Source organism: Arachis hypogaea, chromosome 2, assembly GCF_003086295.3.
Source record: "Arachis hypogaea cultivar Tifrunner chromosome 2, arahy.Tifrunner.gnm2.J5K5, whole genome shotgun sequence".
NCBI lineage: Eukaryota > Viridiplantae > Streptophyta > Magnoliopsida > Fabales > Fabaceae > Arachis > Arachis hypogaea.
The window spans coordinates 88,678,883-88,750,971 of record NC_092037.1 but is presented as its reverse complement, the minus strand read 5'-3'; the positions used below and the strand labels follow the sequence as shown (position 1 = coordinate 88,750,971).

Sequence of the window (72,089 nt, the reverse complement as noted above, 5' to 3'; positions counted from 1 at the left end):
CTTGTCGGTTCAGTTGTGCGAGTCACAAATTCGCGCACCAAGTTTTTGGCGCAATTGTCGGGGATTGTTCGAGATTGACAAACTAACGGTTGTCTTACTCCTTAGATCATGTACTTTTTATTGTTTTTCTTTTGCTTGTGTTTCTTGTTAAAAGTTTTTAAATTTTCCTTGTGTCTTTTCAAAAATTTCTTTTTCAAAAACTTATCTTTCGTCATCCTTTTGTTTTGTTTGAGTATTGTGTCAAATTTTAAGTTTGATGTTCTTTCGGTTTTTGGTGATTTTTCTTTTCTTGAATTTCGGAAATTATTCTTGTTTTCTTTCTTTGTGTTGGAATTTTTTAGGTCTTTGCTCTTGTTTGATTTCAAAATTTTTAAGTGTAGTGTCTTTTAGTGTTTTTCCTTTTAATTTTTCAAAATTATTGCTATTTAATTTCAAAATTTTTAAGTTTGGTGTCCGTCTAGTGGTTTTCTTTCCTTTTTTATTTTTTATTTTTCGAAAAAAAATATATATATATTTTCGAAAATATATTTCTATCTTGGTTTCAAATTTTAAGTTTGGTGTCTTAATTTAGTAATATTGTTTTTCTTATTTAACTTTTCTATCTTTAAAAATCTTTATCTTATCTTTTACTTTGATTTTCAAAATTTTGTTATCTTATCTTTCTTTTTAATTTCAAATTTTAAAAGTTTAGTATTTGGTTAATTTTTCTTTCTTTAAAATTTGAATTTTTAAAATCTTTCTTTGACTTTCTCTTTTTAATTTTGAAATCTTTCAAAATCAAATCTTCTATCTTAAATTTTTAAAATCTTATCTTATCTTGTTTGATTTTTTCTTTCCAAATTTAAATTTTTTAAAATCTTTGATTGACTCTTTCTTTTTAATTTCAAAAATTTTCAAAATCAAATCTTTTATTTATTTTCAAATCTTGTTAGTCAATTATTTGTTTATTTTGTTTTAATTTTAAAGTTTGGTGTTCCTTTGGTCTTTCTTTCTTGAATTTCAAATTCTTTAAATTTTCAAATCTTATTTGATCTTGTTTCTTTCTCTTGACTCTTTCTTTCTAATTTTTAAATTTTCAAAATCTTATCTTGATTATTTCTTCTCTAATTTTCAAAATTTTCTTTTTAATTTCAAATCTTTTTAATTAATTGTTGCTTTATCTTGTTTTAATTTTAAGTTTGGTGTTTCTTTGGTCTTTCTTTCTTTCAAATTGGAATTTCAAAATCTTTAATTGACTTTTTCTTTTTAATTTTTGAAATTTCTAATTATTTCTTTTCCATTTTTTCTTATTTATTTTTGAATTTAAAAAAAACTTTGAAAATCCTTTCTTTTGATTCTTGCATTCTTGTTTCTTTGGGATATCTCACTGGGAGCTTTCTAGACTTTGACATAGAGGCTCCTCCTATTTTTTTGTCTCTTGTTTGCAAATGATCACAAAAATCACTATGAATCAGAATGAGGGTGCTCAACCCAGAAGATTCATGGGGTCTTATACAGCCCCCACTCCTGACTTCTATGGAAGGAATATTTGTATACCACCTATTGGAGCAGCCAATTTTGAGTTCAACCCACAGTTGATGACTTTAATGTAGCAAAGCTGGCAGTATCATGGACTTCCACAAGAAGAACTCACAGAATTTTTTACAGACTTTCTGTAGATTTCTGACACAATACGAGCTGATGGAGTAGACCAGGATGTCTACAGGCTATTGCTCTTTCTGTTTGCTGTAAAAGGACAAGCAAAGAGGTGGTTGGATACTCAACCCAAATCGAGCTTGAAAACATGGATAAGTTAGTAAACAAGTTCTTGAACCAATACTTCCCCCCAAGGAGGCTAACCCATCTAAGACTGGACATTCAAGGCTTCAGATAAGAAAAGAATAAGCCTTTTCATGATGCTTGGGGCAGATACAAAATGATGCTACGAAAATGCTCCATGAAAATATTTTCAGAATGGGTAAAGCTGGAAATTTTCTTTTACAGACTCACAAACATAGCTAAGATGTCCCTAGATCATTCTGCTGGTGGCTTAATACACATAAAAAAGATAATTGACTAAGCTCAAGAACTCATTGAGACAGTTGCCAGCAACCAACATCTATACTCATCTTGTGGGACTTCAATGAAAGGAGAGGTCAAGAAGTGTCCACTGAATCTAACCCTCTGAAACAAAGTGAATCATTAACCCATTAGCTACACTTCCCACACAGCAATTGCTAAGTTTGCAAGAAGTGTTGCAGGAGACCCGAGCCTCCAACAAGAATATAGAAGCACGGTTGAACCAAGCTAAACAGTATTTGTCTGAACAGATAAGAGAAGTGTGCCAAGCCATCCAATTGGGGAGTGGAAGGACCCTAAACAACCAACTCAGAGCATCATCAATGGCGTTGAATTCCTAAAGAGGGATGGCACTAGCGTCCAATTCCTAGGAGGGGGTAACCCTGGCGTTCAACACCAAGAAAGGACCAGCAGTGGTGTTGAATGCCCAGAGAGGGGGGGAGGCACAAGCACCAGTTCAGAGGACATCCCCCTAGACATCTTGACAATCTCTTTTCAAATACTCTGGACACTCATCCTGCACTACCTAAAGCCCAAGAGTGCAAGGCCATCATAATGGATGTTGAATCCATACCAAAGGAGGAAGTACAAGCAGCTAAAGGGTCAGAGCAGAGAGAAGCTCCAGAAAAGGTTGAGGTTACACTATCACATGCTTTCTCTATGACACCTATCCAAGAGCCTGAAGCACCACACTCTCAGAAGCCCCAAAAGGAGACCAAAGATGAGCACTGCTCATAGTTCTTAGAAGTCTTTAAGAAGCTGCAAACCAATATTCCTTTTGCCAATGTTTTGAAGCAAAGGCCTCTCTCTATTAGAAGAAACTTCATTGATAGTGAGAAAGGCAACTTGGTGCTAAGGTTACACTAAGGTTGGATGGTTTCCAAGGTCTTTAAACCTCCAAGACCCCCTGACAAGGGAGGTACTTGTGAGCAGAGTACAATACTGAAGCCTCCTCCCTTGGTAGAAACTCATACAGTTTCTCCAGACATCAAACCTAAGTTTGGTGTTGGGCAGTCTACCCACCAAGGAGGAAGGTCCTAAGAGAAAGATGCATAGAAAATGGAGAAACAATCCAACCCCTACCCTAACAAGCAAGATGAATCAAGCTGATAACAATACCAGAAAGCTTGTTAGGAGGAATTCACATCCGAGGGCACTAATCTTCTCCTCTTCTCCCATAGAGTCATTTCTTTTAAAAAACTGGAAGAAGAGGAAGAAAAGTCAATAATCAAGTGTCAAGCTAATGACATTAAAGAAGTACTTGTTGGGAGGCAACCCAACTATAAATATCCCTTAGTTTAATTCTGTTTTGCTTTTAGTTTTCTTTAGTTTGAGTTTCTTTTAGTAAATTTTTATTTATCATTGATTTTTATATTTTCCCTTGCTTTTTAACATTTGTGATCATGTGCAGCACTTAGAACAGAGGTAGAGACATTTAGGATTGAAAATAGAACACTATGGGGAGAGTCCCTTGCTGGTGTTGAACGCCAGACAAGGAGGAAGCTGGGCGTTCAACGCCCATTCAAGAGTTGAGAAGGACCATTCCTTGGTCCCCTTTGGGCATTCAACGCCCACTAAGGAGCATGCACTGGCATTGAACGCTAGTAATGGAGCAAGGCTGGGCGTTCAACGCCAATAAGGGATCCAGTTCTGGCGTTTAAACGCCAACAGAGGACTAAGTTGCTTAGGTACAAGTAAAGTTTCTAAGTTTGGTGTTGCAGAACGAGCTCTAAGTGTATATTAGTATCAATGGCACTAAAGAGAAGTGAATTATCTTCATAGAAGAGCACAACCTGAGCAACAATCAGTATTGAGGTGGTTGAGTTTCATTCCCCCTTTCTTTCTGCTTTTTAGTATTTCATTCTGTTTTCTATTTTCTATTCTAGCTTTTGCATGATCACTCCTAGGATTTATTTGCTTTAGTAGTTTATTTTCAAAATTTTTATGGTTATAAGATGTCTCATGCATCACCCACTAGGCTTAAAAAGAAAATTTTTTGAAAAAGAAGTAGTAAAATACATAAGATCTTGAGTTATATCATGAGTTATTCCAATTACTTTGATGTGGTGGCCTTGCCTTTACTTCCTAAATGTATGAATTAACTGTGCATAATTTATGTTGAAGTTTAGCATATTGGCTCTTGAAGAACAGTGAATTGAGAGAAGTATTATTGATTTTCTGAAAAATAAAAAATATTGATTCTTGAAGCAAGAAAAAGCAACAAAAAGAAAAAAAGGAAAAAAATTAAAAAAAATTTAAAAATAAAAATTAAAAAATAAAAATCTCAAAAGAAAAGAAAAGAGCAAAGATCCAAGGCTTTGAGCATCAATGGTTAGGAGGGTTAAAAATTGGCCTAAAAAACTCAAATTGAGTTGCTATCCCCTAACTATATGCTTGTGGTGTGAAGGTGTCAAGTAAAAAGTTTGAGACTGAGCAGTTAAAGTCATGATCCAAAGCTAAAGAGTATGCTTAAGAACTCTGGACACCACTGTCTGGAAATTTAAGCAAAGCTAAATTCAAATCCAAAGGGTTCCTCCAGTCAAGTGCCTGTGGCGTTTATGTATCCGATAGTAATACGGAAAAATAAAACGCTTAGAGTCACGGCTAGGCTCAAAAGGTGCAAAGCACCAAAAGAAGATGTGTTCAAGAATCAAGAAGAGCTAAAAGAAGAGAATTAATAATATCATTCGGATTCTAGTTCCAAGGGATGCCAATACTTCTGAGTTTCAAAGGAAAGTAAGATACCAAAATTGTTCAGAAGTAAAGAGCTAATAGCCCCATTCAATATTTGGAACTGAACTTCATTGACAACTCTGCGACCTATTGTATTTTTCTCTTGCAATTGTCCTACTTTGTTTTTGGTTGCATGAGAACAAGCAACAGTTTAAGTTTGGTGTTATGATGAGCGAATATTTTATACACTTTTAGGTTCATTTTCTTAGTGTTTTCAGTACATTTTATCAAGTTTTAGTATGTTTTAGTAGGTTTTAGTGCAAAAATCACATTTTGGATGCTACTTGGAGTTTTTTATATTTTTTTTATGATTTTAGGTGATTTTTGGGTGAAAATGATAAGTTTTGGCAAAGTCTAATTCAAAGGCAAAGAAAGGATTGCAGATGCTGTCAAATCCTGACTTCTGTGCATTCAAATAAGCATTTCTGGAGCTACATAGGTCCAATTGATATGATCTTAACGGCGTTGAAAAGCTAACTTCTAGGACTTTCCAGCAATATATAACATTTTATACTTTTATTTGGATTAGACTGTCCAAACTAGGCGTTAAATGCCCAAACTACCCCTTTTCTGGCGTTCAACGCCCCAAAAGGACCAACCTCACAAGTTGAACGCCAGTTACAAGGGGAGTAAGGAAGCAACATATCTACCCAACGCCCACTCCTTCAAGTTGGACGCCAAGTTCAACCCAAACACTCACCAAGTGGGCCCAGAAGCGAATTTTCGCACCTTTAGCTTAGTTTATCTCATTTTTGTAATTTTTAATTATTAGTAATGTCTTTTAGATCTAGTATTTACTATAAATAAGGGACTTCCTTCCTTTTGAGGATTATGCCTCCCAAGAGGGGAGAAGCACATACACATTATTTCTATACATTATAAGCAACTAAACCTCCTAAGTTAAGGTTAGGAGCTTTGCTGATTCTTATGGATTAATGCAATTATTTTTCTACTTTAATCTATGTTTGATTCTATTCTATGATGCATTGTTGTTCTTCATTCTTATGAATCTGGGGTATGACCCCCTGTTCTACATGAGTTCTCTACGATTCCTGACCCGAATAGTATTGAGCTATAGCTTGAGAGTGCATCACGGGTTCCAACAAGCTACTTGGGTTAATTGGGATATCTGACATAAAATCCCGTTAGTCAAGGGTAATTGAGATTCATGTGGCTCTAAGGGCTAACATCATAGAGCGTTAGTCTCTTATCCGAAAGATCCGACCTTGTTTGTGGCGTTTTGAGTAGGATCATCAAGAGATTGAATTACGTGCGCTTCATCCTCTCCCAGATTGATCTAGCCTGTTCGAGTGTTTGGTTTGGACCTAAGGAAATTAATGACCACAACCAATGGCTTAATCACTTACAGCCTTGCCATTGAAGGAATCATTCATCATTGGAGTAGTTAGTATGACGTGTTGATCTAGAAGAATAAGCATCTCCTAAGCCTTAAGTGATCTCTCATTACTGTTTCTATGTTTTATTATTATTGCTTGTTTATGCACCCACAAACAAACAATAATTATCTTTCTATTCACCTGACTAAGATCTACAGGATAACTATAACTTGCTCAATCCGACAATCCTCGTGGGATTCGACCCTCACTCATCTGAGTTATTACTTGGACGACCCGGTACACTTGCCAGTTCAGTTGTGCGAGTCACAAATTCGTGCACCATTGCTGCGACAGTTTCTAGCCATTTTGCTTCTCAACATAAACCACTGGAAGGGTATAGCCGTTTATGTACATTTGGAGTTCATGGGACCCCTCTCGCGGTCTATATAGTTTAGTGAAAAATTATATTTGCGTATGCAATATGCAAAAGTTGTATTTCGGTAAATTTGAGATCCAAATGATTTATTTTAGTCATTTGCCCCAAATTTAAGATGTTTTTATTTTTTATAAAATGTATTGAGGTAATTTGAGATTTTTTTAGAATTAAAAATATAAGAATTTAAAATTTTTAGTTGAGAAAAAAATTATAGAATTATGAATGTAATAATGAAAGAGAATTTCCTGAGATTTGATTCACGTTAAATTTAGAATTGACTTTTGGTGTACTTAATGATGGAAGATAGTTATAGAAAGAAATTAATTATATCAATTAAGTTAGGAGAATGATTTACACTCTCTTATCAATACAAATGTTATTAATGATATATCTTTATTTATTGTCTATAATATTTTGGCTACCTAACAATACTCATTATATATATATATATATATATATACACACACTAAGAGTAAATAGTCATTTATGACCATAAAAAATTTAGACGTTGACAAAACTAATCATAAAAAATTAAAATTAAAGTTATACTCATATAAGATAAGTTTTTTTCGACAAAAAACAATTGATCCTTAAATTTTTATTGATAATTCTGTAACTAATACCCCTCCCCTGCCCTAAATTGATTCATTCCCTTTCTCTTCCTACAATTGTCGCCGCCTATCATACCTCCTCCAAAAAATTTTTGAACTTTGCTACAATGGCTCGAACTCCAACAACAACTACAGCAACACTACCCCGCTCAGATGCAACAAATACAAAATGAAAACGAAATCAATGACCTACACAAATGGATATAGATAGATAGATAGATGAATAATGAATGTGATAGTACCAATGGAGGGCAAACGAGTAGTGCAAACAAGTGCTAAAGAAGTGGAAGGGTTGTTGCTATTACCGCCATCTCTAAGTCTCTTTGAAGCATCTCTGTTTTAGTGATCCTGAAGCGCCATTAACTGCTGTTGGCGCTTGCGACGCTTAGCGGCTGGGACCCACGTGCTCTTCATGTGGGTCTTGCACTCATACCCACGACTCTTGCAACAAGTCCTGCACCTCATGTGAGGGCAGTCTTCCTTCGCCTGGTTCCTGCAATCTTGACAGTTTATTCCAGTTGTTCTGCTTCCTGCTCCTCCGACTTCTCCCGCCGTAGCAGACCGCATTGCCATAACCGCCGATCTCGACAGAGACTGCTCATCAGATGCTCTACTGACGCTATGCCAAGCGCAATAACCGACGAGTAGAGATCTCGGTGGAAGAGAGGACGTGATTGATGGTGATGTGCTATCACGTGATGTTGTTGCTGGAGCTGATGCTCGTTCCATAGTTTGAAACTGCGGTACGTTGAAACATCGTCGTTGTGTTGCATCTGAGCGAGATAGTGTGATTGTTGTTGCTGCAACTATTGTTGGAGTTCGAGCCATTGTAACAGAATTTAGAGGCTTCTCGGAAGACAGTGACGGACCCAGAAATATTTTGCAATGGGGGCAAAAATATAATAAAATTTAAGTATAGATATATTTTTTTGTTTTCTACAATACTCAACAAATTAAGGATTAATCTGTTATGAATTTGAATTTCATTTAAAAATCTGTAATTGGCCAATGAGTTGCTACACATACGAGATGAAATTTGAATTCTCAACACTTACTTAAGTGGACAATGACTAAACTGATGACTCGACTAATTCAAATTGATTTAGATGTATTTAAAATTTTAAATTATAACTATCTATACATATTAATAAAAACTAAAAATATACGCACAATCACTTATAATTAAGTTTTAATTTAATTATCAACTAATTAATTAATATAATAAAATTAATTATCACTATTTTTTGAATTTATTTATTTATTTATTTTTTATTATTATACTAACTCAAATTTAATAATATAATAATTTTATTGTTATATGTTAAGTTCAATAACAAAATTTTAACATAAAACACAAGAAAATCATTTATATTTTATTTTAAAATAAACATAATATAACAACATATATATGTGTATATTTTAAAAATTCTATGGGGGCAAATGCCCCCTCTTCCTTGCACGTAGGTCCGTGCCTGTCGGAAGAGGTATGGTAGCCAGTAGGTGGCAATGACTATAGGGACAGAAAATGGATGAATCGATTTAGAACAGGAGAGAGTATTTACGAAATTATTAATAAAAATTTAATGATTAATTATTTTTATCAAACAAAACTTATCTTATATAAATATCATTTTAGTTTCAATTTTTCTTAGTCAGTTTTATCAGCATCTAAATTTTTTTATGATAAAAAATAACTATTTACTCTATATACTAGGGTTCTGCTACATTTCCAAAGGAATGATTCAGAAATGGGGAATATAATTCTCTTTGGATTAATTTCCATACTTGGAATGCTGGAAGTTGGTGAACCCATTCCTTATGCAGTTATGCTATTATTTCACCACGGTTCACGGAGAATATTAAATTAAATGACTAACTATTGATTAAAAATTATAAATTATATTGATCGTCTAATCTTTTTTCTAATTTTATGGCATAAAAAATAATTTTTTTTACTTTTTATCAATTATGTTTTGTAAAAAAATATAAAAAATATATACACAAAAATAATATATAAAATAATTTTCTTAAATACGAATGGTATATTTTTAAACAAAAACCCAACTCAATCGTCGACTATTTTCATAAAGAACAATACGAATTCATTATAAATAAAAAAGACACCTCGATTCTAATATTATTATTTTGGAACAATATCAACTCTCTATTAAAAAATATGTCACATGACGACAAAAATTAGTTTTTATGAGACTAGTTATTTTCAAAGTAGGTTTATTATTTTTTAACGCCAGTTCATTTGGTCATTAGAAACTAGTTTGGCTGATCATTATTCACTGCTAGAGCAGCCATATCTTCCATTTCCACTTCCACCACCGCCATTGCCAAAAGCCCAAAGTTCTCTTGGACATATAAAAAAAGTAGCTTCCCTCTTTCTTTTATAATTTTTGGTCAGGCCTCTCTTTCTTTCTTGATTCTGCTTAGGGTTGTTCATGGCCCAGATTAGTTCAAAGGTTCCGCCCATACCCAATTGGTTTGAGTCAAATTTTGTCCGAATTCATTTGGATCCGGCTGAATCCGATATAAAAAGAAATCTAGACCCGGCTAAAGATAAAATCAAGGCTCGAGTCAGTGGACACGGTCCGGTTGAACCAGAATTAAAAAATTAGGAGGATTAGGGCACCGGCACACACAGCTTCCGCTCCCCGCCTCCCCGGCATTCTTCTTCTTCGTGCTTTACTGTCTCGTCCGTTCTTCGGCCGGTCAGCCACGTCCGACGGCCACCACCAACCACCAGCCAGCCAGCCATATAAGTCACCATCGGTCTACCACAATTCGCAGTTTCGCAGCTCACAGCCTCACCAGTCACCAATACGATTCGCCGTTGATCACCGCACCGTCACACCGGATACATCTGGTTTCTCGTTTCCGTCATCGTTGACAGTTGCTGCCGCTGGCCACTAGCCCGTGGTTGTTCATTGCCAGCAGCGGAGCAGCTAACTGGTAAACCTTTAATTTAATTCTAAAAGCCCATTGTTGTAAATAATGGGGGTGTTTTGGATAAATAAAAAAATATAAATTAAAGATAAAAAGCAAAAACATGAGCAAAAGCAACCCAATCAAAATTAAAGGTCATAAAAACAATCTAGTTCGTTATGGTGTCTTGTTGTTGTTGTTGTTGTTTTCCTTTTGTTATGCAAATAAGGTGTTTGATGCAATGCCTTTATGTGTCTATGTGTGTTTTATGGTATTTGTTGTTTTTGCTTTTCAGGATTAGCAGTTTGGAAAGTGAGAGAGAAATTATGGGCAAAGCATCAAGGGATAAGAGGGTGTTGTAGAGATTGGTTCCCACTTTCTGAATTTGCTGTTTGTGTTTTTGGGCTTCCCTTATATGTTTAGCTGAATTGGCTTTTGCAGGATATATATTACCGGAAAGCAAAAGAAGAAGGTTGGCGTGCTCGAAGTGCCTTTAAACTCCTTCAGATAGATGAGGAGTTCAACATTTTTGAAGGTGCGTGTTTTAATTGGTTATTCAAGGGACATGGAAAATGTTAACTAGCTAGGTGAATTTTTCAGTTTTCTTTTTAATTTGTTTTATTAATATGTTTTTGTATGGATGGTATTGCCCTCTGTCCTGTATTCATGAGTTTGATAATGTCATTACCCCATTATGTGTTAGCCCAGTAAATAGAAATTGAAGTCAACAATAGACAAGTGACTTTCTTACACTCCTTTTTCATGTGACTTCTTGGGATAAATGGATTTCTTACTTGTTCTTGTCTAAGAAATAATGAAATGTTTTCAATTAAAATTTGGTTTTGTACTCGAGTCTACTACAGATTGATATGGCATTGTGATTCCTTATTTCTATGTATGTATTACATTATGTGAAACAAATTCAAATTCTGGCAGGAGTGAAGCGTGTTGTAGATTTATGTGCTGCCCCAGGTAGCTGGAGTCAGGTACTAGTGACTGGAAATGATCACTGTTTTGGTATTTGAATTGTTAGCCAATATTATTCATTTAAATTATTTCATATTATGCACAACCACAAATGTTTTGAAAAGCATCTTTTGCTTCAGCAGCAGCAGCAACAAGACCAATCAACTGCATGGTTTTAAGTTTAAAGTACTTTAAACAATGTCATTACTAGCTAGACACAACTTTTTGTTTTTAGTTTATTCTGCTGAAATTATTTTAACTTTTAACATGATACTGGAGACTGGAACCGAGGTCAGTCCATGACACGGAGATATATCATCAATAGTAGAAGTACTAGAATAGGGATAACAGAGCTTGCACTATATGTCCATCTTCATAACAATCAATTCTTATGTTCAGGTTTTGAGTCGTAAAGTGTATCTCCCGGTTAAACTTGCACCTGATGCAAAGTAAGTTTTCTTTTCTTTGAGAGTGCTTTGTTTCCCACTCATATGTTCTATCGAATTTATAAAATAATCAAATCAATGCTTTTGAATATTCAACGTGAAAGTGGTGTGCTTTATGTTTCTGAACATGATGTAAATCATATCAGCTGGCTTTTTTGTCTTGGTTGTCAAATTTCTCCTCATTTTGATATCAGGGATGAAGATCTTCCTCTTATTGTAGCTATTGATTTGCAGCCAATGGCTCCAATTGAAGGTGTTATCCAGGTGCAGGGTGATATAACTAATGCACGGACTGCTGAAGTGGTAAACAGTAATACTGCTGTCATGCTGTACTATATTTATTTTGTTGGGCTGGGATGAGAATGTTTCACATATGCAATTGGAAAATTATACTTAATCTGTCTTATCTTATTATCTAAGCTGTGTTTCTTTTATACGGAAATTTGATCGAGAGTTCATCCTCCTTTTTATCATTTTTTTTTCTTTTCTCATTTCTTTTTTGAACAATGGAACTTGCAGGCTGCATGTTCCATCAGTTAATTTATCTCAATTCCCTATTGTACTAAAGTTTGAAAATTGTTTTCTTTATCATTTTTTATTCAGGTCATCAGACATTTTGATGGCTGCAAGGCTGACCTAGTTGTGTGTGATGGTGCTCCGGATGGTAAACAAAATATGATAATTAACTGCGTAGTTATGAAGCATAGCATTTATGTTATTTAAGTAGAAAACATTTAATTGTAAGTGATTTTGCAGTTACTGGGCTTCATGACATGGACGAATTTGTTCAGTCCCAACTCATACTTGCAGTAAGTTTTTTTGTTCTTATAACCTTCTCATCTTTTGTTCTTTCATACGTGCTTGTCCTCTAAGGCGCACCACATTGCATTTTTGTCCTATTCAAATTTGAAATTCAGGAGGAAAAAAATTTTGAGGGTTATGAAGAACTGACCATTCTTTTGTTATCTCTTGTGAAATATATATATATATATATATATATATATATATATATATATATATATATATATAGTTCTCATTTTCAATTAATTCACTTTATTTTCTTAATTGGCTACTAGTTCGGTTATTATATTTGCCTCAAATGGATTTGCCTGGCTACTTGATGCTAACCAGGTTACTCCTTACAGGGTTTGACAATTGTTTCCCATGTCCTTAAGGAAGGAGGGAAATTTATAGCAAAGATATTTAGAGGAAAAGATACAAGTCTTTTATATTGTCAGGTATTTAAAATTTCTCCTCAGGCCCTTATTGTAAAGATTGTAGGAAGTTGGAACTTAAGCATTCTTTGCAATTGCTAAGCTAGTATATATTCTACCAGTCATTCTTCTTTGGTACGTATGTTTCACATTGAATGATACTCAAGCCAAAAGGAATGGAAGTCGTCCAAATACTACAAGACTGATGAGATGAATTCTAAAGGGGAAAGTGAGCTGAATGATAAAAATCAACTTAGTACTCTAAAAAATTAAAGGAAAGCTATTGATTCATTTTCTTGAGAAATATAAGCGCACTTGTAAATTTAAAAGATTTTCTTTAATAAAAAAAGAAAGTAATATTGCTTCGTTCACTGGTAGCATGCTTTTTGTCTAGTTAGAACTAGAAACCTACTCATGGGTATTCAAAATTTTAGTGTCTACAGTTGTGCATGTGAATTGTTCATCATAATAAGATATGTGGTAAAGGTGCATCATTATATTTGTTATTGTTGCAGATCTACATTTATTACACATTTTTTTTTTCGTAGCAGCTTTTCATAAATTCCAGTTTTTATTATAAGCTTAGAGTCATCATTACATATTGCTCCTTTCTATTTGCAGCTAAAATTATTTTTCCCTGTTGTTACTTTTGCAAAACCAAAAAGCAGTCGCAATTCCAGCATAGGTAATTTCTTGTTTCCCATTTTCTTACTGTGTTATCTTTTGATATGCATGCTTTTATTCTCTTTACAAGTTTTGACATGGCTTAGTGTTAAGATATAATAATACTTATGTGTCTATATTCAATGGTTTAGAGTTTAGGGTTTAAGATTTAACACAAAGTAGGACGAGTCAATGCCATAGCAAGATAAGGCTTTTATTTTCCCCAACAGTTTAAAATTTTGAGGACATAGTTCATAAGATAATACCAGTGTTACTATAACCAAGTGGTCTGAATTTCAGTTTTTATTTTCCCCCGTTCTTTTAAATAAAAGTTCAATTTCAGCACAAGGTAGGACGAGTCTATGCCATATCCATGCTTCAATAACCAACGGCTCCATGTAAAGGAGTGTGTTAAAGTATTTATTCATTTATTGGGTTATATCTAAGTTATATTCATTTAAGTCTGATTGATTTGCACCTTCCAATAACTTCTTAATACATATATAAGACAATCTTTTTTGTCTTTGTATCTGCTTATAAATTATAAGTTGCTCGGAAAAATTTAAATCTCATACACCCTAAACTTTTCAAATTTCTTTTTTTTTTCCTCTCTTTTTTTTGGGTTGGTGGAGGGTTGTGTTTAATAATGCTAATCCCTGGTGTTCAAATTTGCAGAGGCATTTGCAGTTTGTGAAAACTATTCCCCTCCTGAAGGATTCAATCCAAAAGATCTTCATCGCCTTCTTGAGAAGGTTGGAAGTCCCTCAGGGGTAGATGATACAGGTATATTTTAGGTCCTTATATTAAATCTTATGAACATTCTTATAAATAAAAATGTTTCTTCGTTGAATTTACTCCTATGTAAAACCTAATATGCTCAACTATCACACACTCATATATGACACCAACATGTCCAATCACCTTCAGGAGACTTTATTTCACTAGGTAGGGTCAGGTAAATGGGACACGCAGAGAATTGTTATAGATCATATTTGTGTTGAGTCCACCTTATACTTAAAAATCTTTCTTAATAAAGTATTCCAAAGTTTTCTTGGATCACATTGGTCTATCCTCCATTTGATCCACACGCAACATTTTGATGCTATTTGATCCATTAGCCAATCCCATTTGGTAGGATAAGGCTGAGTTACTTGTTCATCATGTCATGTTCCTAGTCTAGAGTTTTATCATGCAATGTTTTGTTAATGTGTGTGGGGTTTTGCAGATTGTTGTAGTGGGTGGTTGGAAGGCCCTAACAAGGTGTATATACCATTTCTAGCATGTGGTGACCTTAGTGGATATGATTCTGATCGCTCATATCCACTACCTAAAGTTGTTGGGGGAACCTATCAGAGCCTTGATCCTGTTCAGCCCCCAATTGCACCTCCTTACAAGAGAGCATTGGAGTTGAAAAAGGGCACTAGTCAAGGAGGAGGAATCCGAGAACTTGAAAATCTCACATTGGATTCTTGATCATTGTTGCCATTTTGAATTTCTTTTTGGTTCTTCTTACCATTTGGTATGATTAGTGGAATGACAATTATTAGCGTACGTGTGACTTTAGTGCTTTTGTTTGTGTTCTGCTTGTGCCATCATTGCCTTGCCTGGCTAAGTCTCTTTTTTGTCACAATTTTTTAAAACCAATAGTCTTTTTCCCAGCTAAGATTCCAGGGTTATTCATAATAGTGGATGACGTTTTCATGTTGTTGCTTTGGTGAAGTTCTATCAATAGAAACATGGCAGAGACAAAGATAAAATAGTGTCAATAGTATATACCCAAATAAAAATAAAAGGTGACAATATTTGGGGGAATATTCATTTTGTTCTCTTTGGAGGTTGAGTCTTGACAAAACTTTAGGTGTGTAGTTTGCGTTTTTATTTTTTTGTCTTTTTAGTATATTCTGTTTTTAAAATTTTATGAAAAAATGAAAAATAATGAAAACAGTAAATTTATATTTTTTATTTTTATCTTTTGTTTTTTTCTTTCATAAAATTAAAAAAATACTGAAAATGAAAAATGTAAACTAAATACATTCTAAGTTTTGTCTTGAAATAATCCTATAGTTTTTTTTGTTTTTAACTTTTATTTTCATGTTTTCTCTTCTAAAAAATTTGTGGAGTGATGGTAAAATAATGATATTTGGTTGTGTAATAAAAATAAGGTGAACGTTTTTTCATCCCATTTTTATTCTCTAATCAAACATATCCTAAAAGTAAAATCTTGTGTATGTTTTCATTATTTCTTTTAACAAAGTCCTATATTGGGGAATAGTAAAAATACAAAAATAGAAAATAAAAACCTAAGCCAAATAGTTCCTTGCAGATTCGAATTTTGGAATAAGTTTTACTGAAAAATAATATTTGTCTTTTTCACAGACACTATTAGGTGAGAGTTTCTAGCACTCAGCTTTTGTGCTCTTTTCTCTTCTTTCTAATTGAAGTTTGGAATCACTGTACTTGACCTTATTAATGCCGTAGATCGTTGGTAAGGTAAAGGTTTTTGAAAGGAAGATTGGGTGTCTATGGCAATAATAATAAGAAATTTTTTTAGTAAAAAGTAAAATTGGATAAAAATTAAAATTATAATTATTTTTTTTTAAAATGTACATTGTATATGATATTTTTATTTTTTAATATTTTTCTATTATAAAACATAATTTTTACTTTTTAACCGATTTCACTCTCCACCCTAACATTATCCTAATAATTACAAAGTATGTGAATAAATTTTGCATTCAACAGAGTTTATTTTGTACTATAGTGAAGATTATGACTTGCACTACTGGGTTCCTTGAGCAATAGGCAATTTGGGGTGCATCACTCATTTTGGTTTAAGAAATGTTGTAAAGTGGGTGTCACTTAGGGGACAATCACTGATTTTAAGGATATGGCTGGCAGTGGGTTTTTTCTTCTTTTTTTTTATTATTTAAATGTTGGAGGGAATAGAATAGGCCCACTAGATAGATAGACGAGAATGCTTCTTCTTCTGTCTATGAGCTATGTAGGGTAGCAATGCTATCATAACAAGAATTTTTAGCAAGCATCTTGAGTGGTTAAGTTCAAATATGGCCCCACAACAACACATTGAAAATTTTATTGTGGCTTATAATATTGAAGTCCATCATCATCATCATCACCAAATATTGGTTAATTTAGAAATTAGAAGTGGAATTAGTACCATGAATTTGTTATCAAGAAGACGTTTTAGGTGAGGTGCGTTAGGAGTTAACATTACTATAGACTATAGTACTCATCTTTTGCTTTGTTTTGTTTTGTTTTTTGTTTTTTTTTAGTTTTTTCTTTTTAGAGCGATTCCATAATCATGTAAGAAATTATTCTCTCGCAATATTCTTCTTAAAATATTATAAATGACTTTTTATCTAAATTTATTTAGAGTGACTAAGATGCTTTCTTTTATTCATTTTCTCTTGAAAATAGAACATTTTTATTATAAAAATAATCAAAGAAATTTATTTCTAATTCTCCTAAAAAAAAATTAATTTTCTATTTAATTAATTTTTAAAATTCTTTCATATATTCGTGTGTATGCACGCACGTCAATACAAATTAACAAATTTAATTAATTAAATAAAAGGGTAAAACGCACAATTAAATCAAATGGAGTTCTAAATTACACAATTCACTCAAATGAGAAAACGTTACATGAATCTCCCATTAGAACGTTTCTATACAAATCGAATGAGTCTCATTCGATTTGTCAACTCTCACACTAATTTGAATCAAGATAACTCGAATTACTATAAAAAAATGCAAATCGAAGCTAACTAACTCAATTTATGCATGCATGCATGCTACCCTAGTAAATCGAATCACATTGATTCGATTTATGCATGCAATTCACATCTCTAGCAATTCGAAACAACCTGTTTCGATTTACTCCTTGTGTTGTCATTATATAATTCGAATGGGACTGATTCGAATTACCATGAAGTAATAAATCGAACTAGGAAAATTCGATTTACTATGAGACCAACGTATATAAATATGATATGAACGTGAATTCCTTATGAGAGTGAAACACAATGGCTAGAGAGGATAGTTTTTTAATGTTGGTGCACTATAGAGGGTCGATTAAGAAAAAACACGCTCTGGAATTAAGTTTACTGATAAGGATCACCTTAGTGTTTTTCTGAAACCTACAACGAGCTTTACTGAGTTCTATAATCCAAAAACTGGAGTTGCAAGGCGTGAAACGGATTGAGAAGTTATTCTATCGAATTCCGATTTTAGTTTTGCGAGATGACGTGAAATACGATTCGTTTGTCATAGGGAGTGACGAGGTTCAAACCGGAATCCTCAAGCTCCAGCAACGGCATCCTATTCTAGTTCGAGGCCTGTTGGTGCCTCTTCACCCGTGCCTGTGATTGCACCTGAGGCAATGGTAGTTGCCTCCCCGTCCTTTGCAGCTGATCTAAACCGCAGTGGTGATAGAGAAGTAGGTATTACTGATACGGCGCCGGTTTCATTACAGGGTGGAACACCGAATGGTACAGATGATATACTGCGAGATGATGATGATGTGGATCCGGACATCATTGCCGATGATAATGGTGATGACATAGCAGGGAGTAATCTAGCTGGGGGTGGTGGAGCGTCTAGCTCGGAGACTCAGCAGTACCCCCTGCACTTTTTAAATTTGGACTTGGATGCCATGAGATAACAGGGGATTTCTGGCGAACTTGTTGGATTTGGTGTCAGAGATACACAGGGTATCGGAGGACTAGCAGAGTTTCACGTTGGTCAGTAGTTTCAGGATAAAGAGGAGGCTGTGTTAAACATGAAGACCTATAACATCTGACGCGGGATTCAGTACAAAGTGGTAGAGTCCGATTATCGCAAGTACTATGAAAAGTGTAAGGAATTTGGCAACGGGTGCACATGATTGATTCAGATCAGTTTCCGCCAGCGTAGAGGTATTTGGGAGGTAAACCGGTACAATGGACCTCATACTTGTCTGGATACATTGATATCAAGTGATCATAGGAGTCTTGATTATCATGTGATCTCGGCATTCATACTGCCAATGGTTAGAGCTGATGCTGCCGTGTGTATCAAGATACTGCTGAATGCGACAGAGGCACATTTCGGTTTTAGACCCACTTACAGGAGGGTTTGGTTAGCTAAACAGAATGCTGTGGCACAGATTTACAGAGATTGTGATGAGTCATACAATGAGTTATCGTGATGGGTACTAAGTGTGTAGATAACGATGACGGGTAGTGTTGCGGTATTGAGGACGAGTCTTGTGCGAGTGGGTAGGCAAATGGAGCAGTCGAATGCCTATTTTCACCGGCTTTTTTGAACATTCCCACGATGTATTGAGGACTTCCGACATTGCAATCCGTTGGTTAGTATTGACGGGACCCACTAGTATGGCAAATACGGGGGTACATTGCTAGTTGCGATTGCTCAGGACAAGAACTCCAACATCCTGTCTGTTGCATTTGCGCTTGTGGAGGGTGAGAATGCTGAGCCGTGGTCATTTTTTCTATCCTACCTCTGCCAGCACGTCACTCCGTAGCCGGGTATTCTAGTGATATCGGATCGGCACAATGGTATCAAGGCAGCACTTGAGGTTTTCGACAGAGGTTGGCTACCACTTGCTGCATACTGTGCATTCTGCATTTGACATGTGGCCACAAATTTTGCCCTGACTTTTAAGGGTAAGGATGCACGTAGGCTTCTGGTGAACGCGGCATACGACCTACAACTTATACACTAAACACGAATAAAATACAACACAAAGACAATACTAAGTAATGCAAAGTCAAAGGAACTACAAATCATAACTCATACACTAAACACGAATAACCATGACTCATCCGAACAAATGCGACCCTTTGAAGCAGCATTGAGGGCGCCGGATCCTCTGGCGTCTCTAGGCGAGCGGCACCTCATCCTCATCTCCATCTCCGGCTGCCTCATGTGCAGTCTGTGGGGGTGGCCTAGACGGTCCTGCCACAGTCTGTGGGAAAACTTTGTATGCTGAAGGAGGAATGCCACCCAAAGCAAAATGCTCATGCAGCGTCCCTGACAGAGGCTCGTTCAGGTCCACATCTGGGAGTATTTGGGGTCCGGTGGCATGTGACCTCTGGCGTGCTGCCTTATCCTCCTGCATGATGACACTAATCTCCTCTAGAAAGTGTGATCCTCCGAACTCCGCATCAAGACCCTCATTGGTGAGCAGGTCCGATAGAAGCTGACTTGAGCTAATATATGTCTGGCTCTCATGTACATCCTGGTCATCACTAGAAACACCGACAAAGTAATCACCAAATCCCGCTCTGCCATCTCCACTGCTGCCCTCGCCAGTATCATCACCCACACCAGAACCATACCAGTCTCCACCATGTGATCCTCTATCACTGCCACCATGTTGACCTCCTCCAAGTCCACCCACATCCCACCCCCATCTCCACCATGATGCCCGCCATCATCCCCACCATCACCATCATCGTCACTACCGTAATCATCATGTCTGCCTCTCCCTCTATCTCTAGCTCTAACTCGACGACCACTTCTCCCTGCCTGTCCAGCATGACCCCTACCTCGTCCACGACCTCGACCTCTGCCCTCATCTCCTGCTATCACATTGTCGAGCCACCGCCACTCACACTGGCTCCTACATCTCCCAACACGAGCTCTCTGCTTAACTCAACGCCTATCTGGAACATCATCCACCCGATCCATGTCAGGAACTCGTCCTGGACCTCGCTGGGTCGCCTCAAACGGAATAGGAACTGCCCTAAGGTCATTGAGAAAGAGCTCAGGCGATTAGAATCACCTACCATGCTAGCTCCACCAATCCAAAAACTCATGCGACAGGCCTGGATTTGGAACAACATCAAACTGAATGACATCTGCCCGGTTGTCCCAATGGAGGTGCCAAAACTGCTAGCTGTGTGGGAACCACCGATCACCACCTCTGCCATCCTTCGACATCAAGAAATCGATAACGAGTGCGGCCCATGATCGAGGCTGTACTCCACCAAACTGCGGTAGCACTCGATCTACCTGGTGCCACTCTATGATAGAAAAATATATCAACACTGTCACGGACTTCCACAATGCCGTATGCTGAGGCTCCAATATCTCTATATACACCACTTGAACTACATCATGAGAGCTATACGACATCCAAGTGAACTGTGAATAGAAATAGTTATGAAATGCTCATTAAATGTACAGTGTTGCCAACCTGAAATCGATATTAACTATTTACAGTTTTCGAAATACTCACATCCCCAGCCTGTAGGGGATCTATCATGAGCCTTCAATGAGCAACTCAAGATCTTTTCTCGCTCGCGGTCGGGTTGTGACCTGACTACCTGCAACCCAAACACAGGTTATCACTAAATGAAACTAACACCAAATAATTGTGACAAACATAGCATATGAATAGAACACAACCTCGAGGCCAAAGGGCAGCCGAACGTATCATATCCAATGGGCCTGAAACCATGAAACTTCCAGAAGATCCATGAATAAAGCAGCTGTAATGGACCGACTAACTTCACAAAGTTTCTATTCGCCACACGGCACATGCACCGGTATAACCATGAGAGATCAGTTGATCCCTAACTGTACCCACCCATGTCCTCAAGTCTGGCTACATATGGCAGCCACCGAATGTGAAGGCGAGTATCAGACTTGTCGCCAAATAGCTGAGTCCCCAAAAGTATCATAATATAGGCCTGGACATACCTCCTAACAGTGGCGTTGTCAGCGCCATCAAGAAGCTCTTCGAATGTGTCCTGCATCCAACTGCGTCTTACTGTGAACTTGTCGATGCAGTTTGCAGGAGGCAAAACATCCAGAAACTCCTCAAACCACACCTAAGCTGGGCGACCACCCTCGATGTATCGCTCAAACTCTGTCAGGCATCCACTAACGTAATGTCCATCAATTGGCAGCCCTAACTGGTACGCCACGTCCTGCAGTGTAATCGTGCACTCTCCAAATGGCATAGAAAATATGTGCGTCTTCGGACGCCATTACTCCACGAATGCACTAACCAACAGCTCATCCAACCTAAACCAAGTCTGTTCAGCCTCGCAAGATGGTATAAACCGGCCATCTACAAGTACGGAACGATCCTCTCGTCTAGGTGCATACCCTGCTGCTGTCTCATGCTGGTGATACATCGGTGGGGCTGCATAAACAACCTCTTCATTGATGACACCAGCTATATGGGCAGCTCCGTCCAAACGATAAAGATGGTTCGGATTATCCCCATCAGCAGAATATCCGAATGTTGAAGTCTTTGTTAGAGTTTTGGGAAAGAGGTTTCTCTGGGATTTGGTGGGGCAGGATTTTCGAATTATAGTTTGAATGAGCTCAATTCGAATTCTGTTTATAGGGAAACCATTAGTAATTCGAATGAGTCAGATTCGAATACCATAGACGCTCCTTGGTAGTAATTCGAATTGGTAGAACTATGAGTAAATAGAAACAGGTTATTTCGAATTACTAGGTGTACAAAACTATGGGTAATTCGAATTAGTGTGATTCAAATTAGTAGGTGTCATGCGCATGTATAATTTGAATCAATGTGATTCGATTTATCAGGCTAGATTTCATGCATGCATAAATCGAGTTAGTTAGCTTCGATTTGCATTTTTTCATAGTAATTCGAGCTATCCTAATTCAAATTACTATGAGAGTTGGCAAATCGAATGAGACTCATTCGATTTATATAAAAACGTGCTAACGAGAGATCCATGTTACGTTTTCTCATTTGAATAAATTGTGTAATTTTGAGCTCCATTTAATTTAATGGTATATTTTACCCTAAATAAAATGCATTCATATTTAAATTTTATCATCATATTTTATTTTTTAAGGTAATTCTAATAGCCAACATTAAAAATTTATCATCGATTATACTTACGAAACTTTTTATTCTATTTTGTCATTTATGCTTTTCACCAACTTGGATATAAATATATAATATAGTGTTTTACTTGTGATTTTTTTTCTTTACCTTTTCTACTTCAATTTTTTTCTCTAAGTTTCTTTTATTTCCATCTTAAACATTCCATACAGTTACTCTTTTCACTATATTTTTTAGTTTATATTCATTTTAAATATTTTTTAAAATTATCTTTATACTTCATATATAACTAGGCATGCTCAACTCTGTAGATACATTATATTTATTTTCAGTAATTAGATTGTTATGTTTTATATAGTCTTCATTACTCAATTGCTCTAACATTGTTCTAATCGAATTAATGCTTTTTTTTTTAAATCAAGTTCCTTTTTATTCCCAATGGTGCTAAGAGTGACAAAGATAAAAGTTTTAAAGTTGTCTTGGTTTATTTACTTTATAGTTTGATATTCAATTTAACAAACTTAAATTGATATCATATGTAAATTAGTTTGATTACTTATTTAACTTTCATATATAATTTTTATAATATAATTATTCTTATTTTATATGAGAGTAACGTATCATTTTTGTCATCAATGTTTGAGGTAAATTCTATTTATATCCCTAACGTTTAAATCGTTCTATTTATATTCCTAATATTTGTAAAAGTGATTCAATGTTATCTTACCGTCAATTACACATCATAAACTTTAGTTGGAATTCTAAAAATCTCTTCTTGATATTAGAATATAAATGTTTAGGACAGAACCGATGATCCACCCGGATAATAACTTATCAAAAGTTAAAACTAATCCCTGTAATATTTGCATAATTCACATTTTTATGGACATAATTTGAATATGAACACAAATAATGGGTACAATATTAAAATTAAATACATCTACATAAGACCTAATTGAAAATAAATACATCCAAATAAGAATAATTAAAAATACAATATAATATGTTAGTATAATTGTTGACAAAATAAAATTAAATCATTTTTATACACATTAAAAATACAAATAAAATAATTTAAACGTTAGGATATAAATAAGACTTACCCCAAACGTTTCAAATAAAAACGTTACTTTAATCTTTTATATGAATAACTTTATTTCACTGTTATAATAAATCATTCTTTAGTATAAAAAGATTACATGGCACAGACTATTAAACTCCTAAAATTTCAAAATTTAGCTAAGATCATATGCTTCAATTTTAAAATTTTATACGATGTTTTTTTAGTATTAGTATCTCTTATCTTAGTTTAATCAATAGTTTGTTGATATTCTTATCTTGGACCACTCGTTTCATTGATTACTTTTTATTTTCTGATAATTGAATAATGTTTCAACGTTTGAAAGAATGAAACAATTATTGAAAAAAAGTTATTAAATTTCAACAAAAAATATAATCATAATAAGATAAAATTCTTATACGCATGATAAAGTTATTTAAATTCTTATACTCATGATAAAGTTATTTACTTTTTAAAATAGCTTATTAAAAAGTAACTTTTGAAAGATAATTTTTTAAAAATTATATTTAATAAATTAAAATAACAATGAATTTAATAAGTATAAACGATAACAATTATATTTGGTAAATTATTTTTAAAATTTAATAAACCTAAATATAATAAAAAGTACATAAAGTTATTAATATATAAAATTATATTAGAATTTTTAATTTTAATAATATAAACTAACTTTAAAAATATCATTTTAAGTACTTTTAAAAATAGGATTTTTTTATTTATAAATAAAATAAATAATTTATTTATTAATATGCATATTATTAAGTGTTTTACATTTTTATATTACCATTATACATTTCGTGTATATAAAGTAAAGGGTAAAGCACAATATTAAATCAAACAGTAGGAGAAATTATGTTTTGGACTTTGATAGAATTTTATAATTTCTCCTACCATTTGGTTTAATACTGTGCTTTGCTCACATTTTTATTAGTTATTTTATATCCTGTATATCCAAGATGTATAATATAAGTGTAAAATCACAATCTTCTACACATTATACATTTTAGTAAATAAAATATTTAAATAATTCAAATAAAAAATCCTTTTAAAGCACCTCTAACATTATGTGTTATAGAATGGTTGGTTAAATAATATTTATAGAATGTTTAAGGGTTAAGTACAATTTTAGTCTCTATAATTTAAGCCGAAATTTTTTTTTGTCGTCAATCATTTTTTCTATAAAAAATTGTTCTTAAGATTTATAGTAGTTTTAAAATCGTCCTTTGGGACAGATTAATTTTTTAAATAGCAAAAATACCCTCTCTCTCTCTTCTCTACACTACCACAACCCCACTTACTACCACCTCATCACCATCTCCTATTACCACGCCATCATCATCTATTCATGAATCTAACAAGAAAACTCAACCTTCAACAACAATCTTAAATAAATCAAAATCAAAATAACAATTCATCACCAAAATTATCATCATTAACAAGAAACAAAAAAATCAATTGTTTAACGTACTGCTTCCATTGCAATGGTTGAATTTTTCAACTTCAACCAAATGATTCAAAAAATTAATAGAATTAAATTATTAATTTGTATGAAATCTTTTCTTTTTAGTTGGATGAAATCTTTCGAAAGTCTTGAATTTGTCTATAATTATAGACAATACCACCTATATTTTCTATGAAATTCGAACCTGAACTTTATTTACGATTTGGTTCTTCTATATCATCGGCACCTATTGCTCATATTTCATGGGCGAGCATACAATTTATACCTAGTATTTTTTTTTTTTTACTATTTTGACATCTAGGATTAACATATATTACTGTCAAGGTCAAGAATTACTTTTTTATTTAAATTAGATATATTATCATCACCATTGTCAAAACAAACATTAATAAAAAAATTAGACATTAAGTCATTAATAAGAACAACTTCTTGTTTTTTTTTTTCAATTTTTCACCAAAATTAAAGAATCAAGAAAAGCAACAACAATCCATGTTCGAAAATTGGGGTTTGTGATGAAGGAAAAGGGAGGGAAGGAAATTAAGAAATTATGGTTTCTCTGTTAGCTCACCCATATTCTACAAGAGTCTGAATGACGGAGGATAGGGAAGGAGAAGGGAGGCGCAACGGTAATGCTGGAAATGCGAAGAACACAACTACCACCACCACCTCCTTGACGACGACGAGGAATACGAGACAAGGGCGAGGGCCAGACACGTCGCGTCGCGGTGAGACAATGGTGAGGGCGAGGGCGAGGGCGAGGGCGAGAGCGAGGCAAGGCGCAGCGAAGACGAAGGCGAGGGCGAGGGCGAGGGCGAGGACGAGGCTTCCTTCTCTCCTTCTCTAAGTTTTTGCTTCTCTCTCTGCCTTGCTTCTCTCTCTTCTAAAGGTGGGATGGAGATGATGACACTGAGAATATAATTGTTTGAAGGACGATTTTAAAACTAAGTTGAATCTTACGAATGCATTTGAATATAAAAAAGGTTGGAGACGAATACAATTTTTGAATTAAATTTTAGAGACCAAACTCGTTTTTAACCCAATGTTTAATTTGATTTAGCATTTTACAAAAATACATGAAAATAAAGACTTAAAATTTTCTTTTCAAAATTTTCGGAGACTTCACTAAAAGAATTTTGAGCTCAATTAAAAATTGAGTAAAATTATAAGTATCTCCAAATTAATTAAGCATTTCTTTGCTTTTTCTAGTAGCCGTCTTTTTTCATTGTGCTATTCAGTTGTTTGTTGCTTCTTCGAACCAAAATAAATAAATAAATAAAATGAGAATAGTATACTAAAATGAACTTGGACCTTTGACAAATGGCTTCTTATTTTTGTTTTGTCCCTTTTGTAATTAATGGCTGATATAAGCATACGCGTTTGTTCCATAAATTGATGCATAATTCAGGAAGATGATGTAAAACCTAAGTCATTTGAAGGGATAAGGATAAATTTATTTCCATAAACAATACTATTGATAAAAATAAAAAATAAAAGTGGGGCATTGATCAAACTCCCACAATAATAGCCAATTTCTTTTTGGTTTGAAAGCAGAAAACTGTTAGCAACAATGAATGAATAGTTAGAAATTAGAGCCTACAATTCAAACTAAACTAGGCACCAAAATATGACTTGAGGGTTGAAGCCAATGTTCTTATGAGTTACTCAAACTTCATTAACAAAGTAACATGATGGAGCCAATGTTCATTGTTGGAAACTCTACACAAACTCCACTACCATAGTGGCATAGTTCACAAGGATTAAACACTTTTTCCTAATACGAATGAACATGTCAATCCAAAAATAAAAAATAAAAAATAAAAAGAACTAATGCTAGACAACTAGCCAGAACAATTTGTCATAACAATGTGGTAATGCTATCAACCATTCAAAGATCATGCCAAAACTATTCTGGCTATATAACAATTCACTTTCTCTAAATATACATATCTTGCAATTAACAATCACCAAAAACTAAAAACTAAAAATTCCCTAAGCAGAAATTTCTGAAACCGAACTTGGTCTCTCCCTAGAGGAAGAAGAATGCAAAAACTCAATGCAATCTTCGACGGCTTTGGCGCGATGTGAGTCGATGGGGCCTGCCAGCGACTGCGATCGTGCCAAAGCCGATGAAGAAACTTTCCTTGAGGATCTCCTTCTCATGGAGGCAATTCCAATAGCATTTGCTACTTTTGATCCAAGCTTGACTAGAAATTTAACAGGTGATGATGATTCCTTGAGCAATCCGAAATTCCAACATCCAATCATCCTTTTCTTGCTTCCCAACACTCTGCCTCCACATCCACCGCCGCCACTGCCATCGTAGCCGACACAAGTGCCATGCTTGAGAAATATGGTTGTTTTGTCACTTGAATCAGGACTAAAGCACACCCTTTTGCTTTTCCTTAACATTTGAGGAAAAATATGAAACTTGAAACTTCTAAAAATCTCCAAATGTTCCAAATCCCCTGTTTCTAAAACAGAGGAAAACAGAGGAGAAGCAGAGAAGGAATCATATAGATACCAAGAATTAGGATATGTTGATAAATTTGAAGGTATATACTTATAAACAAATTTAAGAAACAAGGTAGATACTAGCTAGTAATAATAGAAACTAATTGTTATATAGTAATAACAAAGTTTAAAAGGCTAAAGAGAGTGATGTTTGAAGAACATTTAAAGAGATAGATAGAGATGTTTCAAGAGACTTGATGACTTAAACATACATGACCTTGAGAACATGCAAGAACTTAAAGGGCATCCGAAATAAACTCATTTACATAAAATAATAATATACGTGCATGAGACATGCACACATGACAAATGGGCCAACAATATTTGAGGAATAAAACATTTTTATGAACATTAGTTGTTTTGGAAGTAAGGCCTACCAATTTAACTGAGGCAAATGGAAAATTGGACTTTGGAGTGGGAACAATGAGGTGTGAAAAATGAACAGCGTAAAGAATTTGATTTGGGGAGGGTGAGAAATAATTGATGAGAAATTGTTGTTCTCAGGGATCAAGAAGGGAGAAAAAGGGGTTGTGGGTTTGGTCAAAAGATAAAGTAGTGGAGCCATGAAGACTCAAGAGGGAGACAAGAATGAAATGAAACTGTTTAGAGGGTAATATAGAATGAAAAGGGATGTGAGAGCGATTTTTTTTTTAACGTAAAGTATTTCTAGGAATTTATATTTTAAACAAATTTTTTTTACCAAAGATAAAAAGACTCGAATCCGTGACCTCTTAAATGAGTATAGAAAAACTATGTCATTTGAGTTCTAACTCATTGGCTTATATTTCAAACATATTAATCTTTAAAAAAATACTAATAAAATCATCTGCCATAGTAGATATATACGTATTAGTTCCAGATTAGTCCTTATAATTAGAGTAAAAAATTTTAACTTTTAACTTGTCTACGTTTAATTTGATGCCATAAAAAAAATTATTAATATTTTTTTAAAGATCTAATTTGTTCCAAATATAAATTTTCAAAAACTTATTTATCACTCTATTTTTTTAAGAATAAAATTGTGCAAAGGACAAAATTTCACTTAATTTATAGAAAATATGTCCATTGCAAATAATTTTTTATTTTATGATTTTTTAGAAAATTATATTCATTCTTCGTTAAAAGATACAATGCACCATAATGGTGGGTACTAGACATGTATTAAATTGTATTGAACCTGAGGATATGGGTACTCTTCTAATCAGCGTTGCTTTTGAGGTTGTGTTTTTGGTCCCACTTGTGTTTTTTGCTCTCTTTTTTTATAACAAGTTTATTATTTATTTAAAAAGCTAAGTTAGTTTTAATTAACAGGGGTTACTCTAAGTACGATCAAGACATTCCTTAGTTTACTTTGGTATTAATTATTTTATTTAGGTTTCGGGTGACAATTGTTTCTTAATAAAAATAGAGAGAATATGGAAGAATGAAAATGTATTTGTAAAATACGATAAAGAAATAGACATCATCTATATTATGATAAAGTTTGTCTAATTTTTTATCCATCCATAAAATTGTATACAATAGAAACATGGACAAAAGTACAAATTTACTAAGTCATATATGTCTGAATGTCTCCATTTTTCAAGTACCGATCTCTATAAAAACAACTTTAAAAATCATTTATCAAAAATACAAAAATACAATTCTTATGCCTTGAACAAAATTTTGGACTTAAACTCGTATATTTAAGTATATGAGATAGTATTTTATTTTATTTATTTATTACGAGTAGTGACAACTATATGTGACCACTTGTGCTTTTTCCTGCCACCTTTGGTTCTGTTCTCTGGAGACTGAAATCTGAAGTCTAAGATATCATGGCCCGCAATGTTATGTGCAATAAGAGAAAAGGGAATCTGTTTGAATATAGTGTTGGCGTGAAAACTAGGGAATTGCTTATTCTTATTCATCTTTTTCTTATTCCTTTTTCTATGCTGCCTTGTATATGGTATTGAAGGGAAAATTTTAATTGATACAAGAAAATTAGAAAAAAGAAGGGAAAAAAAATATTAAGTCAATTATGGTCCTTCTGTTCATTTTTGTCCCTTTGGTCATGTCTTTTTGTTTTTTTGACATCTTGGATGCACTCTTTCTCTGTCACAGCACGAGGTTTGATTGCGTTATTGTCTTACTTACATAGTTACTGTTACAATATAATTAGAATCAATTATGATTAATTAGTATTATTTTGTATATCTTAATATTTATTATATCTGAATATTTATTATAGGAGATTAGTCTTTATTATTACGATTCTCTTAGTACCTATAAATACCTTTTTATATTGTTTCATTTGGAGACAACTTAAATAGACAACTTGAATACATTCAATAATATACAATTTTTTTTCAGTTTAATCTTTTATTTCTAATATTATATCAGAGTCATGGTAATCACTGTAATTTTTGCATTTTTTTCTATGCCATTTTTTTCTTATCTTTTGTCAATGCTTTTTTCCGGCAGTTTGCCATCTTTTCAGCAGTTTTTCGGCCGCTCTTGCGGTAGTTCCGTTTGCATTTCTGGCAGTTCCGTCTGTTTTCCTGTATGGCAGTTCCGTCCGCGCTTCCTTCAAACAAGCCGCAGTTCCATCTGCGCTTCCTTTCGGCAGTTCCGTCTGCACCTTTTTTCTCTTTATTTCATTGTTTTAAATAAGTTTCAAACTTAAGTTGTCACTTGAGTTTGAGGGGATGTTAGAATATAATTAGGATCGATCAATTAGTATTATTTAATATATCTGAATATTTATTACAGAAGATTACGTCTTTTTTATTACGATTTTCTTAGTACCTATAAATATCTTTTTATATTGTATCATTCAGAGATAACTTAAACAGACAACTTTAATACATTCAATAAAATACAAATTCTTTTTCCAGTTTAGTCTTTGTTTCTAACAGTTATATACGTCCTTACAAATCAAGATAAATTCTTATTACATAATTTCGAGTATATATTTAAATAGGCCTTTAAATAATTTTGTATTAGATATTTTTTAAAAGATTTTATTATATTAAAATTTTTAAATTTTAAAAAAATAAGACATATAAATTTTTATTTTAATCAGATTGTTATTTTTATTTTTTACTTAGATAAATAAATTTTTAAAATATAATAAAAAAATTTATATATCTTATGTTTATAAAATTTAAAAATCTTAATGTAATAAAATTATTTTAAAAACAAAAATATCTAATACAAAATCTTTTAAAATTTTATTTAAATATATACTCAACAATTTAAGACAAAGTATAAACTAAGGATAAAAAAATTAATTTTGTGGAATCATACATTTACATATCACTTTTTTATTAAAGAACAAAAGAAAATTATTGAGATGATAGTTTTTGATAAGGACGAATAGACTGCCTTTGATAATGATATTCTATATTATCTCTATTTTTAGAGTGGCTGCTACTTAGTTCATTCATTCAAATTAAATAATAATTCGTATATTTCTAGTAGTATAACTTTAAATTTTGCATATTTTTCTCATATATTTAACTATTTCATTAATCAATCTTCTTTATCAACAAGTCAACATTTTATTTTCGTCAAGATTTATACGTCCATTTACATGATGTGCAGTTTTATTACACGTAATGTTTGGTAGGGGTGACCCGGTGAAATATAAAGAGTAAAAACTAAAAAGTAAAAACCCTTCCAAGTTCCAACCTAAACTTTGGCTTAAGGTCCATGTTAAAAATGTAGTTACGATAACAAAATTTTTGTTTATCTAAAGTTTGGCTTAAGGCCCATGTTAAAAATGCAGTAAGTCATTGGCAACGAACCATAAAAGACGAACTATAAACTCTTAAATGAAGTTCTGATTTACGACGGATTAGTAGTAAGTCATTGGCAACGAACCATAAGAGACGAACCATAAACTCTTAAATGGAGTTCTGATTTACAATAAATTAGTTCTTAGTTTGTTGGATTGGCATAACAAAAAAAAAAAGAAACAAGAATTTTTTTCTTTTTCTCTGAAAACAATTTAGGCAAAGAAATTTAAGGCTTTTGAAATTTGAAGTTGAGAAGAACGTTACTATTCATTTAGTTTTAGGAAAATTTTTTGAAGGTTTGAATTCCCGTACTGTGTGGATAACATTTTGCTAATGATTCAGCCAACTTCTCTAATACTAACAGAAATCATTAGGTTATCTATGAAATTTTTTCCATGAGAATTACTGTTAGATTTAATAATACTACCGAGAGATAAATTTATCTAGAATGTCTGCAAAATAATCATTAACGTGTATCTTTTCTCATCTTAAAAATTGTCAATAACTACTTGCTCAAATATATAACTTATCTAAGATAATATGCTGCCTAATGAGTCAACAAAAATGCTGCCTAATGAGTCAACAAAAACATTACTCAGTTAACCAATTTGGATTGATTCAGGGTTCGAATCTCGCATTCTACATGCAACAATTTAACAACAAACCTTTAAATGCTTCTATCCGCAGCTTTTATAATTGATTGTTCCTGGGGTGAGGAAGAAGGGATCCACAACTTTATTCTGCTCCTTTCTAAAATAAGAGCATCATGTTATAAAATAGAGGCACAAATCTTATTATTATAAGAGCTATTGTTATTTATGTTGATAATTCAATAATGTGTTTCTCTTGTTCTGTGACATTTTCAAGTGAATATATGACACACAAAAGATCCTCATCCTAGAAAGAACAAAAAAATTGAATAATCTCAAAATATAAGAATTAGACAAACAAAAGAAGAAAAGGTCTGATTCCTACTAAAAATATAACTACATAAATATAATCTCCTTCAAATTAAAAAAAGAAATATCACAACATTAGCACTAAAATTGAAAGCCTATTTTCCTTGCTACAAAAATGGATGGACATGGTAGCAATCTTCATCAGAGGCATCTAAGTCTTGCAAATGTCAAAAAGCCTCTGTGACCTCTAGCTTCGCCACAAGGTCTAGCCATAACCGAAGAAACAGTACTGTCTGGCGCATAGCTTCCGTCAGAACGTTGCCTCCTCTTGCAAGGCAGAGAAGAACCATTAGAACCATTGTTGTCTCCATTAAAGTTTTCCATTTTCCCTTCTCTAACTTCGTATGTGCGTAACACACCTCAAATGTTCTTATATCTTTAACACAAAATTTATTTAGGAATTATAACTTGAAAGACATAGAAAAGGCACCAAAAGTTGTAAAATATAGAGAGAATGTACCTGTGAAGCAGTTTTGAAGTGTTTCGCACGATCGATGTACTTGCTCAACACATGGAGAGAATGAGCACAATGTACCATCTTATTTTAACATTTTTTCGGCGGAGGGAATAGCAAGCCATGGTTGGGGGAGATCCAAGAATACGGCATCAGCCAAGCCAGCAAATTCATTCGGAAATCCCCCGCCCTGAATATCCCTAACTCGCACACTAATTAAGCTGCTTAGACCTGTCCTCTCAAAATCATCCCTATGAAGAAGAAAATCAATCAAGTAAACATATCAGACCAGAATGGTGGAATGGTTCTATATTCCGCATAACCCTATGTCAAGAAAACAGTAGTAACCTACATAGAATCTAACTATCAATAGCTTTCAAATCGACTTTTCCAATCATTCAAGAATGCTAAATCCTGTTAAGTAGAGTCCTAACTAATCCAACTAAACATCAACTTATGCATACAAAATACGAAGAGATTGAACATTAGAATATTTTTCACAAATATATAACTTCAAATGCATTTGAATTAGGTTCCCCAGGCAATGGTCACAAACTTGCAATCATGAGGTAAGCGGAAATTAAGAATATCACTATCATCTTCCTTGTTCATTACCTAGCCGATCCAGCTCGTTGCTCATGGAAGTCGAAAGTATGGACATGTCCCGTAGGAGCAACAGCCCTTGCAAGCGAAGTAGTTAAAGATCCACTTCCAGTGCCAGATTCAAGAACTAAGCAACCAGGAACATCCTCTAAGTACATGATAGCAAAGCTAATATCTGCAATATAGAGAATCTGAGTCCTATGGCTTAACACTAGAGTCCATAACTCTGGTGTTGGAGCTAACAAATATACAAAACCACCCTTATTGCTGAATACTTTAGACCCAAGTGGCTTTCCTATCCATTCCGAGTGCTTAAAAACACCGAATCTATTCTGCAGTACCGAAATTTTCAGACACTGTTACTGCCTTCATGTTGTCATGCCTTTCATAAACTATAACCAAATCAGCATTGCTAATCAATCTATTGAAAGATAATTTCTTTGCAGGATCAATTTCCAACATCTTAAAAGGTCCTCAAGAATCTTTCAGCAAAATCACAAGGAACAATTCCTGCCATTCATAAAGGGGAAAAAACAACAATGCAAATTGAATTATTTGAATGTAACAAGTGTTTAATCTTACTGCATTTAACTCAGTCCCAAAATTCTAAGCATAAAACACTAATGAAAGTAGTTACCAACTTGAAATTAAATAAACTCGTGAACTTTTGTCTTTGATGAAAAACCAAGTAAAGAAACATAAAAATCAAAACATGGATTGAAACATGAGAATCAAAGAAGAAAAGAGAAGGAATGACGAAACTAACCGGGGATTGAGCAAGCACTAATCTTTACTCGTCAAGTTGAAAACTTTATGGACCCAATTGATGTCAGAGTTTGAAGATTACTAACTTTTGCGAATGGGAATGAAGCATCAAACAACAGCGGCACTGGTTTAAGTTTAACATAAACAAAAACTGAACTGGGGATTTAACTTAACCTAAGGCTATGCTTTGATCGGTGGTCTGGGAAGAGGAAAAAACGAGCCGAAGTCTGAAGAGATTATTATGATAGGATTTTATTATTTCTATGTAATTAATTTTAAGAATAAGTACTATTTTAGTCGGTAAAATTTTGGGTAAAAATAAAAATAGTTCCTAAATTTTTTTTACATTTAAAATTATTTTAAATATTGAATTTTGTTTGAAAATGTTCTGGCCTAACTCAACAAATATCAAAAGTGCATCAAGCGAATTCATGATCCAGTCATATGACGAGACGCCTATCACGTGACACAATCTCTTCGAGAGAGATATAGACCTGCCAATTTGTAAGGGATTGGGACCAAGCGAGATGATCGACCTGACAAATGAGGATAAAAGAGTTCTTCTCAGGTACATTACCATAACCCTAATCTAGCCGCCTTATCGTATGGACACTAATTTTAACATCAGAGTGTCTTTGCAGGTGGCCCTACCTACTAACCAACTGATGAACCACAGACGTAGTTCCTTCCATCGGAAGTTCACGTTCAGGTCCTCATCTTTACCTTAAACACCCTAATATCAGCTGACCCTCCGAACCCACAAACAATGGTGCTGTCTGTGGGACCTGACGCAAGCTAAGGATGGAGGTCTTCCTCTACAAAGAGGACGAGCCAGGGGAGGGTGTGAACAATGAGTGGCAGAGGGGTCGTCTCATGAGTAGGCTGAGCACAAGGACCTCTCGGAGATGTCGACCAATCCCCTCTAATAACGACCACTCCCACGATCAGTCCCTGGAAAGGCGTCCATTTGGGGGTACAAGCAGCGACAACTCTCGGATCATGCAAGAACTTAAGCGCAGGGTTTAAAACCTCGAAAGAGAGTTGGCGGCGAGAGACTGCTACAACCTTGAGACTAGCCAAAACACCCGCTCACACTCAGAGGCCCCGCCAAGCCATTCTCGCACCTAGTCCCCGCTAAGGAGATCAGAAGAAAGATGGCACGCGGGAGAGGAGGACGATGGGCATGACCAGACCGATGGTCGTACCCAGTTCCTTTACTCCCAAGACAAATCGAGAAGCCGAGAACATAGGAAGGAACGAAAAAGGAAGCGACGGGATCCTATCGTGATTGGTGCCACCCCTTTCCACTTCTCCATCCCCAAACTCCGAGTACCTAAGAACTTCGATAAGCCGACGAACATGAGATATGATGGCACCAAAGACCCACAAGAGCATTTCAAGGTCAAAATGAACATGGAGGATGTGGGAGATGCGATCAGGTGCCAGATGTTTCCTATGACCCTGGCGATTCGTTGGTTCAATTCCCTCCTACAAGGTTCTCTAACAACCTTTTCAGATATTTCTCTGAAGTTTCTAGCCTAATTCACCACACACATCACCAAGGCAAAGCACCCGATCAACCTCTTGAGGATAACACAGCGGGTTGGCGAGCTCATAAGAAAATACCTGGACCATTTCAATAACGAGTGCTTAGATATTGAGAGCCTTACAGACTCCATGGCCAGCCTGTGCCTCACTAACAGCTTAGTGAACGAGGATTTCCAGAAATATTTAACCACCAAGTCTGTGTAGACAATGCAAGAGATATAATACGTGGCAAGAGAGTACATAAATTACGAGGAGGTTAGCCAGGTGGTAGCCGCTAATAAATGGCAACTAGCCACCCAACCCACTGTCAGGTCGGCAACCCAAAGAAATCGAGGGATGCTCCAAGGGAGATGCCATCAGGGAGGCCCTTTAAACTTTTTCCCGGATATGAAAATTCACGAATTATATCCCCATGACCGCCCCGATCGTGGAAGTCATCCAACAGATTGCGGATAAAGGCATTCTATCCAAACTGAGGCAATCGAAAGACCGAGTGGGTAGAACTAGAGCCGTTGACCCTTATGGAGGTAGGTAATCGCCAGATTTTAAATTTCTGAAGTCGTGATATCGGATAACGAGACACAATTCTTTGACAAGAAGTTTAGAGAATTCCTAGCAGGTCTCGGTATCAAGCAAAGATTCTCCTTGGTAAAACACCCCCAGAGTAACGGACAAGTAAAGGCGGCAACCAAGGTCATCCTGAAAGGATTAAAGAAGCACTTGAAATAGAGGAAAGGCTTGTGGGCGGACGAGCTAACCTCGGTCCTATGGTCTTAGAGTACAAACAAATCTGGCGCTCTCGCTCCGGTGACAGCCAGAAAGGATGACAGCCCTCAACAGGGCAAACCTTAAAATACTCCGACTTGAACCCATGGAACGAGTCCTTAAATAAATCGAAAAGTAGGCGGTTCGTCTAGGCCCGAAAAGAGATATACCCCTTCCTATGTTTGCCTTTCTTGTGAGGAATAGTCAGAAGAAAGAAAAATAGAAAGACGTCACCATCTAAAACTGCCCCTTCATCATAGAGCCTTTGAAGGTCATCCTCATCCAGCCGGGAGGGCGTGCCGGAAACATTGGACGTCACCCCAATGATAATGATTGGGCACTCTCCCCACCGAGAAGACAGGACTGATGTTCCCCTAAACTCTCCTCCGTCGCACCATACATATCCAAGTTAGGATTTTTTCCATTTTTAGCCCAATACCCGGGTCCCTAAACCATACTAAATCAAAGTATCCTATAAAAAGTCCTTTCAAAATTACACTAAATCACAGTGCCCTAGAACGTGGATTCTCCCTTAATAAAACCCGAAGTATGTAATAAAACACCAAAACAAAAACAAAAAAACTCCAAATGTGAAGGCGAGATAACAAAGTATACTAACCTGGCTAGTGAAGGAAGCAGAAGAGGAAGAAATGCCACTAAAAGGACCTCCACTGGACAACCAAAAGTGACACCAAAGGAATCTCGCGAGAGAAGGCTCTGTGTCTTGAAGAAAGAAAGTAGAGGGAGAAGAAGCAGTTGCGAATGAAAACCCAATATTTTCAAAAAAGAAATATGAAAGGGTAGGGACAAAGAGGGAAACACATAACCTCTCTCCTCCCACTAAGCGTCATTATGATGGCTAGAAAAATTTAACGGACGAATCAACCCCTTAAGAGAAACGTGACGGACCAACATCGCACCCTAACACACCAAATATAAGGACCAGGCATACGGTCCCCCGAAGAAGACTCCCCTCACGCACTCACATGCGCCCTGCCTCATGGTTCACATAACCAAACATTCCCAAGGAGCAAGATTGGGCCCGCCCGCTCTCTCGCTCCGGGAGCAACTATTCAGGACCCGGTTCCCGGGTCCCCTTCTCCCAAGTTGTCTCGACCCAGGCACCCGGTCCCAGGCTATCACCAAGGCTCAACCCAGCCCATGAAGCATAATTGGCTGAACCATTATTCGGAATTCAAATAATTTTCCTTATCTTTGATAACAAGATAAGATAAAGATAACTATCCCAAACTATATAAAGGAAAATCAGAGACTCCCTCAGATACATTACTCATTCTGCACAATTTATACCTCTTAGATCTGTTTTGACTTTGGCATCGAAGTGTCTTTACAGGTACCACCCCTCGCTGCTCCAAGCAGACGATCCGATAACTGCCTGGACTAGCAAGTCCTCGATCCATCTCACAACCCATACCAGAGACTTCTAGTACAAATAGCAAATAAACAATAGAAAATTTATTATCAATTACGATAAATTAATAACAGTATAAAATCTTCTTATGCATTAGGATAAACTCAAATTCATAAATAGTAAAGCACATCCAATGCAAAAAATTGAGAAAATAATAAATCTTAATAAAAAAATACTGAGCAGCAATCACAACGGAGATAGGAGAAGAGACAAGCAAAGATATGACCAAAAAAAATAGAAAGACATGTAAAGACGTAGGCGACAGAAATGCTGGTGGCAACGAGCGTGTGGACAAGAAAAGATGATAGTAGCAACTACAAACATTAAACAATATATGTATGTATTTATGCATAAATACATAATGATTAATTTAGTAGTTAATTTTTATTTTATAGGTAATATTTTAAAGTTTAAGATTTAGAATTTATTACATATATATATCAACAATAGGTGAATTTGGAATTTTTTTTTCAAATAAAAAATATGAGCTTTTAACGGTCACAAGCAACGCAAGAAGGAAGCCAACAACTCATAGGAAAATTTAAACAGAAAAAAAATGGAAAGAATTCTCTAAAATCAATATTCAAAGTCATTAAAATAACCCAGTCTGTTGAGCTTTCTTGCTGTATGTGTTTTTCTTTATTTGTTTTTTATTTTAACAAGAGAACTCAACATAATAAGTGGAGCAAGAACAACAACAAGCAAATAGAAAAGTTAAAAAAGAAAAGAAAAAAATTACAAAAAAATCCCTCAACTATTTTTTGTGTTCCTCCTTTTTATAGTATACTCCTGATTTTGTACTCCTAATTTTGTACTCGTGAAAACATTTTCAACCACTCCAATCTTCTTTTATTAATTCTTACTAAAACTCTGTTAATATGAGAGCATCCTTTCTCCCCTCCACTTGCACAATCTCGTTAAAGTCTCTCATAAAAGCTGACATAACTCTGCAATATAACTCAATTTCTCCCACACAGCAAATTTCTCTTCTCTTGTATGAACTCCATACACTACAGAAAGCATAATTGAAATTATTTTTAGTAAGATTCCTTCAACACACAACCAAAACTCCCCTTTATGATAACAACTCATTTTAAACATTATTTCATCCCAAATTAATGGTAAACCACTTGAGACACCCAATGACTCAACATATTCTCATCCCGCAGCATCACTCTTCCAAATTCTTATTACATCAAATTTTGATCACTACCCGCCACTTAATCTCAAACAAGCCTAACGTATTTAACTTAAATTTTTCTTGAGATTTTTTACCATGCTCAATTTTTCATCACCCATTAATCCCCTACCATTCCAAGAATAAATTATTTTAATAAATTATTACACACATTTTTTTTATTTTTGGGCCTACAGCGTCTTGCTTTCTCTTTTTGTTATGCCAATCTTTTTTTCTGAGCAATTTCTTCATTCTGTACTTGGAGAATAGTCATAATATCATCTTCTTCATTGTATAAAATTGCACCTGATTCTAACGCTAGGTCCCAAGTTTTTCTATTTTCAAGCATCTGCTCCTCCAAAATATTATTTCTGTTTCCCTTACTTCCTTTATTCTTGTCCGAACCACCATCATCAACCACCCTCTTCCCAGCTACTTCTTCATCGTGTTCCGATAGCTCCCCCTGTCTCTTTATCAATGTTGTTCCCTTTGTGCCAAAATTCATGCCACTATTATTCACAATGTCATCTCTATCACACGTTTCTTTATCAACGTCTTCTGCACCATCATCATCAACATACACACCCAACTCACTAGTCCCTCCATTTAATGTTACTGTCGGGAGCGTAGCGGCTTGGTTCTCCACCACCAACTCTTCCTCGATTTCATGACCCAACATAGGTGGCGTCAGGTTTGCGCATTTTCCTTGCCACGTTGAACCTCCTTTGTCGTGGCCAGTCTTTAGCTTTCCTCCTTCAACACCGATTCGGTCTTCCTCAATCTTCTCCGTGTTGGTTTCTAGCGCAAGTTTTGCAGATGCAGCTTCTTGCACACTTGTTGTAGACCCTTCTCTAGCGTGCACATCCCTATCGTGAAAACTGTGTTCTATTTCCATCAAGCCTGACTCAGATTCTAGACCAAACGCAATATCACTGAACCGGTTGATTGAGGAAGCCGGGTCTAAAGATCTTTCTCTATCTTTTTTGGACATCTTTGAATTATTGAGCCTAGCACCAAGCCTACAAAGAACCTTCTTTTTCTTATTCCTTTTGCCCCTCCTTTCTAATCCATTAAAGTTACCTTCATAAATCCATGTTACTGTATCTTCAGAATCAGCTTCATGATTAATATGATCACATCCCACACAATCCGCTCTCCCTTCAATTCCTTTATAAATTGGTTGATATGTTACCGTTTTTACCTGATTTTGTTTTGAATGATCATTAATCCACTCATTCAAAATAATTTCAGGAATTACCAACCTACCCTTATCTTCTCCGCCTTCCCTCAGCTCTCCCATCACCACGTCGGCTGTCTGGTCGTTAAAAATCGCCGATTTTGTAGCCCGTGCACTCCTTAAGCTCGTACCCACATACTCTCTTTTCGCAACTGTTCTTTGTTGTTCACAACTATAGTCACTTTTTTCATTAGCTTCTTCATAACAATTCAATCCAAAAGCCTCTCGTCCCACTTCTTTCACTAGCACATCGAACCCACTGATACCTATTGTGATATGGACCCATTCTTTAATCATATCCATGATACAAGTATCAATTTGCACTCGTCCAACACTAAAAGACATGCACGATTCTCTCACTTTGTCACAACTGACTACTTCTCCCCCCCCCCCATTGGCTCCTAACATACTAAAGGTATTTGCTGACCACGCATGTAACGGAATCCCGTAACATTCTACCACACTCTTCAAGTTTCACATCGCTCTGTCTCATCCCATCTTCATATACTATTAAAGAATTGCAAGAGACTATGCATTTTAAACGTATATGCTTCTTCCACATTCAATACAGAATCAAAAGTCAAAAGAACTTTATATGCTCCCAGTTCCCGTACTTGGACAACTTGAGGCAGGTTTTTAACAATTATCTTTTTCAAGGAACTTAAATCAATTGCCTTCGTCGTACTGCCGACTAGACTTCTCTGTAGCCACTCTAGATTCTCTTTCACCCCCGATACTTCTACTTTCTTTGTCCACCCATTTCCATGCGAGTCTGGCTCTTTTTGGTGCCTTGTTAGTTTCTCTACTTGCCTTTGGTTATCTTCTTCCTGAGGTTGAGAATTTGTCTTGTTCCGACTATCACCTCCTTCCTGAGCTGTCTTTCGGACATTTATCTCAGTTGTTCGTCTATACTTCGCTTCTCCCACTATACAATCTTCCCTCTCAACCTCATACGATTCATTTCTGTTATAGCCTTCAGAGCTCCACCTTTCGTTGTGTATCAGATGAATGCAAAAATATACATATTACCACTTTTTTGTTTTTGTGATACATAAATGTCGTTAATCCGTCGCATATAGAAAGATATGAGAAGATTACAGAAAGAAATTTTTTTACCAAAAATAAAAAGACTCAAATTCACAACTTCTAAATGAATATAAGGAGATTATGTTGTTTGAGTTATATTCACTCGCAACTTCTCAAGTCTTTTCTCTGTACATGAAATGCGAGCTTAAAACATACATGATTTAGTTGTTAAAAAAAAAAACATGCTAGGTGCTTAGGCTTGGGCTTTTTCTCAGATACTTAGCCTGTAGGTTTTTCAGTTTTAGGCTCTGACCTCCTTTCAATACAAGTAACAATAAACTATGCACCCGTGAAATAAAAAACCAATAAACTTACTATTTCAGTTGAAGCTTTTGGTACTAACTACATATGAAGCATCTGTGTGTGGAATACTAGCATGTATATTAGACAATTAAACTTGGAGTATATACACAAATAAATTCTCAAGAAATTTTGCATAGGATATTTACGTTTTTAATAAATTTTATTACGTTAAAATTTTTGAAATTTTATAAAAATAAAATATATAAATACATTTATTATATTTTTGGAGGTCTATTTATTTTAAAAATAAAAGATTTAATTAATATAAAAATTTATATATCTTCTTTTTGTAAAATGTATAAATTTTAACCGATAAAATTTTTTTAGAGATATATTTAAATATATACTCTTAAAATTAAATTATTTATAAATGAGTTAAGCCTCACTTTAATTTTTAATATTGGCGAGTTTTAATGATTTAGTCTTCAAAAATTCAATTACTTTAAATTGATCCTCCATATTCGAAAAAATATACCATGTTAGTCCCTCTCCCAATTTTGTCACTGAAGCACTGATGCCATGAGTGACGTAATTAATTCTTGTCACGCCAGACATAAAAAAATGGTGTTATTTGTGATTTGGCACTAAATACAACTTAAAACCACATCATTTGTCTCTGAATGACAAATAAAACATTACTCCTTTTTTATTATCATTTTTTGTCTTCAACTTTTCCATTAGTGAAATAGAAAAAAATTCTTGATAAGAAGAAAATTGTTGTTTATATTGATGATGAAGATGATGAGCTTAGAGTCATTGGTGAGTCCAGATCTAATGTAAAGAATAAATCCAACATTGAATCTCCATGCAAGATAGCCCTCCCAAATCTGATGACAAAAATACAACCCTTTTTTTAATAATACCCCATTTTCTAACAACAATGAACCAATAAATCCTAGTGCTAACTATCCTTTGTCTGACAACAATGAATCCACTATCACATTCAACTTTCATTCCAACCAAGTTACTAAATCCACTGTCTCTGTCAATAATACCTCACTTCCCAAAAGTAATGAATCAGTAAATCCTGGTACTAATAACCTCCTATCCCACAAGTCCACAACAATGAACCCACTGTCACATCCCACAACAATTTTGGATTTTAATTTCAGTTTCTAATTTTTCAAATTTTTTAAGTCAAATTCACTCTTATTTGGTCAACATCTTTTTAGAAGTCATCTCTTTTTATTGACATGTAGTTAGGATATCTAAAAAATGATTTGTTAGGATTAAATTTTACTGTGAACCACAAAAGAACAGACTGACTGAAATTTTTTGTTGTTGTAATTCTGGCTCCACTTGCAATCATGATCCCAGAAACGAAAATATGCACAATGAAGAATAAAGAAGAACTAAAAAAATTGGGAAGAAGAAAAAGTAGAAAAAAATTTAGGTTATAAAAAGAAAAAAAAGGATCAAATTAGAGTTAATCCACTTTTAAGTCATATCATCTAATCATTATTATGTCCAGCATGGTAAAAATTAGTTACGTCACTCAACGTGAGTATTTCGGTGACGGAACGGAAAATAGAAGAGCGATTAACGTGATATAGTTTTTTGAATTTGGGAGACTAATTTAAAGTCATTAAAATTTCGAAAACTAAATCAATACAATTCATCAATTTCAAAAATTAAAGTGGAACTTAACTCATCTATAAATACTTAATTACACTTTATTGCTCAAAAAAAGAGATAATTTTAAGATAGAAGTAACATTAAAATTCACCGGTGATGATGGCATATGATTTTAGGTGAGTAGTTATTCAAAGTTCAAACTTCAAACAACGCATCTCAGTTTCTAATTAATGATTTAGATCTTTTTCTACCACCTAAATCTATATATTCAAGGAAAATTATATAAGATGAGATTTCACAATCTTCTCAATAAATATTTTCTACTCAAATATTTTTGTATGACTATTTCTTATTTGATCCATGTATAACCACCCATCTATCTAAGTATTGCCATCTTGACTACACTATCAATTCAGATAAGATGCCACAATATAGTTGAATCTAAAGTGAAATTAATAAAAAGAAAATTATAAGTTTTTTCATAAGAAATTAAAATATCCTGAATAATACTTTTATTAATGACCAAATTTATGAATAGACATGTGCTATTTTATGTATGTTAAAATACATTTTTTAATAAATTCAAAGAGTAAATAGTAAATTATATTTGAAGTAGAGAGATTACGTTGCTTAGTCATACCTGTTCAAATTAATTATGAATAAATATGCTTTCGGATTTAATTTTAATATGTATGAAATGTATAAGTTTTGTATAAATGATTAACTGCAAGTTGCTAATGATCTCCACCGAGTATTTTAATTCTTTAATCAATAGCCACAAGTTTCAAATGCTTTTGTTTACGAAAGCAAGTTGTTGAATAAAATATTTTGACTTGGTTTCATGCAATGCTTTTGTCTAATAATCTTTTCCCATAAGACAAGAATAAAGGGTTTAATAAACAACAACGCCTCTTTTATTATTTTCATATTTAAAAGTGTGACCTTTTATTCTAACACACTTTTATTTTATCTCCTTGAATTAGGTTAAGTATGCATAAATATCTCATTTTTAGTGCTCAAATAAATAAATATCATATATCTAAAGGCACAGGATGCTAAGTACGACAATTAGATTTTCATTTTTTGATGCGCACAACATCCATATTTTAATGACCTAACTTGTCCCATATTTTAAGGCCAAACATATTTTAATTAAATTATTTAATAATAACTTATTTAAAAAAAATGAAAAACTAGGTCTTCACATACATACATACATAATCCTCAAAATTTAAGCAATATTCTAAATGATATCGTTACGCTTTGAGTTATAATCATTAAGCATCAAAGAATTTTATTTCTTTTGAACTAATTATTCGGCTACCCCCTGATCATGAATTAGAAAATATATAGACGTTATAGCTTTATGCTTGATAAGTATTGAATTATTGTACCTTTGATTTATTCGGTCCACATCTTATTGCAAATAACCTATTAAGCTTGTTACGGATCGAATATCCTATGGGATCTTCCTCAGATATTTTTTGTAATCTCCTACGTACGTACTTATATTTGTAATTATTAACGGATCATCATCTCTTTTTATATATAGAATATTACGTATATTACTTGATAGGAGAAAGAAAATAATGTTCTCATGTTTAAAGACATCATTAATTAATTGTTAAGCGTTAAAATTTATTTTATAATTATATTATTATATTTTGATAAATATTATTATATTATTAAATTAGTCCTGTATATGACACGGATTATATTCAACTTGTTAAATGAAATAAATCAGATAAGGTAATGTTTGGATGAATAAATTAAAAATGCTCAAGGAAGTGTTATTTTTGCCAAAGTTCTTTTCTTTACTGTTTTACAGTAAGTAGTAATTTTTGCTATATCATTTTATTCGATAGATATATCTCATTCCGTTTATTCTTTTCTTTTTCTTATTATATAATATTTAAAAATGTTATACGTCCACCAAAAATCAGCCGCCAAACATATAAATACACGTAATATATAAATTATTTTTAATATGTATTTTATATTATAATATATATTTATACAAATAATTAATTTGGTGATTTTTTTTATACTTAACATAATTATATAATATTAAATTTATGTATGATTTTAAAATAAGAAATCCTCTCAACATACTTTTTTAATAATATTTCTAATTTTTTTATTTCACTAATTTGCAAGCATCCACTGATAGATGAAAGGCCGTAAGAAATTAGATTTCCATACCAAAAAAATACCTAAATGAAAACAAAATAATAACGATCAATTTATTTGTGTATATAGCAATTTATTAGTTATTTACAGACTTTTAAATTAAATTTTTATTTGTGATAAATTAATTACTAATATATCAATAAATAATATTATATATATGTCTTTTTATTAATCATCAAGTCTAATTAAATTAGTCTAATATAATAAAAATCAGTTATAATTAATATTAAATCTTACCATTTAACTTGGTTGAACTTAATTTATAAGAAGACTTAGGTGTGTAGTATTATTCTATATCAAATTAAAAAATATCTTAAAAAAATAATATAAAAAATAAAATAAAACATTTGAAGACGGCGAAAGAATCTATCATGTGTAGTTGATAAATTTTCACAAAGATACGTTGCGCAAATGCCAACTTCATGTTTCTGTCTCACCAATTATAACAATTGAGGTAAATTACATTACGCATTGCCCCCACCACCATGTGCCTCACAAAATGAAGAAATCATCATACATATATATGTACAATTTGATTTGAGTTATTATTCAACACATAAATACACTACACCCTCATCAAAAGATGAAGAAAGAAACAAATCACACAGTAAAAGAAGACAAATGAAGAAGCAGCATGTAGACCCCACCATACCCATATAGATGGCCTATTGAAAGGGCACTTTATATTGTGCCCAAATTAAATTCAATTCTCACTTGTCATTATTTTTTGTTTTTTACCGTATTTTTCGATTCAATAAATTAATAATTAATCCATCATGAATTAGAATTTTATTTAAATATTTATTATTAGTTGGTGAATTATTACACATATAAAAAAAATTTAAATTCTCAATACTTACTTAAATAAACTAGTAAAATATTAACTCATTTTAGTAATAATTTGTTACTATTAAACAACAAGGATGACAAAGGCTCATTTTTTTGGATATGTAAATTCTGTGTGTGTTATGTATGATTATAGAAGTGGGTGATGCTAGACATAAATGTGGAAACAGTTTTTTCTGAATTATGAAGTGAAGAAAATGAATTGTCCGATTTTTTTATTAAAAAAATTAAAACACAAATTCGAGGGTCCGATTTGTGTAGAGAGAAAACCGGAAGGTTCGATTTGTACTTTTAATTTTTTTTATTTTGAAAACAAAAATCGGATGATCCGATTTCAATATTAAAATTTTTTTAATTGTCTAAAACATAAATCGGACGGTCTTGTACTGCAAATTTTTTTATTTTTTTAAATACAAATCGAAAAGTCTCTTGACACCACAATTGCATAAAACATTCATACACTCCATAACTGTGTCATGTACTATTTCTCCCTCCATATCTAAACTAAAAAGTGGGATGACAAATGTGTTGTGGGGACAAAAAATATATATTTTGTGGTTCAAAATGTTGTTTTGGTTTGGAGTAGTAGTTGTGGTACCAATTGATGTTCCTGTTGGGCTTAGTTTTCAATAGTAGTCCAATTGAAGGACAAGTAGTTAGATTGATGTACCTCAAAATGTTTTGCATGGTTTTGGAATAAAATGTTAAGTTTACATACTTCCAATAACTACTTGTAAATTGACAGATCATAATAGTTGTGAATTTTTCTAAATATTTAAATAGTTGGAGTTCAATGTTTATGCAGCACTAATAATGTAAAAGATCATTCTTATAGTACAAAGAGAATTGAAGAATTTGGTTTCATCTTTCACTCATATTTTTTATTTTTATTTTTTTGGTCTTTCTCTTAAAAAATTAGTTTTAAATCATAATAGATTAATAAATGCATAGTTATTATAAGAACATAAAGAATTGATTCAAATAATTTTTAGTAAGAACAAATATAGAGAAGTAACTTTTAATTAGTTAATTAATTAATTAATTTTTATTATAAAATTATTTTTGAACATTAATTTTTTTTATTAGGATTTAGTTCAAGTTTAGAATTTAACTTTTAGAGAATTTAAAATTTAAGATAAAAAATAATTTCAAAAACTATATTGATATTAATTGAAAAAAAATTAATTCCTTAGTTAAATTCTTTTTTTAGATATGAACGTAGAATATACCGTCACAAAAAATAATAGTCATCATTCATCACCTTAAAAAATTATGTGATTGGCAGTTAAATAAGTCACCAACAACTATAAAAAGATAGTAATATTCGAGAAATAAAAAAAAAATAAATTTATCTTATTTAATATTTATTTATTATAAAATATATTAAATAAAATTAAAAATAATAAATTTTAGTAATTTTTTATTAATATTTTTTTGGGCAAAACACTCAATTAAACTAAGAGGAGAAATTTTTTACACAAATCGTCCAACTAAAATTTGGTTCATGAATCAACCAAGACATGTTTATACGTAGTTCGAACCAATTAAATTCGAACTCAATTTTCACATAATTCAAACCATGTTCATTCGAATTATACACAATTGCACACACACTAATTCGAATCAACTTGATTCAAATTACACACAGTAATTCGAATAAGGGTGATTCGAATTACACCCATGCACGCATTTCCAAATAATTCGAATTTGACCGATTCGAATTATTCATAGTATAATTTGAATTATGCTGTTAAAAAATTAATAATTTATTAAAAAAATTATTTAAAAAATTAATAAATTATTAAAAAAATTTAAAAATATATATTTTATTTTATACATTAAAAAAAGCAAACAAAATATTTAATTACGAGACTTCTTTAAAATATTAATGAGCTATCAATTCGAATTCCAAATAATGGTTTTTGTTAATGGTTTTTCTTAACGGTTTATTGTTGATGGTTGTTGTTAATGGTTTTGTGTTAATGGTTTTGTTTTAGCGGTTTATTGTTAACGGTTTTTGTTAATGGTTTTTGTTATGTTAGTGGTTTGTGCATCTGTTCTAATTATGCGGTTTATGTATTGGCCAGCCTCGTCGTTGCATATCCAGTGTTAGGCGGCAACAGGGGATGCGTCTTGATGAGAGGTATGTCCCGTACTTGCAGATGGCGAGACTTTACCATCTTGCGAGACTGAACGACAGATGGTTTCGACTAGACGAGCCCCTAGTCAGCGCATTCGTCGAGAGGTGGCGGCCTGAGACGCACACCTTCCACATGCCGTTCGGAGAGTGCACTATCACGCTTCAGGACGTCGCATACCAGCTGGGGTTGCCAGTCGACGGAGATTATGTTAGTGGTTGCCTTACGGACTTCCACCTTTACATTGAGGGTGGGAGACCTGCTTGGCAGTGGTTCCATGAGTTGCTCGGTGTTTTACCGCCGGAGAACCAGGTGCAGAAATTCGCAGTCAACTACACCTGGTTTCAGGAGACATTCGCGGAGTGTCCAGATGGGGCAGATGAGGAGACAGTTAGGCGATTTGCCCGGGCCTACATCATGATGTTATTGGGTACGCAGCTGTTTGCCGACAAGTCCGGCAATCGTATACACATCAGATGGCTACCATATGTTGCTCGGCTTGAGGAGATGGGTCGCTATAGTTGGGCGTCGGCGGCACTAGCATGGCTGTACAGGTGCAGTTGACTGCGAATTTCTGCACCTGGTTCTCCGGCGGTAAAACACCGAGCAACTCATGGAACCACTGCCAAGCAGGTCTCCCACCCTCAATGTAAAGGTGGAAGTCCGTAAGGCAACCACTAACATAATCTCCGTCGACTGGCAACCACAGCTGGTATGCGACGTCCTGAAGCGTGATAGTGCACTCTCCGAACGGCATGTGGAAGGTGTGCGTCTCAGGCTGCCACCTCTCGACGAATGCGCTGACTAGGGGCTCGTCTAGTCGAAACCATCTGTCGTTCAGTCTCGCAAGATGGTAAAGTCCCGCCATCTGCAAGTACGGGACATACCTCTCATCAAGACGCATCCCCTGTTGCCGCCTAACACTGGATATGCAACGACGAGGCTGGCCAATACATAAACCGCATAATTAGAACAGATGCACAAACCACTAACATAACAAAAACCATTAACAAAAACCGTTAACAATAAACCGCTAAAACAAAACCATTAACACAAAACCATTAACAACAACCATCAACAATAAACCGTTAAGAAAAACCATTAACAAAAACCATTAACAATAAACCGCTAAAACAAAACCATTCACAAAAACCATTAACAAAAACCATCAACAATAAACCATTAACAAAAACCATTAACAAAAACCATTAACAATAAACCGCTAAAACAAAACCATTCACAAAAACCATGAACAAAAACCATCAACAATAAACCATTAACAAATACCATTAACAAAAACCATTAACAATAAACCGCTAAAACAAAATCCTTAACAAAAACCATCAACAAAAACCACTACCCTACACTAATTTCCTAAACCACTATCCAAAAACCATTTACAATAAACCGCTAAAACAAAACCATTAACAAAAACCATTAACAAAAACCATCAACAAAAACCACTAGCCTACACTACTTTCCTAAACCACTATCCTAAACCACGAACAGTAACATAAACCATTATAAAAAACCATTAACAAATACCATTATCATAAACCGCTTTCATAAACCACTAACCTCGTCGTTGATAACACTGGCGATATGAGCTACTCCATCCAAACGATAAAGCCTTCCCGGATCGTCCCCCATCGACAGAAACAGCCGCTCTGGTCAAGCTCGTACTGAACGTTGGTCTTTTTCTCTGGGATTTGGTGGGGTTGGAGAATGAGAAAGTGATTCGAATGAACTTGGCTCGAACTACTTTTATAGCCGATTCCCTTGTAATTCGAATCAACTTGATTCGAATTACTATGCAAGTCCGTTTTCACCTAATTCGAATCCAATTGATTCGAACTCCTCTAACATGCGCTTCTCCTAGTAATTCGAATTTACTTCATTCGAATTATATAGGTGTAATTCGAAACAAGTTGTTTCGAACTTCATTGAATTTTGGCGTTCCTAGTAATTCGAATCATATCAATTCGAATTACATGCAAACATAATTCGAATCATATTGATTCGAATTTTATAGTAATTCGTCCTGGTTGATTCATGTATTGATTTTTCATTTGGCTGATTTAGGTAATTTTGAGGTCTCCTTGACTCATTTCAGTTTTTTACCCTAAACTATATATATATTTAAAACATAAATCAAATTCGTCTAAGACGCAATACCACTTGGCTTGGCCCACTTCTTCCTCTTGATTCCAACCATCTTGCGGTAGAATTTATTGTTGTCTTTAACTCGAATGCAGAGAATATAAACGAGATCAAACTATTATATCACGTGTGTTTGGTGAGGAAAGGATATAAGCCAAGTGCACTTTAATTCGTCATGAATACGTACGAGAAAGACTCAGTAGTTTTTGTGTTCTCTGATGGTTATCTAAACCCTAAACCCTTTAATTTCGTCAGGTTTCATATTCTTTGCTTATTGCAACGTAATGAAATTTTGCCATATTTGCAACGAACTAGAGAAATTATTATAATAATGTGCATTATAATATTGCCTACTTATAAAAAAATATAAGGTATAGTAGAAGTAATAAAAAGTGTTTCTGCCGAGGGGGAAAAATGTTTATTAACCATATAGCTTTTCCTTTGTGTAGTTTTTAACCGTTTTATGCTAATTGCCGGCTACCAATATTACAAGTAAAGTTGATTAACTTTTAAAAATTCAGTGTACAAATTCTACAGATCAGACCGTGGTGTATGTATTCGTAAGTCTAAAATAATAAAAAAAAATATTACTGGCAAATATTAATATGTTTCAAAAAAAGAAAGGAGGGTAATGCTTTTTAAATTTTAAAGTCTAAATCTTAAACCTTAAATTTTAAATTTTAAATCTAAATTATTGATATAAAATATAATAGAATAAAGTATTATATTTGGTCCCAATATTTGACCAAAGTTCTAAGTTGATCTTCTGACATTTTAAACATCCTATTTTAGTTCCAAATAAGATGAAAACTCAGGTGCAGTAAACTTCACGTGAAGTTGATAACTGAAAGTCGTTAGATAATTTGACTGATTTGACTAAATTTTCATCTAACGGCTCTCAACTATCAACTTCACGTGAAGTCGACTGCACCTGAATTTTCATCCCCAAATAATTTAAAATAGCATGAATGTAGTTCTACCGTTAACTCTGATAGTCAATAGTTACTAGTGCAGCCTATGTGGCTTTTTTCAACATTTGTAGTTAGAGCAATTTTAGTTATTTCTCCTGTTGAGAGACAAAGCTCACTCTAATGTGACACTTTCTCTTTTTCTTATTCTACACGGAAAAAGAAACTATCAATCGATGATGATCGTTGTGTAATCGAAGGCCGATACATCACATTGGTGCTCGATTACTGGTGGAATCGTCATTGTGGAGTAAAATAGAAAGACTTTGCATGTTGGAGAGCGACAACTGAAAGTATGTATAGTACTCTCTGTACCTAGTTGGTTAGTGTTTAAATGGTTGTTTTCGTTTGAAGGTTGTGTCTTTTAATGGTTGTTTAATGTGTCTGCTAGGTCCATTTGTTTTGTGTTAGAGAAACTTTTGACTGTTATTTTTTTTTTTGTTGCTCTAGTGTGTTAGAGTGATCCACGTTTGAGTGTTGCCAAGTTTGATAACCTTTGAATGACATATTTGACAGGTTGAACCAAAAAATGAATTATTTTAGTGTGAAGATATATCATGGTAGGAGGTTCGGGTTTGATGGAGAACCCCTACATTATGTGGGTGGTGAGGTGAGCATTGTTGATTATTGTGAAGATGATAAATGGATCAAGTTTGAGGATGTTGAGATTGTAAAAGTGCAAGATTATATAGGAAAAAACATTGCAATGATGTAGTACAAGTCTCCAACAGAGAGCACAGAAGAAGGCTTGAAGATGCTTCAAACAGATAAGGATGTAATGGAGCCAAAATTGGAATGAAAGAGGATTACATGGAATTGTATGTTGTCCACAAAACTGGAACTTGTAGCAAGTCTGGTACCATTGAGGAATTAAAAGGGCAAGGAAATATTGGGTCAGCTGAAGGCATGGTTCTGAAAATTGGACTGGACCGGTCAGTCGAACCGATTCAACTGGAAACCAATAATAAAAGCAATTCGGTCCGCTACCTATAATCGTTGGAGAAAAAACTGCCAAATCGATCGAAAATTGGCCAGTTGGACCGAATCGATAACCGGCCAGTTTAAATAAAATGACGCCATTTTGTTTATTTGTAACAAAAAAAAGAAAAGCCAGAAGCATTGTTGTCCCTAGTCAGAAAAAAAGAACTAGAATTTTTACAAAAAAAAGAGGAAGAAAACAATCAAGTTACCCTTGTTGTGGATTGATCTACAATCAAGTAAGTGATTATGATATAAATTGAATTTGCTAACTAAGAAGTTAGGACTAGCACCTTCTTCATTTGACTCTTCCATTCATTATATCCATTCTTTCTCTTCTTTTCTTCATCGTTCATTTTTTTATTATTCCTTTTTTATTTTTTTTACCAGATCAATTTTTTTCGCAACAGCAACAGAATGTTGTTGTTGGGTTGGTAGATATTATAATTAGAGAGAGAAAAAAGAAAAGGATGGGTCCTTTAGATATGGCTCTAGCTGGGAAGCATTCTGGGTTTCGTAGAGAGCATTCTGGGTTTCGTAGAGAAGGCAATCACTGGTATTATTATCACTATTACCCTTTTTAATGTTCTTTTTCAATCTTAATTTTGATTCATTGTTATGCTTCCATAATTTATTTTACACGATCGGTTTGAATGAGTTATGGGCTTTGATTTGTTGTTGTTGAGCTCTTTTTGTGTGCTGCATGTATTTGTGTGTATAGAAAGGAAATAGTGTTTGATTGGTGATTTTTTTTCTTTTGGCATATTCATGATAATAGTTCTGTTAGTAGCATTTTTCTATGATGAGTTCAGATTATTTAACATAGATAATAGAAGATAGGTAAATTAAATCAATACTTATCTGGGACACTACAAGATTTTCTTATTTTGTATCAATTTTACTTGGTTATCACTCAGTAGTTTTCTATATATCCTTTTAGAATGTTTAACTTCATGCATTGTGATTAATCTGCTAAGGGAGATATAGGGAGGGAGGAGCGGCAGTTGCGATGGTACTATGGTCCAAATTTAATTTGCATTTGCAGTTAGTTGGAATCATTCTATGGTTCTCCGAACTTGATAACTTCTTTTACGTAAGCAGACAACACAAGTCTTCTCCATTTGCAATTAGTTGGAATCATCTTCATGTGTCTCTACCTAATAGCTTAACAATGATTTTGGAAGGTAATGTTCTATCGCTTCTGTTTATATAATCATTGCACTTGGTCGCTTTCATTATTTACGTGTTAAACTTTGCTATATATCAAAATGCATTGTCAATTTTAATATCTTTGTTAATCTGTTTGTAATATGTAGATTGGAAATTATCTCTCCCAATTTTTAGACCCACTAGTATTGAATAAGCTACTAGAGGTCAGTTACTGTTTTACTGAACTCACTGGTTAACCACCTCTAGTACAAGTTATAGTACTCTAACAAATTTTTCATTATTATTTTGTTCTTACAATTCTCTATCACTTGATGTGTCCTATTAATTATCTGCAGTTTATGCCAAATGGTGATCCAGCTTGGATTAGTTACGTTTTTGCCTTTTCAATATTTGTTGGAGTGGTATGATACAAAATATGATTAAATTGTAGATAATAATGTTGTATTCTTAATTTTTTGTGATTAATGATACCGCTGGTTGGGAATGCTTGCAATAACCCTTTATGTCATTGCAATGCTTCTTAGGATTTGTCACTGGGATTGGTTTATTAATTTTAGTGCTTTTGATTATCCGTTGACCGTTGGTAACACAAGATGGTATGGTGGTGGCCTTAATTAAAATGCTGTGTCAAATTTTTTTTCTGTTGTTTCAGAAGTATTATTTGCATAATTATACTCCTTACTCTTAGCCCTTTCTGCTAATTGTTGTTTTATATATGTTGATGATTACTTTGAATTTTTATTTTTTCAGATCTGATCCAAGCTTTTAGTGAGGTATCAAGGGATATCAATTTTGTATACATAGTAGTCAGTTGAGTTGGAAATTATAAGTAGCATTGTTGATTTATTAGAGTTTTGTGGTTTGTTTCTAAATTATTCTAACTTTTTTTGCTTTTTTCTTTTTGTTAATACCCTTTTTTCAGTAATAAGAGAGGGAAGCCTATGATTATAGACCCGAGTCTATCAAGCTTTAATAAATCAGATTAAAAAGGATATAAAACATCTTTAATCTAATCAAATGACAAATATTGATGGACAAATTTTTGGTTATATATGTGGGATGGAGGGAGTGTAATGTTAATAATGTCCATATATTGAACAATTATTTAGTTTTAGCAAAGTAATTATTTTTTTATGTGTAGTGCTCTGAAGCTTTTTCTTGTTAAAAGAAAGATTATGGGACTCTCGTGGCTACATGTTTTGAACTTTTCAAACTGGCAAACTTCTAAGAGGGAAAGATTTGTAAGTTGTGCATCTACTACAAGTAGTGTATTTTAATCTTCATATGGAACATTTAATTTTATTTATTTTGATCTTCATGTAGAAAACATCTTAAAGCTAAGCTGTTTCACAAAAGGAATGGATAGTGAAGAATTCAAAATATTGATTTTAGTTGATGCAGTTAAGATTCTGTTCAAAGAGAAGAAGACTAACAAAATGCAACATAGAATCGAATATGAGCTAGGAAGAAGAAAAAGAGTTGCGATTTGAACAAAGTATTACTTCATTTCGAAAACTATTCAGTTAATTCAAAAGAAGAAAATTGTAGCATCAAATTAGTAAAAGCAAAGACCAACTTCAAAGCTAAGAAAACTGTGTCATTGGTGTCAAGGTGAAAAACAATGCCAAGCTATCAATTCTTTAAAAAGTAGCCAACGGTTTATAGTTTTGAATTCTTTAGTATATTCATGATTTATGATTTTTCTTTCTCATTTACTTTTACATTCTTAGATCAATTGCTAAAAACGAAAACTAGGCTATTTTTCAAGGTGCAATTTTAGATCATTACTAACACTCGTATTGCTACATTGATGTAACATAGTTATAGGCATGTAGCATTTTTTTGTTGTTTAGATTTATTACATGATTTATTACTTTTTCAAGAGAAATTTGTGTATCAATATTTTGAGCTTAATGAAATATTTCATTTTGTAGTAATTAATTTCAGTATATTTATATTATGCATAATAATAACAAATGTTGCCAAAAATAATTGAGATTCTAGAAAAAAAAGATAGTTCATTGCTTTTAAGAAAATGAGTATAATATAACAAAAAAAAGTCTTAAGATTTTAATGGCAATAGTAATGACAGCTAAAAGTGAATAACATTACAATTTTAGAATTATTTTTAGTGGCTATATAAATTGCCGGTAAAATAGGTTTTGACGGCAATAGTAATGGCCTCTAAAAGTAAATAACATTGCAATTTTAGAATTACTTTTGGTGGCCATATAAATTGCCAAGAAAATGATCGCTAAAAGTTATATATTTTTTGCGGCCATTAAAAAAGTCTTTACCGGCATGTTATAATTACTGCTAAAATCTTTTAGCGACAAAGCATAAGACGGCTAATGTCTAATTGTCGGTAAATACATTAATAGCTATTTTTATTACCGCTAAAAACAAAATAATAGCCGCTAAAAATAAATTTTCTTGTAGTGCTTTAGGTTATTTTACCGTCAAATTTTTTCACAAAAGTTTTAACAATAATTTTGGCATCATTAAATTTGATTTGGCACTATAATTTTTGCTTTAAAAAATGCAATCCAACCCGGGACGGACCTATACAGAGGCATGGAGGGCACTTGCCCCACTCTGATTTCATTTTTTAAAACAAAAAATATACATATATAATATGTCTCTATTTTAAATTTTAAATGACCTACTACAAATAAATTAAACCCAATTATTTAAAGTCCCAAATCCATTTTATCTTTTTATCATTTTGACTATTAGTTAACTTAATTAAATTTAGTTTTCTCCCATTTTTAAATTCCAGCTGTCACTCATTTATTCTCTTAAACCGTCTTCTTAATTTCATATTTTCAACATTCTTTTTCTATTCTTTGTCTAGTAGTCATCTTCTATTTTAAATTCTCTATTTTGTTTTGTATAACTCTCTATGACTCTATGTATCTTTTAATTTCATTAATTGTTTCTCTTTTTGATATTTTCAATTGCAAATTTTAATTCAAACAATTATAATTTAGGTATTAATCTATTTTTTATTCACTTCATGAATTTATATATTTTATTTTATTATCAATTTAGTGATCCTTATTATTTATTTGTTTATCTTTCATTTTATTTTATTATATGTAATTGTATTGCATATAAATTCTAAAGTAAATTGATCAATTTACTAATTTAAAATATATATTTTTTATTTTTAAAAATATTAATAGAAAAATATTTCAAAAGAAAGCTACCACTAGAATCTGAAGTCACTTCATTAGTCTCTTCTAATAAAAAAAAGTTCTTAGAATTCAATGTGAAAAGTCTAGTAGTTGATCTTAGACAACGACCCAAAATTTTAAATTATGATCCAAATGACAGAGATGAAGTTAGACGAACTTATTTGTAAAAGAGGTCCTTGTCAACCAAGAGAACATGATTGTTTGGTTACATATATAGAAAGAGAGACATTCAATCAAGTTGACAATGAAACAATTATTCTAACATTTTCAAAATATGAAAACAAAAAGAGAAGTACCTTAAGATTTGAAGAGAAAAAAGTTAACGGCTAATGTAATTTTTAGTTTTTTTTTTTGTATTCAAATAATTAATGTGCAGTTTTATTTTTTTAATTTAAATTAATATATCTTTTAATAATAATGTGTATTATTTTTTCCTCCTAACATAAATTTTTTGGTCCGTTACTGAATCCAACAGTAACTAAATTCTAAATATGAATTTGAGTGATTATCGTTGGATTTTTCTACAATAATTCCGACGTCGCCAACACAAACGGAACTTAGCAGCCAAAAATTGCTAGCCATTTATCTAACCGCCATAAATTTTAGAAATACCAGCGGTTGACATTCATGTGTGCCGCTAATCAGGACCTTTATCATAATCCACTTCTTCAATCTCTTGTTTATCTTATAACCAATAATTCTCTCCACGGCTGCAGAAACCCGTACTCCCTCTCCCGTTGTGCACCAAATCCCTAATTTCTGCTCCACCTTGCGCCTCTGTGTGGTTGTGGAGTTGCGCGACTGCCATCTGTCATTCTTTCTCTGGTGTCGACCTTTCGCCTTTCCTCCACAGTGCGTGAAACCCCTGCTTCCTCCTCCACAATGCGCGAAATCTGTGGTCTCTACTCCACCATGCGCCTCTGCGTCGCGAGTTGCTTAATTGTTATCAAGAAATTGGTTGGTTTCCTTGCTTCAGTTCCTTCCATATGAAAGTGATAAAAACTTTTTTCATAAATCAACAATGTCTTTTTTTCCTCTAAAGAGAAGTTTCTCAATTTCTATTTTTATGTCATTCAATGAGGGATGTCTGGATATGTGAGGAATGGTTGTTTCAATGACGGCATTCGAGTTTTCCATGAGCTCAATGGCTCTCTTCTTGTGAGTGTGCTCAATGCATGTGCTGTTGTGGGTGCATTTGAAGAAGGCAAATGGATTCACAGTTATATTGAAAAAAATGGTTTGAAGTATGAACTCAACTTGGGGACTGCGTTGATTAATTTTCTCTGCATTCCGAATTTCTTTTAAAAGGTGAAAATTGTCACCATCCGTGGTTGATGTCAGCGATGATGATGGCTTGCGGTTTCAAATGGCCAGGGTTGGTAAGGAATCGGGAAATGGTGCTTGCTGCACACATTAGTCGCTGTTGGTACGGCCTGCTGCGATGTTGCGTCTGAATCGTGCTCTGATTCTGTCCCACCGCTTGACCCTGTTGTTTATGTGTTTTGTGTGTTGGATTGTTATGTGTTTTCTTGCCAATTGATTTGTTAGGGTTTGTGGTTTGCAATTTGTTCGTGTTTGTATGCCAATTCTGGAGTTTGATCCTTGTGTTCTTAATCTTTGCATATGAAATTGCTTTTTGTATTTGTGTATTGAATCTCCAGTTATATCTTTCCATCTTCTGTTTCCCTCATTGTTCTTCCTTGATCATTATTTGAATGTGGGATTTGAAATTTGCATATTTTTGGTGGGTATTTTGGAGAGTGAGAATGAAGTAGATGATGTTCTTGTTGACGATGCTTAGCTCATGGTTTCTTGACTGGTCCGATGTGCAGGGTATGGCTTGCTTATGTAAATTCCTTGAACAGTTTACAACTATTTGCTTGATTATGTAGAATTCTAATTCATAGGAAGTTTGAAGAAGTTTTCAGTTGGAGTTTTGACTGTTCCTGTTTAGTGGAGGAATGTCAATGGTATCCTTTTTCATGAGATGTAAGTGTTTTATGTTTTATTAAGTTGACATCAATTAAGGTTGCTTTTAGGCACATGCTGCATTGTCCAATTGTTGGGTTCATAATATTGTAATCCTCTATTTTTAATGTGGCAAAATTCAGTTTGGTTTTGGAGTGTTGTATTATGTCTCCATAACGGTTTTGGAGTTTTGGTTACTTGGTTATATGTAGATACTATTGGGCGTAAATTGCTTGGATGTTTATATAAAATTCCTCCTCATTTTTTTAAATATTGTTTGCTCTCCGAAACATGGGGCAATTGATATTTAGATATACATTTTGTATTTAACTTTTTCCCATCGAGAACTCATTTTACAAGTGTTAAATAACAACAAATTGCATAGCCATAGAGAGAAGAGAACAAAAATTTAGACTTAGAGACAAAACTCTAATATGAAATAATGAGATCCATATCCATACTGTAATGCATTAGGAGAGACTTGGGTGAAAACTTCGGGCAAAAAAGTTAATTCATTGTGTTTTTAAAGTTATGAGCAAGATGTTTTTCGTTTTGGGTTCACTTTTTTTTAGCATAAGTTGCATAAATTTTTGTTGGTATCATTTGATGTAATTGAGAGTGACTAATTATATATTCATGCACTTCCTTGTGCTTAGTATTGCTAGGAAAGCAAATTTGGAGAAGTTAGACTTGGATCCAACTTTGAAAGCTCCGAAGGATAGGTCAATGACCAAGAATGTGGTATGTATCTATTATGGACTCTAATAAAAGTTGACATGTGAGTATGTGACCAGTTACAAATTTTGTTTGATTACATAATACTAATAATTGATGAAAGAAAGTAAACACTTCTAATTGAATACTTATGCTAAAGGAAAAGATTTGATTATGTGATCCTTCTTTCATTAATCACTGTGGATAGTATAGAATAGGTGCCTTATTGACTCTTTTAGTTGTATTTGTAATATTGTAATCTTTTTCTTTCTTTCTTTTTTCAATTATAAAAAAACTTTTATAATTTAAATTGTTCGTTCATTAAATAATATTCCCCCAATATTTTCTTAGCACTTATGGAGGTCCTTGGAAGATTGACAAGGATCTTAAATCCAGCTGCATATTTAAAAGGGAAGATGGAAATGTCACGTCAAATCCAGGAATATGAATGTCTTGTGAATAAACTTAAGGTATATGATAAAGTCCAATCAATGAAGCAATTTATATAAATTTGATCAATAAAAAAGCAAGAAACAACACTTGTGCCGTTATGCAACATATCACCTTTTGAATTTTGAGATTAGGAATTTACGTGGTATCTTGACTTTGTTTACTAAGAAGAATTGCGAGTGGAAAAGTTGAAGGCCAAAAAGAAAGCAGAAGACTTAACTCAGGAAATGACCGAGCTGCGGTACCAACAAACAAATTTGCTTGAAGAAGAATGTAAGCACCGAGTTTGCATTGAACAGGCATCTCTGTAAAGAATTGCTGAGTTAGAGGCACAGGTATGAACTTGAAAGCTAAAATTAGAGTATAGTTTCAAGAAGAGATTATAACTATGTATGTAACAGAAAAATTAGAGTATAGTTTCAAGAAGAGATTGTAACTATGTATATAATGGTAAAATTAGAATAAAATTAGAAATTGTTAAGTTTTTACCTTGTTCTGCCCCTGTGGAGCTAGAGAATATAGATGCTAGAGCAAAGGGTATGCTGTAAGTAATCTATGACACATGCACAATAATAAAGAATGTTAGCTTATAATAAGCTATATATGAATATAAAAATATATTAAAATGATTTAAGTTTTCTAAAATAGAACATTCTTGTTAAGATACATATGCTTTTATTATAATCATTTATCTTGAAGTTTCTTTCAATAGCATTTATTAGAGGTCAGCATCACTTTCAAACATTATACTGAGCGTTATTCTAGCTTTCTACTACATACTTTGCTTATTTCTTTGGTTTAATTTTATAATTTTGGAATGAATGCGATTTTAGATGTAAATTCTCACATATGTGCCACTTACCTTGCTTAATATATATAAGTATGTTGGATTAAAAATTGTATCATTTGATTCATAAGAAAGCCAATAACAAATCATAATACTAATTTTGATGAAGATGCTATATAAAGTTCGATTAGAGATCTGTGCAAAGAATGAACGAAGATTCAATGCTAAAATTAGGTCTAGAAATTAAATTAGCAGAAGCATAAAGTTTCTAAACTTTTTTTTAGTTGTTTTTTGTTGTTCTATTTCCTTTGAACAAGAAGCACCATGGAAAAGGTTAATTTACGTTCTACAAAATTTAAATGAATTAAGTACCTCAACTTAGATTATTAGCAAGTTATTAATTGCTGCTGGGTCTAAAATCAGTGACACATTAGGATTGAAAGAAAAGAAAAAGGCATTTATAAACTTGATTTTAGTTTTTTTTTTTCAATTGACAAGGAATTAATTAAAATACTAATAGCACAAAATCTAACAAAAAATATGGTTTTCCATTTAGTCTATTGCCCTTATAGAAACTAATCTAAATTGAATTATATTGCCATTTGCTGTAGGTATGATCATTGAAAACCACTGCATTTTTTTTAAAGCACCCATTAGAATTGCAAACTGCCACCCTTTTTTTAAAACCAGTAAAAAAAATAACGGCAGTTTTACAACCGCCGCAAAATCAATAATCCAATTAACGACGATTATACCAGCACTTGCTGAAAACTGCCGCGAAAATAATTGTCCGTACCACTATCCAAAGCGTTTCACTAAACCGCTGGCATTGGTTTTCGCAACGGTTTAAAATTACTACGAATTACAGAAAAAACCGCCGCTAACCTCCGCTCTTCTTATAGTCCCCGACTGTAATTAGAATGAGAAAAATCTAATGGTAATTTTAATGATAATTAACGTATTTCTAATAATGATAATTATTCCTGAGTATAATCCATATATATTCCTCCATATCTAGTTGATAATAGCCTTAAAAATATTATCACTTTTTTAAATTGTAGCCAATGTTAAAATGTTAAATTATACTGTTTAGTATGTATTGATAAATGATAATAATGTATATATATATATACTATTTTTCTGGCTCTTGGGTCTAATTTTGTTCTTGAATTTGTTAATGTGGAGGCATATGCAAGAGAACCAAATACTCTTAAATATGAAAGGTCAGGTAAGTTGCCATACAAAAGCTTATAAGGACTAGCATTATTCAGGTTAGTGCTGGGCAGCCTATTAATTAGGTGAATGGCGTGAGCAACTGCATATTGCCAAAAACAATGTGGAATTCCTGATTGAAATAGCAGTGCTCTAGCAACATCTAAAATATGCTGGTGTTTTCTCTCTACAATCCCGTTTTGCTCTGGTGTTTCTACACAAGAAGTTTGGTGTAAAATTCCAGTTGATGCAAAAAAGGATTTTAGAGTGAATTCTGGCCCATTGTCGGTCCTTATACACTTAACTTGTTTTTCAAAATGTACTCTGACAAAATTCACAAAATTAATAACCAATTGTGATGCTTCAGATTTGGTTTTCATAAAAAAAAATCCAAGTGAATTTGCTCTTACCATCCACCACAGTCAAAAAATACCTATGTCCTTCATTGGAAGGGACAGAAATAGGACCCCAGATATCCATATGAACTAAATCAAAACAATCTTTTATTTTAGTTGTACTAAGATTAAAAGATAATTTCTTTTGTTTTGCAAAATGACATGAATCACAAGGAAATTTTGAAGCAATACTATCTATAAAAGGATAATACTTCTTCAAAAAAATCAATTTATGCATGGATATGTGTCCTAATCTAAGATGCCAAATGTTGTTGTGCTCACTGTGTGAAGGTGTGGTGGGATGAGTAGTAGTAGTAGTTACCGCCAATGAAGCTTGCTTTGTTGGAAGAGGGGAAAAATGAGAGAATTCTGGTTCTCTACTCATTGTATATAACCCTTCTATACACTCAGCAATGCCAATCATTTTTGATGTGGATCTATCTTGTATCTCACAACACTTATCATTGATTAACAATTGACAATGTAAGTTTGAGGTTAACTTTGACACAGATATCAATTTAAAATCAAAAGAAGGAATGTATAAAACATTTTTGAGAAAAATTTTTTTAGAGAATGTGATTGTGCCAATGATGGTGCTAACAGTTTTGGTTCCATTTGGCAATATCACATTGATTGGATCAATATTTTGAAAACTTGCAAAATCTTTTTAGTCAAAAGTCACATGATCTGTTGCACCGGAATCAATGATCCATAGTGCAGATTTTGGAGTGATAATGTTCATAATTCTCGCATTAAAATGTAATGCAATGGTTTTACCTGGAGTGGAAGTGTGAATGGAATTAGTCAAAATTTGATTTGCATTATGAGGTTGTTGCTGCACACTTTTGTCTTTGATCAACTCTAACAAGGCAAATCTTTGCTCTGGAGTGAATCCAGATCTTGATATTCCAATGTTCTTTTGGAGACAATTGAGCTGGAATTGTTTGTCACTGAGTATATCATCATGCCCCTCAGTGATCACGTGATTGATGGTGGTGTTATGTTGCTGCCATTGGTAGAAGTGGGAGGAGTACCCATGCTTCTTATAGCATACATCTTCTGTGTGGCCTTGCTTGTTGCAATGAGAGCAAGCCAATGTAGCTCCACGACCTCTGCAATGGGAGGATCTGTTTGCCATGTTTGCCATTTTGAGAAATCAATGAATCACAGAGTAATAGGGATTCAGATCTTCTTCCTTCCAACTCGTTGATCGGAACAACTATGTTCACCAAGAAAGAATCTTGCGAAATAGCCTCTCATCAAACTCTATTGGATGAGTTTGAAGGAAGAGGTAAGAATGGGGGAAAGAAAATGTCGAAAGAAAAATTAGGGATAGAAAGAGAATGGCAAAATTGGATTGATCTTAATTCACAACTTTTTTTTTTATTCATAGCTTGGTTGCTCTCCACGCTCACTGCACCATGAAGAAAATCTCATGTCCTAAGCTGTTCAAGCTGTGATGTTAATGGTTTGATGAATCAGAAGGGATTAAGAGAGGGAGAGAGATAGGTTCTTCTCATTGTTGGAGAGAATGAAAAATCCCCCTTAAAAAATATTTGTTGAGTTATTACACCTTATATATTATGTACCTTTTTTTATGTACTCTCACTAAAAAATAATTACAATGGTAAACCTATTATTGATAAAGAAATAATCTAGGTAACATACTACAAGTCTACAATAAAATCTTATCTCACTAAATGAGATTCGCCACATAAATTAAATTATAATATTTTATTATAAATCATATTTATAATGAAATTATTCACACACAAATTTTTTTTTAACTATCTTTTATATATATATATATATATATATATATATATATATATATATATATATATTTTACTATTTATTATCTATCCATCTTCTATCTCAATATATATAATTTAATAAAGAAGTATAGATGAGTGAAGAAAGTAACCCTTAAGGGGTGAAAATTTATTTATTTTAAAAAGAATTTGTGTTCATTTACATCAATTTAAAATGTAAAGAATATTTTATATCTTGTAAATTGAACCATATTTTATCTGACAAATTTTAAGTGTATTAAATACACTATATTTCAATAATTTTAACTATTAATTTAAATTATAAAAAATATATAATATATATTAGTTAGATTACTAAAAGATTGGTGTTTCGAATATATATATTTAAAAACTTTCCAATATTATATAGGAGACTCAACCATATCGTTCTATACCAACCACCAAGTCTCAGTTGCATAGCTTTATGAGAGTCCAAAATGAACACACAAAACAACCAAAATTCAAAATCTGATTATTGCTTGTTTATTGGACAATAGTTTTCTTGAAAGAGACAAGAAATGATTTTTTAATTGTTTTTATGATCGAATACACATATTCATCCAATATAAGATAATAAGGAAAAGAAAACTTTATGTTTGCATAATATTTTAATTTCCCAACATTATATCAACTTATAACAGCGTCTGCTATTAAGTAAGGTATATATGAACCCTAATTGAATTTTCTCTAATAATAACATCGTACAAGTTTATATCATATCTCAAAGATAAATTTTTATAATTTAAAAATATTTTGTTGATATAATACAACTCATTATATTTAGATATATGAATTAAGTAAATGGCCAAAATAATTCTTTAGATTTCACATGTTAGTTAAAGTAGTTATTCAATTTTTTACTTAACCAAATTAATATTCTAAATTCTCCAACATCAATCATATTCATTCTTATCTAATTTTTGTATCATACTATGTTTTTCACATTCATTTATGAGATTTTTTCTTTGTTGTGGCAAATTTAAATATTTTTGTGACATACGATTCTCAATATTTTTCTATTAATTTGTTATTTTTATGTTTTCCTTCACTATTTTTATTCATCTGTTTTTTACTATCACACTCGCTCTAAACTCTAAAGGATCCGACAAGCTGTGTAATAAAATATGAATTTACTTTTCGTTATATAACATGTTACTATACTATTTGTTTGTATCATTAAATAGAATGTATATAAAAAAAATTAAAATCCAGTTAATTTATATTGACACTCTATCTATTTGTAGCAAATGGCGAGTCATTCATACAACACAGAATTAATTGACGTGGTTGACATTCCTATTACTTAACCGTTAATATCAAATTGGAGTTTGAATATCCACTAATATAAGGGGAAAAAAATCACTTCTTTTATAAGATTTCTAATTATAAGATTGCCTCTAATATATATAAAAGATATAATTAAAGTTCTAAATTGATTGTTTAAAATATGAACATGTATTAAAATTTAAAATAGTTTTCAAGATTTTAAATACATCAATTATATTTTTTATCAAAAAATTTATCATACTTTTAGAAATTAATATGATATATTTTTATTAATTTTAAAGACGTAATTTATTTTAGTATATGCAACCAATTTAAAAAAATTATTTTAAAAATATCTCAAATACTTAATTTTAATTTCATTTTATTTTAAATCTCACACAATATCACATAAACATTTATAGAATCATATATCATAAAAATTAATTTAAAATTTAATGTAAAATTCATTACTTCAATGTGCGATTTCATTTCAATTTAACAAAGTTACAATGTTCATTTAATGAACTTAATAGATATATAAATACAATATTTATTAATCTTTCTTTAAAATGATACGATATCTCTTTATTAATATAAATATCATTTCAAAAATGATATTTAATATAAATTTTAATTTTAAATTAATTCAATTACTGTAAAAATCAAAATTAATACCCAAAAAAATAGATTAGAGTTACTCCAAGACTTAATTGGATACAATTGGTTAAATATTTTTTCCAAGTTGAATTATTGTGTAAAATGTGGGAAATAGGGTTGAATCATTTGACCAAAGAGGCAAATAGCATATGCTCAAAGTTCCCCCTTTTGATTCCTCTCTCACCCGCCATCATAAAGAGAATATCCATTGTTAGAGTCCTTTGCATGTGTCTTAGATTCCTTCATTCATTCTCACACACACAAACACACTCTCTCTTCCTTACAAACAATACCATATTAATCAATTCAATAATCCATCGCATTTCAAAGGCTGTAACTTTATGATTATATACTCCTTCACATATTTGCCATCATCATGAACACTACTTCCACTTCTCTCTCTATAAATCCCTCTCTCTCTCCTCCTTTTCTCTCACCTGACACAAACACCACTCATTCTTCTTCTTTCTCTTTTCCCTCTTCCTCTTCTTCATACTACCCTCGTTTTCCTTCTGCTGGATTCTCTCTCCTCCAATCATTTGGACAAAAACCCATCACACCCATTTGCAAAAGATCGAAGTTTTGCACCTTTCAAGGCTCAAACACTCTGAGAAGAAGGAAAAGTTCGTACCTTGGAGCTACCAACGAAAAAATGACCATAGCTGGGGATAGTTTGCTTCAGGTTGTTGAGGAAGAAGAAGATTCTCCTCCTGAGTCTGCTTTGCTTGATCCTGAGAACAATTCTAGGCCAAGAAGAATCGCACTTTTCGTTGAGCCTTCTCCATTTGCGTGAGTCATTCATTCCCTCTTTTGATTTTGTTCCTAACTCTTCCCCATTGTTATACTAGTCGCTTTAACCAAACTTAATTGCTTAATTTAGATCTTCTTCCAACTGCATCAGCCCAACAACTTTCTTCTTTGGTGTCAAAACCCTTCATGTGAATTTTTAATTAAAAAAAACTCTTTTGTTTCTTTGTTCAGATGACATTAAGGTTTTTAACTTTCTCTTTCCACTACAGTTGACTTGCTCTATGATCCAGTGTTGACTTTGGTTGTTTGAGGTTTTTTTTGCTTTCTTTTTTTCATGTAGATCAGATTGGATTTGACCTTCATGGTTTCATTTATGATTTAATTGAGCTGGATTATGTGCTAATCTGTTTTGGAATATTAGAAGAAAAATGCATCTCAGCTATATGTTTTGCAGTGCTGCCTCTAGGACTTGTAAATAAGTACTTGTGGGGTGAGAGAATCAAAGATTAATTATGAATTAATTCCGGGAAGTGTTGATATAAATGAATGTCCTTTCATTTATAGGTTCTCTCTGCATTTAAGTACATTTGAGATTACATTACCTTTGTGAATTGTGATTATCATTCATGTGTAGACTACTTGTAGAAAGAACAATGTCTCTTCCTTTTAAATTGGATTTTATTGAGAGCTCTATCTATTTTGCAGGTATGTTTCAGGATATAAAAACCGGTTTCAGAATTTTATAAAATACCTTCGTGAAATGGGAGATGAGGTAACTTTCTCTGTTATCTTAAGCCTGGTTGGTTTCTATTGTCATTTTTTCATGTTTTCTAGTTTGAGGATTTTATGAAGAAAAAACGAGAAAATTCTGTCATGTATACTAAAAATTCTAACATTGTAAACTAATTGCTTGTCTTCATTTCTTCTTGTAATAGGTAATGGTTGTGACAACACATGAAGGTGTACCCAAGGAATTTTATGGAGCAAAATTAATTGGATCGCGAAGGTTGCTAACATTGATTTGTTTAGTTTCTTAGCAGATTTTATTCTTGGCCATCTCTAACCTCTGCTTATATTTTGGTGCAGTTATTTCTGAATCTTTTAACCATATATAAATTGTTTCTAAGTTGTAGTAATTGCTTATATTTGAAAATGCTTATATCAATTTGGACCTTAGAAATTAGAAATTTCCTAATTAGATAAAGTTCATGATAAATTCTTTGATGTTATGGTTAATGCTGCAGCCATTGTTTTATCTAACAAGTTTACTCTCAACCTGGAAAAAAAATGCAGCTTCCCTTGTCCTTGGTATCAGAAGGTACCCCTCTCTTTGGCACTTAGTCCAAGAATAATATCAGCTGTTGCCGAGTTTAAGCCTGACATAATACACGCATCGTCACCAGGAATAATGGTTGGTGTCCGGTTTTTCTCATTTTAATAACTGTTGCATTTAAATGAGTGATATATAGTTGTAGTAAAGAACCTACCATAACTAACAATGGTTGAATTTCAGGTGTTCGGTGCTCTTGCAATTGCAAAGCTTCTTAGTGTTCCCATTGTCATGTCTTATCACACCCATGTACCAGTGTAAGTTACATATTTACTTAGGACTTGCTTTGTTTCTGTTTTAAGGATTTTGTGAAGGAGAAAAATGAAAACAGAAAACATGATGTTTTCACTTTGTTTCTTCATAAATCAACCTTAAAATAGAAAATATTAAAGATCGAAATAGGCAATGTACACAAAAGTCAAAGTTCAACATTGCACCTTTGCAATGCTACGATGTTAGGCTTTCGAACATTAAACCATGTATTTCTTATGGCTGACAATTTTTATTTTTATTTCTCTTTGTTCAGATACATTCCAAGATACACCTTTAGCTGGCTGGTGCAACCCATGTGGTGGGTCATAAGTATGTATGCTTCCTTCTTTCCACTGTTGGCATACTCAGTGACATGTTTTTGTGAGAATAATGTCGAGTTTCTGTTTATGTAGAGTTTCTGCACAGAGCTGCAGACCTGACTTTGGTGCCGTCAGCTGCCATTGCAAGGGATCTTGAAGTAGCTAGAGTAACAGCAGGTGAACTCAAACACTATTGTTGATTGGTCTTCAGCTTTCCTCAATCAATAACAATAGCCGAGCGTAACCATTTCCTTGTACACCATTCTTGGTGTCTGACTTATTTCATTTGTCAATTTCCAGCTAACAAGATTCGCCTTTGGAACAAGGGTGTCGATTCTGAAAGTTTCCATCCCAAATTCAAGTCCCATGAAATGCGAATAAGACTGAGGTTTGTGAACCTATTGTAATTTTCATATGAACAGCGTTTCTTTTAATATAATCAAGTTTGATCTTATCCTTAAACATGTGTTGTGCAGCAATGGCGAGCCTGAGAAGCCCTTGATAGTTCACGTAGGACGGCTTGGAGTCGAGAAAAGTCTAGATTTCCTCAAAAGGTAAAAAACATCACATTCTCCAAAGAGGAACTTGGAATTATATACAATATTTCGCAATCAAATCTTAAAATCAAACTTGAAGGGTGGTGAAATCTTTGGTTGTCATCATTGTACTAATGCTGAAAGATTGCTAAAACCTTTTCAAGAAATGCTTTCTGGCAGCTCACTTTGACATACCCCTATCTTTCTTTGTCAATTCTTTGGTTCATCACACCATAATGTATAATATACCTTGTGTTTGTAAACTTGAACATTTGTATGACATTTGAAACACATGATTTGGCAGTGTCATGGATAGGCTTCCTGAAGCAAGAATTGCTTTTATAGGAGATGGACCATACAGGTAACTTAATATGATATGTCTTCGATTTCCTCTTCGCTATCCAAAAGCTTTCTACAAGTGGAAGTTGCTTTCATTGTGAAAATGATCTATTAAAAATATTTTTAGTCAGGTTGTACCTGCACCAAAATCTCATGTAAGCATACAAAATGTTTTACACATTAATCAAAATTCCACTCCCTCTTTCTTTTCTATATGCTTGAACTACCTCACTTTTTATTAGATAAACTTCATTGATTAAATTTGAGTGACATTTTGTACAAAATACATTTGATCAATGCTTGAAAAACCTGAACTTGTGAGCAATTTTTTAAGATATGACTCAAATTGAAAAATTAAATTGTTTCTTACTAATTCTTACTCCAATAAAAATTTACCCTCTAAAATTTTCTTGCCTAAATGTGAAATCTTCTGCACCTTTTAACAGAGAGGAGCTGGAGAAAATGTTTCAAGGCATGCCTGCAGTATTCACAGGAATGTTAGGAGGGGAAGAACTGTCTCAAGCTTACGCCAGTGGAGACGTCTTTGTGATGCCTTCGGAATCCGAGACACTCGGCCTGGTTGTCTTAGAGGCCATGTCTTCAGGGATTCCGGTCGTGGGAGCACGTGCCGGTGGTGTCCCAGACATAATCCCTGAAGACCAAGATGGCAAGATTGGCTATCTCTACACTCCGGGCGATCTAGAAGACTGTTTGAGCAAAGTAAAACCTCTCTTGTACGACCACGAGTTGAGGAAAACCATGGGACAAGCTGCTCGTCTGGAGATGGAGAAGTACGATTGGAGAGCAGCCACAAAGAAGATTCGCAACGAAAACTACAACGCGGCCATTTGGTTCTGGCGCAAGAAAAGGGCTCAACTTTTAAGACCCTTCCAATGGCTCACGAAACGGATTTTCCCATCTCCAGAGGTCAATGTATAGGTGATTGTGATTGCAAATGCAAATTGCATTTCCCTATATATAGCTTTGGATTGGTTCCTTAGTTTTCATGATTGCTTTGGCTTTAAGCAAGCCTTTGTATGTGACAAAACAGAAAGTGTGGTTGCATTGGGTTTAGTGCATTCATTGTGCTGTATATAATGGAACTTGAAATATGGTTTTCATGTGCCATATTCTGTGCCATTATGGAAGTGGATTAAAAAGTTGAAATGAAATGCAAATTCATGGTGTGAATTTGTCATAATGTACATTATTCAACCAAGAATAGTTAAATAGTTAATGTTTAAAATGTATGTGGAAGATTATCACAGAAAACTAATTGTTCACATGCAAGGTTCTCATTAGAAACAACTTAGTTTATCTTGAATTAAAATTGATATATTTTTTTGTTCACCTTCCTCTGAGTCTGACAATGATATATTTAATTTTAACTGTAATTAACTTTCTCTTTTTAGTTTAATTTCAATGTATTGACAATTAGATAAGATTTGTATAATTATTCAAGTGGTGGATGAAACTAGATAGATATATTTGCTGGTGTGATAATTTTAGGATAAGATAATGGTACAACAGTGTATCGTTTTTTTAGGGTCAGAAATAACTTCTAGTTTTATAAGAAAGTATGGTTTATAGATATGTGTTAGTTCCATGCATTAATAACAAAACTAGCAATATTTGCAATATTGAAAGAACAAGCACTACTGGTTGCGTATCATGTAGCCATTTGTAGGGAATTTTTTTTTTTTGAAAGCGGAGCTCAACACTTGAAGTGGAGCAGTACAAACGGCTAATAAACATAAAAAAAACAAACAAACATCAACACAACAGAAACTTATATCCCCATGTTATCTCCGGCATTGCCATCAACAACCAAAGGGATTTGCACCTATCCACTCCTTGTAGTTCATAGAGCACATGTCAACAATCTCCTCCACTCCTTTACTCCTGTTCTGGAATAGTCTTCTATTTCTTTCCAACCACAAATTCCAGATAATCGCGCAGAAGCTAACCATCCATGCCTTGCGATCCGCCTGTCTAGCTGTGACCTCTGTCCAACTTAGGAAATGTTCCTTCAACGAGCCCGGACAAGACCATAATCTACCAGCATAAGATAGCCATGCGCACCAAATCTGCCAAGAAAAGCTACATCCTACAAGCAAGTGGTGACTAGACTCAACACAATTATTGCATAATACACATAAGGTATCTTGTTGGTTAATAACTCCAAGTCGACTCAGTCTCTCCTTCGTACTGATTCTGTCAGTCAATGCAAACCACACAAACACCTCCACTCTTGGTGGCACGAGCCCTTTCCAAATAGTACTTGTAAAGCTATAGCTTGAGATCTCCTCCGGGACCATGTCCGCCTGCATTACCTGCACAAAGATTATGTTAACATCGATTACATCATGTTACTCTCATTACTGATTTCTTAGTGCAAAAACTGTTCATCAGTTCATGTTCCTATTTCATTTGTAAGCTCTTCATGTAATTGTTGAATTTTTTTTTTTTTTTGGTTCATAGTTGAAAAATCTTTTTTTTTCATTTTTGTTTCTTATGGTTTTTCTAAGCCAGAGACACTAAAGTAATTCGTTACAAATTTAAATTCTATTTAAAGGTTTAATGTTAGGCAATGAGTTGCTCTATATATAAGGCAAAATTTGAACTCCGCATACTCATTCAAGTAAAGGATTAACTACCAATTTGAT

The 72,089-nt window shown here is 33.4% G+C and overlaps 3 protein-coding genes, 3 long non-coding RNA genes and 1 pseudogene across 8 annotated transcripts; 5 read left to right on the top strand and 2 right to left on the bottom strand.

Annotated features, from left to right (window-relative positions):
- Positions 1-9,745: 9,745 nt before the first annotated feature.
- LOC112749940 (tRNA (cytidine(32)/guanosine(34)-2'-O)-methyltransferase) lies at positions 9,746-15,061 on the top strand. Its single transcript, XM_025798385.3, has 12 exons — positions 9,746-10,136; positions 10,405-10,462; positions 10,551-10,644; positions 11,046-11,095; positions 11,475-11,524; positions 11,716-11,824; positions 12,125-12,185; positions 12,278-12,330; positions 12,667-12,759; positions 13,357-13,420; positions 14,074-14,181; positions 14,624-15,061. Exons 2-12 carry the CDS (start codon positions 10,436-10,438, stop codon positions 14,869-14,871), a joined length of 957 nt encoding a protein of 318 aa, XP_025654170.1. The 5' UTR covers positions 9,746-10,136; positions 10,405-10,435; the 3' UTR covers positions 14,872-15,061.
- Positions 15,062-26,420: 11,359 nt separating this feature from the next.
- Positions 26,421-27,865, bottom strand: LOC112749936 (uncharacterized). The gene is made up of 2 exons (XR_011873746.1): positions 27,684-27,865; positions 26,421-27,266 (listed from the first exon to the last, which is right to left on the bottom strand). It is a non-coding gene; the product is annotated as an uncharacterized lncRNA (long non-coding RNA).
- A 4,014-nt stretch (positions 27,866-31,879) lies between these two features.
- On the bottom strand, positions 31,880-34,036 carry LOC112749926 (uncharacterized; annotated as a pseudogene).
- A 13,917-nt stretch (positions 34,037-47,953) lies between these two features.
- LOC112727564 (protein MAIN-LIKE 1-like) lies at positions 47,954-48,727 on the top strand. The gene is made up of 2 exons (XM_029290328.2): positions 47,954-48,010; positions 48,113-48,727. Exons 1-2 carry the CDS (start codon positions 47,954-47,956, stop codon positions 48,725-48,727), a joined length of 672 nt encoding a protein of 223 aa, XP_029146161.2.
- Positions 48,728-52,374: 3,647 nt separating this feature from the next.
- On the top strand, positions 52,375-53,680 carry LOC112749918 (uncharacterized). The gene is made up of 4 exons (XR_011873739.1): positions 52,375-52,508; positions 52,660-52,825; positions 53,371-53,453; positions 53,586-53,680. It is a non-coding gene; the product is annotated as an uncharacterized lncRNA (long non-coding RNA).
- Positions 53,681-57,350: 3,670 nt separating this feature from the next.
- On the top strand, positions 57,351-60,413 carry LOC112749905 (uncharacterized). 3 transcript variants are annotated; one of them, XR_011873736.1, is made up of 5 exons: positions 57,351-58,469; positions 58,565-58,625; positions 59,261-59,345; positions 59,670-59,788; positions 59,940-60,413. It is a non-coding gene; the product is annotated as an uncharacterized lncRNA (long non-coding RNA). The 3 variants fall into 3 exon arrangements; XR_003175264.3 differs by having other exon boundaries at positions 58,469-58,625; XR_003175265.3 differs by lacking the exon at positions 57,351-58,469 and having other exon boundaries at positions 58,474-58,625; positions 59,937-60,413.
- Positions 60,414-66,015: 5,602 nt separating this feature from the next.
- Positions 66,016-70,773, top strand: LOC112749899 (sulfoquinovosyl transferase SQD2). The gene is made up of 11 exons (XM_025798327.3): positions 66,016-66,685; positions 67,352-67,418; positions 67,582-67,652; positions 67,940-68,057; positions 68,160-68,233; positions 68,503-68,558; positions 68,642-68,725; positions 68,849-68,936; positions 69,025-69,102; positions 69,389-69,445; positions 69,870-70,773. The coding sequence occupies exons 1-11, from the start codon at positions 66,273-66,275 to the stop codon at positions 70,360-70,362; spliced, it is 1,599 nt and encodes a 532-aa protein (XP_025654112.1). The 5' UTR covers positions 66,016-66,272; the 3' UTR covers positions 70,363-70,773.
- The last annotated feature ends 1,316 nt before the right edge of the window (positions 70,774-72,089 follow it).

Bases quoted from the DNA above. Each gene is read 5' to 3' on its own strand.
- LOC112749940 (XM_025798385.3), top strand. From the start codon at position 10,436: ATGGGCAAAGCATCAAGGGATAAGAGG. The intron at 10,463-10,550 runs GTGTTGTAGAGA...TGGCTTTTGCAG, and splicing joins AAGCATCAAGGGATAAGAGG to GATATATATTACCGGAAAGC. The intron at 12,760-13,356 runs GTATTTAAAATT...TTCTATTTGCAG, and splicing joins CAAGTCTTTTATATTGTCAG to CTAAAATTATTTTTCCCTGT.
- LOC112727564 (XM_029290328.2), top strand. From the start codon at position 47,954: ATGGTTTTTCTTAACGGTTTATTGTTGATGGTTGTTGTTAATGGTTTT. The intron at 48,011-48,112 runs GTTTTGTTTTAG...TGTATTGGCCAG, and splicing joins TTAATGGTTTTGTGTTAATG to CCTCGTCGTTGCATATCCAG.
- LOC112749899 (XM_025798327.3), top strand. From the start codon at position 66,273: ATGAACACTACTTCCACTTCTCTCTCTATAAATCCCTCTCTCTCTCCT. The intron at 68,058-68,159 runs GTTGGTGTCCGG...GTTGAATTTCAG, and splicing joins CATCGTCACCAGGAATAATG to GTGTTCGGTGCTCTTGCAAT. The intron at 68,559-68,641 runs GTATGTATGCTT...CTGTTTATGTAG, and splicing joins ACCCATGTGGTGGGTCATAA to AGTTTCTGCACAGAGCTGCA.